Source organism: Hemibagrus wyckioides, linkage group LG20, assembly GCF_019097595.1.
Source record: "Hemibagrus wyckioides isolate EC202008001 linkage group LG20, SWU_Hwy_1.0, whole genome shotgun sequence".
In the NCBI taxonomy this organism is placed as follows: domain Eukaryota; kingdom Metazoa; phylum Chordata; class Actinopteri; order Siluriformes; family Bagridae; genus Hemibagrus; species Hemibagrus wyckioides.
Window position 1 is genome coordinate 8,657,439 of NC_080729.1, and position 72,089 is coordinate 8,729,527.

Consider the following 72,089-nt stretch of genomic DNA (forward strand, 5'->3'; position numbering starts at 1 on the left):
ATCACACAAAGAATCAGGGATTCCTTCAAGAAATGTTATGTTTATTCTCCCAATTCATCATACAGAGTTTCCCAACATGTCTAACACCATACAATGTTTTCGGGAACTAGCGACATCAGGCAGTGATTTTAAATTGACAGCTTCAGAATTGTTGTAATTTAAAGTGATACCTTTAGCCTTCATTGAGGTTTTACCTTTTGTACCTGTGGTACTGTACGAGGACGTCAGGAGTAGCAGAAGTATGTCAGAGTGGTGCAGGACATGTATGATAGGAGCAGGACAGTGGTGAGGTGTGCTGTAGGTCAGACAGGAGTTCAAAGTGGAGGTGGGACTGTATCAGGATGGACCAGTTGTCAGACGAGGTCAGACAGGAGTCTCCTTGGACAATGATGTTTGCAGAGGACATTGTGATCTGTAGTGAGAGCAGGGAGCAGGTGGAGGAAAACCTGGAGAGGTGGAGTAAGTCAGTCGTAGTAAGACTGAGTACGTGTGTGAATGAAAGGGAGGGAAGTGGAACAGTAAGGTTACAGGGTGAAGAGGTGAAGGTGGTACAGAAGTAATGGAGAGTGTGGAAAAGAGGTAAAGAAGTGAGTGCAGGCAGGTTGGAATGGGTGGAGAAAAGGTGTCAGGAGTTCTGTGTGATAGAAAAAGATCAGCGAGAATCAAGAGGAAGGTGTACAAGACAGTGGTGAGACCGGCCATGCTGTATGGTTTGGAGCGTCACTGAAGAGACAGGAGTCAGAGCTGGAGGTAGCAGAGCTGAAGATGTTGAGGTTCTCTTTGAGAGTGACAAAGGGCAGAACAGGCACCCACAGACTTCGAGGTGATAAAACTTTGGAAAATTACTTCGGTATCATCAAAGCCAGAGGCTGAAAGTTATGAAAAATGATGGCAGGGTGACCGATCGGGTACGTCTTAGTCTTATTTACGTACGGTATAGAGATGTAAAATCATAATAATCAATTCTCTCACCTGGCTGTGCTACATAATGTAAATGCAACACGTTAGTGGTCTCAAAATCATAAGACATTTCTCACCGATTTCTTCTACTTTAGCCGGTGGTATAAAACAGCTATGTTTAGTGTCACTGTCGAGTTTTTCTCAGCAGAGTTTACATTTAACCTTAGAACATGGTTTAAAAGGGTTCTGTGGTACCACAATTACACTTACGACAGTAGAACCCTGTTTAACAGAAGGAATATTCACCATCGCTACTATTCACTGTAGCTTCGCTTTATTTCTATATTGAGCTGTAAAATAGAAGGCTTTACGATGTAAATTCATAGTGTTAGTTTGATTTCTTTTGAACTCTACACTACAACACCAGTAGGACACTCATGTCTCACCACTTTGTAGTTCTGCTCCACCCTGTACATTCTGCTATAATATAATCATAATATTTTCTCTGTGTAATATAATGTACATATTGTTAATTTTATAGATTAACAGATGTACACTTCCTAGTCTATCTATCATTACAATATTTTTTCATGTATGTACCTGTACTTTACAATGACAAAGTTGTATGTATGTATGTATCCATCTATCTATGTTGAAAGGTATGAGAGAATGTTGGAATAAATTCATACCTGGGTTGTTTGGAAGTAAATGATCTGGGGTAGGGTTGTTTCACTCTCCTCTGAAATTGACTTCAACTTCTAAATATGAATCAGACAGCAGATACCGACATAAGAAGCTATCGAAGAACAATAGATCAGTTTCATAAAATGACTTTCTGGGGGTTTTGGGTTTGGCCTTTTCACCTTTCTCTTTTGTAAAATAGTTTTCATTTACAAAAGACAGGAACAAACAAGTAGGATTTAATAGGATTTTTTTAATGTTGAAATGTCTAAAAAAAATAATAATAATAATAATAATAAAATTACAACCTCTTAGAAAATCAACATAGGGCCCTAGGGGTCAATATACAATAGCATGAGCAAGGGTTAGCGGATTCCCCCCCCACCAAAAGTGCAACATTAAGAACAAGCACTTCAAATGATTTAAACCTGAATCCTGTTCTCTGAGTAAAAGTAAGAAAATCGCTATAGATAGCTACAGCACCACCTCCATGACCAGTCTGACAGGCTCATGCTTATAAACATATCCTGATGGGGTAGACTCATTTAGATCAATATAGTCATTTGGTTTGAGCCAGGTTTTGATAAAGCAGAGTGCATCAAGACTGTTATCTGATCATTTCTTTTACAGCAAGTGCTGTGGGTGTGAGCGAGCTAGTTGCGAGTGAGCTGTTGAATTATGACAAGATTTCTAGATCTTAGTGAATTTAGTCTTTGGTCTCACTATTTGAGGAACGGACGTGGTTTCTGTAGAATGGGCTACATGTGCACTTGTATCCATTAAGTTAATTGACGATAACTGTTGTAATTGCGACTTGATATGACTTACCAGTCAGACAGCTTGTAGCATCCTGGAGATGTTGTCCAACAGGAGTTCCGCTCCAACTCTGCTGGGGTGCAGCCCATCAGTGCGGAAAAGCCTGGGACGCTCCCAGAAAACATTCCAGTTATCAACGAAGAGCATGGTTCTTAACACCATGACTGTAAATATTCATTTAAAGCAAATAATCTACTGAAGCTCTCAATTCCTTGTTGGTATGTGGGAAGCGGTCATGACTGGTTGCGCTGGGCCTGGGCAGAGAAACACATGGAGTTGAGGTGGTGGGAGTATTGGTTTTGCAATGATTCCAGTGTACCATTGTGCTCTTATAGCTGAGCATGCTTCACCTGTAGGCCGCAGATCTGCTCCTCCATGGCCTCCAGTTCCAACTCCACCAAATGTAGCTGAAACGTGTCCTCACCTGCACTCAAAAGATAGACACACAACCCACAGTGTTTAAAGCAGCGAGTACAACAAAGATAATCGGTGTGAGGGTTGATAAAAGATGACACTTTTAGACTGTATATCTCTCTGGCTCCATTAAAGACCTAAAAACAGAAATCTATTGTACAACATCTCACCTCACCTCTAATGTTTAGGCAGACCCTCCAAACGTGCCATTTGACACACCAGCACCAACTGAGGGTTCCTTAGGTACCAAACTATAAAACTTAATTTAATTGATTTATGTCACTATATAAAAGATATATAAAATGCTAAATCATCGTCAGTCTAAAGCCGATAGGTTCCGAAACAGACTCGGCTGCACTCGGGCCGCTGCTGCTAGCCTACTGCCCAAAACAATCATATTATTAGTGCAAATAAAATCAAATTACTTACCTGGGCTTTTTCATGTCTTTCCTCACACTGTTTGTGATACAATCTCGACCGCTCCATCTTTCTTTTAAACCACTTTAAACCATCCTGGTAGGTAGAAAAGTTTCTTGAGAAAATGAGAGCTTGTTTTTCTCTTGTTGTTCATGGAGAGCTCTGATTGGATAATCACTAATTGGTTGATAACTTGGTGGGGGAGGGGCGAGCTCTGTCTTAACCATACAGGCAAAGTGAAAAGTGGCTTGGAAAAGTGCAGCTCAAACAAATCACACTGACAGATTTTATTAAATTAAAAAGTTATTTAATGCTCTCTCTCTCTCTCCACACACACAAACATATATAATAATAGCACAGGGTATTCAGATGAAGTGCTTCTCAAGCCAATAGAGTGCTGCAATTCTGTAGATATGAAGGATGAGGTCAATCTCATGTTATTCCAGTGCATTTCACATCTAGGCCTTCACTGGTGTCCTTCATTGAATTAATCCACCGCTATACCATCATTATGACGCCACCATGGGTGTCACAAGGCCATTTTCTACTCAGCCCTCCTATAATTCTGCGATTCTCCATAAACTGTACACAAATTCGTGATCGCCTCAGTCCCCTTTAAATTTCATATGAACATGGCGGCAGACTTCAGCTCATTGCATTGATACAAAAAGGCACCAAAGCATGTAAACATTAGACATCATTCTCACACACTCCAGACTGGTTCTTATGAAAAGTATCTAGACAACAATATCAAGTATGGTGTCATTTCTCATCAGCCACAGCTACAAGCTACGGGCTAAAAGTGAACATGTTATACACTCACCGGGCTTTCGACAAGAAAACAAGCCCAATATTTCATACGGCTTATAGGACGTTGTGGCTAATTCATTTTAATTCACTTATTTAAAAGAAAAGTGTTTCAATACATATTTTCTAATGGTGACTCTATGCTCTTGCTACGGTAGGTCTGGGTTCGAGTCCCAGGTGTACCAACATGGCCAGGTAAGAAATGTAAAAAATAAACAACACGCAAATAAATCCAATAAAAACGTCATAAGATACATGTGTGTGTTCGTCATGTAATCTATATCAATGTGTAATGTAGTGAGTGACAGGAGGACATCACAGAGATATCGGACTTCCGGGTCTTCATTTTACTTTTTTTTTTACTTTTTTTTTACACATTAACTTTTTTGTGTAATCTCTTCATCTGAATAAATGACTATTTATATGAAGCCATGTGCCAATCGTTAGTATTATTATTATTATTATTATTATTATTATTATTATTATTATTATTATTATTTTATTACCAGTCTGTATCTTTTCTAAACCATGTTGTCCTAAAAAGCACAATTCAACTTCAGTTCATGAAATAAACATGTCTCTTGTATCCATGGTGGGAGTTCATTTATTTTACATACGTCTTAATATTGCAGATGAAGGATTTTCGCGTTTTCTATAAAAAAGTTTTATTTTTGCTTTAGAAGACAGTTTTTTGTTCATAATTACACCTACAGTAGAAAGTAAAACTCACATTTACTCACATTTCTGGTTAGGAACTAGGCATTTTTTAGGCATTGTAGTTAAAATATGAATTGTGTAATTATGCAATATTTTCAAACGCAACTTCACCCAGAACCCAGCAATTAAAGTAAGGGTATTTTTATAACGTGCTCACACTCCTGAACAGCCAGTTCTTTCAAAATGCACTTGAATTTACACAACATGAAATAAAGTAAATAGGGCAGCACAGTGGCTTAGTGGTTAGGACTGTTGCCTCACAGTAAGAAGGTCTCCCCATGCCTGTGTGGGTTTACATTAGGTTGATTGGTAATTCTAAATGTGAGTGTGAGTGTCTATCTATATGTGGTCCTGCGATGGTGACCTGTCCAGGGTGTACCCCTCCCTTTCACTCTATGTGCGCTGGGATAGGCTCCACCATAAAGTGGGTATAGATGATGGATGGAAATAAAGTAAATACTAGATTTTAAAAAAACCCACAGAGCAGTGAGACATGCATTTGGAGAACCTGAGAAAATGCAATTTAAAATGAACAACTGATTACAGTTGTTCATTTTAAACTGCATTTTCTCAGGTTCTCCTGAGGGACAGGGAGCTTAATGTACAGGGAGCTTACTGTATCTACCTTCATTGTCATCTGTATGACTTTTTTATGGCATCTTTTTATAGCTGTTGTTGCAGTATGTACAAATTATATATTTGGTCCAGTGGAAAGGTAAGAACATCATCTGGTACTAATTTATTTTTAATGTAATGATTTGAAATGTTTAGATAAAAAGGCAAAACCTCATTGTAATAAAGCTGAGCATCACTTTTAAAATGAAAACACATATATATACATATAAATACATAAGCTTATACACTATTTTGTCAAAAGTTTTGGGACCCCCCCCAAAAAAAATAAATAAATAATTGAATTCAGGTGTTCCAATCACTTCCATGGCCCCATTTGTATAAAATCAAGCACCTAGGCATGCAGACTGCTTCTACAAATATTTGGGAAAGAATGGGTCGCTCTCAGGAGCTCAGTGAAATTAAGCGTGGTACAGTGATCAGCTGCCACCTGTGCATTAAGTCCATTCGTGAAATTTCCTCACTACTAAATATTCCATACTGTTAGTGGGAACAACAGTAACTCAGTCCATGAAGTGGTAGTCCATTTAAAATCACTGATCGGGGTCAGCGCATGCTGAGGAGCACAGTGCACAGAAGTCAGCAACTTTCTGCAGAGTCAATAGCTTCAGACCTCCAAAAGTTGCGTTGCCTTTGGATTAGCTCAAGATCAGTATGTAGAGAGCTTCATGGTACGGGATTTCATGGCCGAGCAGCTGCATCCGAGCCTTACATCACCAAGTGCAATGCAAAGCGTCGGATGCAGTGATGGGAAGCACGCCGCCACTGGACTCTAGAGCAGTGGAGACGTGTTCTCTGGAGTGATGAATCAGAGCAGAGACTGTGAGCCAGGCCTTCTCATTTGTGAGGCCTGACCTCACAAATGCGCTTCTAGAGCAATGGTCAAAAATTCCCATAAATTCCCATACCCATCACTGGGAGTCAGTGTCTGCCACAGGTATTGAGTTTGGGCCTGTCAAATCAAAAATACTGAGTGATGTTGAAAATAGTGATGTGAATTCGGAACATTTTCAAATTGATATGTCAAGTGAAATAAGTGTCACAACATGGGTTAAACTTAATGGGTTTTTTAAATAAATGATAATATGACTAACAGAGGAATAGTACAATTAAATGATCTTGTTATTAAAATATATAATTATTGTTAATGTGTTAAAGAAGCGTTCTTCTCTGGCTAACTTTAAGGGGGCGGCATCCCAGCGCCCCCTACTGACCGGCCGCCACTGCCCAAATTTCATTGGAACACCTCTTCCTCTGGCCCTTCTTCCATGGCCTCTTACTCTCCTTCCATGCCTTTAACCTCTTTGATCCATGCTTGCAAATAGCAACACAGAGGTGGCAAGGTGGCATCTTTTATAGATGGAAGAGGACTGATTGCTGATTGAAAAGTTTCACACAGGTGCAAATTGATATGTCAAGTGAAATAAGTGTCACGAAATGGGTTAAACTTCATGGTATTGAGTATCACACAGGTCTTGTTGTTTGCACTGATTTTGTACATGAGATGCCAGTGTTCAGTAAGATTGTCTGTATCTTTCTGAGAAATTAAGTGTTTTTTTGTGTATCAGAAATGGAGTGGAGCATTTTCATGCTTTTAATGTTGTTGACCAAGTGAATAATGTTTCATTTGTATCACCTCATGAGTTGAGATACTTCAAGCCCTTTGATATCCAAATGTCTTACGCTACACACTCATTTTACTATGTTGTGCCATATGGCTGTATTGTATAGGGCAACAGTGAGGTATCTCATCATTTTGGTTGGTACTGTACCATACAGGGTCATTGTGCAGGGTTTTTGAGCGCACTGCTTTGTCAAATTTAATACCTTTGTTAAAGGAAAAATAAATATTTTTGTTCATTGCAGGACTTTTTGGAGAGAGGATTGCACATGGATGACAGGATAGTTACACTAACAGATTCATTTTAACTCTTAATAGTGTTAATCCAAGTGCACCATGTTTGTGAGATTGTGTGCAAATCTTGCATCCTGTGTACCAAATAAGTAATGTATCTATGGTGTTATCAATTTCCCCATCCTTATGGATTACAGAAGTAAGGATTACAGATGGTTATTCCTACCCTGCTATAATACAGTGTTGGAGGCATAAAAATGATCTACTTTAGGTATTTGTGCTGCACAGAAAGTTAGCACCAGGAATGTAAATATTTTAATTTGTTCATTAACTTTTGTGAATTGGGGTTGTAGATGTTGAGCTTTATCTAAATGTTATTTGCAGGATTTCTCTCAATTTAAGGACACTGAGGACCTTCTTACTGGAACTCAGGTAAGGGCTTATTCATTGTGACATTACAAAATGTTGTTAACTGCAGTGACTAATTTTGTGTGTTTGTGTGTGTTAAGGTCGCTGAGCTGTATGATGAGCCGCTGCCCACCGCTTCTGGTGATGACCCTACAGCTTTCGTCCTGAATGAGTGTAATTCAGAGGAGAGCAGAGAGGATGAGGAGCTACAGCCTGAGAGAAAGAGCCTGGAGGACTTCAACTTCCTCAGTGTGCTTGGAAAGGGTACATACGGGAAGGTGATTTTGTCCGAGCTCAAAGGCACTGATGAGGTGTATGCGCTGAAGTTTATGAAGAAGGACATGATCTGGGAATATGAAAACATCAGCTGCACCTTTATGGAGAGGCGGATCTTGGCTCTGGCCAGTGAACACCCCTACCTGACCCACCTCTACTGTAGCTTCCAGACCAGCGACTCACTGTGCTTCGCAATGGAATTTGTGAATGGCGGGGATCTTGCATTTCACATTTCCTGTTCATGTGGATTTGATGAACCCCGCATCAGATTTTATGCTGCTGAGATCGCCTGTGCCCTCATGTTCCTCCACCGCAATGGGATTATACACAGAGATCTCAAACCTGGAAACATCCTCCTAGATGCCGATGGCCACTGCAAGCTTGCTGACTTTGGCTTGTGCGCAGAGGGAATACTAGACGGCAAGACTGCCAACACTTTTTGTGGCACACCCAACTACATGGCACCAGAGGTGTTACAGTATTGGGAATACGACACATCGGTGGATTGGTGGGCCCTAGGTGTGATCATGTACGAGATGATGACAGGCTACGCTCCGTTTCATGATCACAACGAGGAGATGATGTTTGAGTCCATCATCAATGCTGAACCGGAATATCCATCAGACCTCAGTAGGAATGCGGTCAACATCCTCAAAGCGTTCCTGAGGAAGAAGCCCATGGATCGTCTTGGCTGTGTGGTGTCCGAGGGCAAGGAGAATGCCATCAAAGCTCACCTTTTCTTCAGTGAGATCAACTGGTCATGGCTGGAACAGAGGAAGATCACTCCACCGTTTCAACCACAGATAACATCAAAGAGGGACGTCAATAATTTTGATGGCAGATTCACCCGTGAGGAGCCCAAGCTTTCTCATGGGAATCTCTCCTTCTTCATCCAGTCCATCCAAGAGGAGTTTGATGGTTTCTCATTTATTAACCCTAAATATTAACTTTGCTAATCTAATATTAGCATATATTATTATTATTATTATTATTATTATTATTATTGTCATACCATTTAAATTATAATATTTTATTTTTATATACACTATATTATATTATATTATATTATATTATATTATATTATATTATATTATATTATATTATATTATATTATATTATATTATATTATATTATATTATATTATATTATATTATTTCATATCATATCATATTATATTTTAATGGGCAGCACGGTGGCTTAGTGGTTAGCACTGTTGCCTCACAGCAAGAAGGTCCTGGGTTCGAATCCTGGGGTCGAACAGGCTGGGGCCTTTCTGTGTGGAGTTTGCATGTTCTCCCCGTGCCTGCGTGGGTTTACTCCGGGTACTCTGGTTTCCTCCCACAGTCCAAAGACATGTACATTAGGTTGATTGGTAATTTTAAATTGCCCATAGGAGTGAGTGTGTGTGTGGTTGTTTGTCTGTGTGGCCCTGTGATGGACTGTCCAGGGTGTACCCCTGCCTTTCGCCCTATGTGCGCTGGGATAGGCTCCAGCAGACCCCCGTATTTTATATTTTATATTTCATTTTATATTATATATAAAATTAAATTATTATTTTTATCATTATAATTTATTGTTTATTTTTATATTATTTATGCATATTTATATTCATATTCATATTTATATACATATATATATAATATACACATATATTTGCATATGCATATACGAGAACTACTGGTTTTTCACAATTATTTTTGTCTTTAATTTCTACTGTTTAATTTTCCCTATTTTTTTCTATATATTTTTAACTATATCCCTTATTTTTCATGTCCACACACTTTAATTTATACTCTTTTCTTTCTTCAAATGTAGGACAGTCGTTAAAATCACTTCACTACATGTCGTACTGTGTGATTTCGTATGTGATTAATAAAATTTGAATTTGATTTGAATTTGAATATTAATTGATCATTTTAAAGATTAATTTGTACTGTGTTTGTAATTATCAAATAAATAACCTTTTTTCCTCATAGAAGACTTATCAATTGTTTTGCTTTTGTTCAAACATCCCGATGTTCATCAGCCAGTGTTTTAAAAAACTCTTTATATAACAAAAAGTCAACACTAATACTCTGTCTGGGAAAGAAAAAGAGATCTATTGAACCTATTTTCAACTAATATATATATATATATATATAATCAATTACATTAAAATAAATCATTTCTCAAAATTAATAGAAAGAAATAAGCAAGCAGAACATTAAAAATGTGCTTCTACACACACAATCATAAAGATGACAGACTTAAAAACAACTTTATAAACAAAAACAGATGAGAACAGCTGTGTAGTGTACTGATAAGAAACAGCATTGTGAGTGACCCCACACACCCCTCACACACACTCCTCACCCTCCTGCCCTCTGGAAAAAGATACAGAAGCATCTGAGCCTCACAACCAGACTGTGTAACAGTTTCTTTCCTCCAGCCATCAGACTCAACACCCAGAACAGAACATTCATATTCAATATACATCTATGTTTACTGGACCACCTTTTTTCAGTGCTGCCAAAACTGTATATTTCGTTGTACATTACACTTTAATGCTGTTTAAATGCTGTTTTTGTACATCACACTTTAATGCTGCTCCCAGCTGCTGCTATCATATGTGTACATGTTCACAAGCCTCCTTTTCTTTGCACACTGGTCCACATAGACTGTATACTGGTCAGTACTCTTTCATTTTATTTCTTACTCTGTTTGCACTAGGTTCCACACTATACACTGTATGTGGCTAGACTAATTACTTTCTAGTCCTTAGCTCTGTGTTGTTTTATGTAGTTTTGTGTTTTATGTAGCACCATGGTCCTGGAGGAACATTGTTTCATTTCACTATGTACTGCATCTACTATTTATGCTCGAAATGACAATAAAAACTTCTTGACTTGATACCTGATGTTACACTGACCTCAGGTAAGTTATTACACAAATTATGCAGGACAAAAGAAATCACAAGAAAGAAAAATATCCCTGTAGTGTTTAGGAAATAATTAGATTTGGAATAATGTACATTTTTGTCCAGCTCTGCAGTATAGCGTTCATTTCTACATGTCTGTGTACAGTAGAGCTTTGAGCATTATAAATGTACAAGCTTTAGGACTTGATTGTCAAGATTTTTCACATAAAAGGACTTGCTCAGGTCCATCAGCACACATCTCTTGAATTCTGCACTGATCTGCACTCATAACAGAACAAACACAAGAAAAATACAAACATAAGAAATACAGAAACATGTTAAACACAAGGGTGTAACTTTGGTTTGAGATGTTTAATAATACCAGATGTTATGGATCATTATATATTGTATAATAATGTCTATTTTAACTAATAATACTATATAGTAATAATAATAATAATAATAATAATAATAATAATTATTATTATTATTATTATTATTATTATTATTATTATTATTATTATTGTTGTTGTTGTTGTTGTTGTCTTCTTTATATTTTTGTATCTCTAACAGATATTATTATTATTATTATTATTATTATTATTATTATTATTATTATTATTATTATTATCATTATTATTATTATTATTATTATTTCTATTATTAATGTACAATTGCTTGGACAGTATAATGACCACTGAGACAGAACACCACTTTCAAATAACAAATAACATTAATAAAGTTCTATCTTATCTTATGTTATATACTTTGTGTATTTTGTATATATTGTTGGCTGTCTTTTATGTAAAGTATTTTTTAAGTCAGTCAATAATATGGCTTATAATTTCATGTCACCTTGTCTTGATATTATCTTTTTCTTTAGCTGCTTTACCTTTGCAGCTGTAACTATGCACATTTCCCCGCTGTGGGCCGAATAAAGACTGATCTTATCTTATCCTATCTTATTTGTTCAGTGGAATGGAGTTCCACCCAGGGAGCCTCACACCCAGTTTTCCAGGATGGGATCCAGCTCCTCTGTGAAACTGAAGAAGGTAAATTACTGAAAGTGTATGAATGAATAGAATTATAATGAATTATACTTGTTATAACTTTATTACAGAATACAGTGGTAAAAAGAAAGTATAGCCAATTAATTGTGGATAATTAAGAGATAAGGATGTCCTGGGTGTTTGAGAGAGTCTCAGTGTACTGTCCTAAAAGATTTGCTAGATAACAGAAAACGTTTAGAAAAATTGCCCCAGATTACTTAATGCCATCTCATCGACTCACCAGCAGATGGAGCAAAGGGATTGTTGACCATCAGTCTGATGGTGTGCTTTTAGATCATTTGTGGCATATCTTGCTTCTTGTCAGATAAATGTGAACTGTCTGAAAATGGAAAAATCGTGTTGGCAGTAGGACTAAAAGGCAACTGTAAGCAAACATTTTGATCAGTGGAGTTCAAATAAAGCTTATCTAACAGTTAGAACAGCTGTCCTGTGTTGTAATTATTTTATTGTTCATATTCTTATTATTAAAATAAGTTAATCATAGTGGACTTTATACTGGACAATGGCAGCACACAGAGCACTTACTCTAAATAAATTATGTTTATTATTATTTTTGTGTGATATGGTGATGGAGTTCTAACTGAAACACTACAAACTAAAATATATCATCCTATCATCACGTACTCTTCCATCCAGCATGTCTAGACAAACAGGCGTACACGTGCACACAATCTTGGTATTTCCAATGACCTTCGTATTGGTGTAGATATTTAATGGAACATGCCATTTCAGAGGCTTGTACCAATCACTGTAGTTACATAAAGCTCAGTCTTTACAATATGAAAAGGTAAAAATCATCTTCTGTTGTGACCTAAATCTTTATAAACTACTGTGTTGAGACAGTTTGTAGAATTCATGCACTTGTCAGCCGTAAGTGTGTTTTATATTCTGACTCACATGTCAACAGAAACAGAAGCTGAATAGATTCTGTATGAAGCCTTAAAAATAATCAGACATGATCTTCCATGAGTGCATTCTCTGGACACCAAATAAACCCAGACACACCTCATATTTCTGCCCTTTTGATCTGGCAAACGGGTATCGATAGATTTTGAGTTAGTTATAGTTAGTGCTGGTTTATACCAGTTAGTGCTGGTTTATACTAGTTAGTGTCTGACTTGCTATTGGAGGCATAAAAATGATCTACTTTAGGTATTTGTGCTGCACAGAAAATTAGCACTAGGAATGTAATATTGTAATTTGTTCATTAACTTAAGGTGGTTGTTTATGCATGAAAGACAATTATTAAAGTAATGATCAACATTTTCATATAATTCCATATTAATGTTGCTGCTGTCCATCTGCACCTGATATTACACAATAGTGATGTAACACACACAGTTCATAAAAGCTTTTTGCTTTTTCTATTCTAAACCCCTGTGGTTTGGTGGATGTGTCTCTGACAAACGTCCTGTGCAACAAGAGATTTATTTTACATTTTCAGCTACAGCAGTTTGTTTAAAAAAAAAAGTTTAACAGAGGAAATTGAGTCTTACATTATTTCAATTTTATTCACACACAAAATATTAATGGTGAACATTTTTGACTTCATAAAAAGATTTTCTGGTGATCGGCCCCTATTAAACAATAAAGAAAGTAAGACATCTTTTTTATATACATACTTTTTGGCAGAATTTATCATTATAATCAACTTCATTATTTCCTGGATTTTGTATCACCATAGTCCCTAAATGTATGTAAATGCAGGAAATGGAATTCAAATCCCACTATTTAAACCAAATTTACACCCTTGCCAGTATGTTTCCTGTAATTGTCTATACGGACCATAATCTGCAAGTTTTCTAGATTCTAGAGAATCTGCTAGAGTAAAATGTATAATGACAATGTCTGATGTGGTGAGCAATTCAATTCAATTCAATTCAATTTGTATAGCAATTTTAACAATGGACTTTGTCTCAAAGCAGCTTTACAGGACATAAGAAACATAATACAAAAGTCCAAAATTAATGTTAGACAAAATCCTCCCTAGTGAGCAAACCTGAGGCGACTGTGGAAAGGAAAAACTCCCTTAGATGTTATGAAGAAAAAACCTTGAACAGAACCAGACTCAAAAGGGAACCCCTCCTCATTTGGGTGACACCGGAGAGTGTGATTATAAATTATTATTAACCTGATTATGAACAATGTCCTTTCTACAGTCATATACAGTCAGTGGGAGTTGTGTGATGCAGATACAGCATATGTAGAATGTTGTGTATTAATTAGGAGGTTGTTGTCATCCTCAAAGTCCACATAGGGTTGGCATCTTCGCTTTGAATATCCAAAATCTTCATGAAGCAACTGGAGCTGGTCCATCTCTGGATCCTCGCAGGGTTGGCCTCTGTCTACTGGAGCTGGCACAATCTCTAGATGCCTCGGGATCGGTAGAAAAAGGGAAACAAGTGGAAAGGAATTACACTGTGTTCACTTCTAGGTTCCTGAAATATCATTTCCAGCCCACTGGCAGTTGCACTTACATCATTGTCACAAGAGTATTTAAGGGACCGTCAAAGTCCATTAATCTGTGCTTTGTGACTTCTTGGTGCATGACTCTAAGCCTGCTGTTGACACTGAGTTTTAGCCTGCCTTCCTTTATTTCTGTTTGCTCAATGTGTTTACACTCATATTGCTTCCCGTTTGTGTGTGTTGTCCAAATGACCAGGTATAGAGCTGTCCTCTGTCCTTTTTGTCTCTGTGTATTGGTTAGATAGTGAGTTAGGGAAGTAAATTGTCTGTCGATTGTATAAGGTAAGCTAGTATGTGGCTTTTCAGTTAGCCTGGAGGGGGGTTTGTTATTTGATGCAATTTCCTGGTAAGTGTGTAAATACTGCTTCCACAATGTAGTTGCTGTAATCGTATAAAAGTTGTGCAGGGTGTTTCTTTATCATCCTTTATCGTACCTTCTGTTACCATCCCATCTCTACGCTAGAGTGTAGCAAGAAGCATGCAGACTTTGGGATCTAGTATTTCAATAACACAACACCAGTCTGAGACACCAGTTGATTAGGTTTGTACAGTAAGGATATGTTCAGAGAAGCTCTGAAGCTGTCAAATGATACACACTTCAGTTACCATGTCAGTGTTATTTGTCACTCAGTCATGCTAGTCATGTTTCTTTCTGCAAACCTGTAGTACCAGGTCCTTAGCTCAATACTCGGACCCACAGAGGACGTCTTTAGTATCTCATTGCCAGTACTGACGTATCCACCTCTGCAATCAGCCAACTCCAATTCCCCTGAACCACCATCCAGTGAATGATATGACACGTTATCACAAGCGCAAGCAAATGCCTATTCCTGGCCTCAGATTACAGTCATCTCTTCCCAAGTCAAACACACCCCTTTAAATTGGCTTTAAAAAATCTTGCTCCAGCTCTGTCCCTATGACATTAATAAGCCTTCTCATTATTGCATGGATCGTCATGACCATCCGACGTCTGCTTTGTTTACTCTTTTGGTTTGCTTGGTAAATTGTTTATGTTAACTTAAAAGTAAAACTGCAGTTTCAGTGGCCAGTGTATTCTGATCCGACAGACGAGCTACTGTTGCTCAAATTGCTGAAGAAGTAAAGGCCGTTTCTGACAGAATACACAGTGCATGATGGATCAGGGCTGTTTTGCCAACAAAAGGGGGAGCAACACAAAGTTAGGCGGGTGGTCATAATGTTATGCCTGGATAGTGTACATTGATTATTTTTTTTTTTTTAGAAAGAGCAAAATCTCCCAAGCTTTTAAAAAAAGAAAAATATAAATGAAATTGTAATCATTAGCAAACTATTTGGATGCATTGTGTATATAAATGAATAAAACTCTTGCTTGTCTTTGGTGAATTCGGGGTAGTAATGACCACATCACAATCACAACCACTCCTATTCTAATTGATTACTTTCCTATAACAGCACACTGCTCAATTTCTGCTCCTTAACACTTTTCCTGCCGCATTATATGACTTTATGTGGACACAGATATGCTGCATTTATGTCGCATACAAAAGTCATTAATCTACTGGACTCAAAAGCATGCCACATGTTAACCTTTAATGGGGCAGTCAAACCGCATGAACTGCAGCTCTCAACATTTATTGTTTTTTTTCCTCTACCACTTGCGGTGTCATAAAATAGATGTGACCAGATCAGAGCTCTCAGTGTGTCTCCACTGCAGCCATACGTAGCAATAAAGAATTTTTCATAGATGACAAGCTGCTCTTGGAGAAATCCACATAGAAAATTGAAGTATATCTGAATACTTTGTGTACACGCAATGGATTTTTTAAAATTATGATTATAGCTTTTATGTAGGTTAAAAAAAACATAAGTTCTATTCCTGTGGTCCTTCATTTGTCATTGTGCTTACAATTGTTAGTAAATAAAACCTTGTGTGATGTAGATGTATGTAGCAAATCATATTAAAAAATAGATTATTTTCCCAGCTGTATGCTGACACAATCAGAGGTGGTTAAATGAGCTCATACAGAGAATCCTTGTCTTCATAGAGGACATAGTAAAGCAGTTAATATAGGAGTTTGTGGAGTGAAAGTGGGAAACTTAAATCAGTCTAGCACCAAAATCTTAACTGAGATAGTTACCACAATAACATTAACTGCATTTTATTCTGACAGATACATATGTATTTATTCATTTTTCATAGTAAACGTTTATAAGTAGCCATGTTGCCAGATTCAACTCCATCGTTACATTTATGATTCGTTTCTAACCTATAAAAAATCTCTCTGGCAAAGGCTTCTACAAGACGATATGAAATATGAAATTGCAACCATAGAATACTTCTATTAAACCCCTACCAGTGAAGACATGTGTAATTAGGCTATGAGAGCTCTACTCACGCTCCACACTCATGAACTGAAGAGGGCTTTTTCTGAATGCGCGTTATGTGTGTGATGACATCACATGACACGTCTCGACAACACGTAGAAAACCTGCTGTAACTTTGAAAAACTGCAAGCTTTTCTGAATTCTGTCATTTGCTTGATTTTGTGTTTATTTCTGCCATCGCAAAATTTCAAAAGCCTTTAAAACTTGTATAATGGACATGCTACATAATCTAGACTAATAATAAATGGCTCAATCGTTTAAGGAGTCTTCAGGACAGAGGAATTTGCACTTTTTGGTTTTTCTGTAATATTTTCTGTTGGCTTATTGACCTCAAGAGAGAGAAAAAACAGTTTGGTGATGAAACGATCGTTTATGGCTTTTAGCTAACTTGTCTCGTAGCCGTTCCACACATCAAATGAAAAAATCTCAATCTCACCTAATTTATTTGCACACATCTGTTTCAGGATTACTGTTAAATTGTTGGAAAAAAGTTTACAGCAAAGCACACTGTCACACCCCTGAGGTTCAACACAAGCATTTTACATGTCTTTTGATTTATGTGGAAGTGTCTGTTGTATGTCTGGGGTTAAATAATAAAGTGTGTTTCTTTGCCCTCTGCTTGTTTAGCAATGGTCTGTTTGGCCCCTTTGAGACGAGGCTGAAATGCACGTTGCTTTTAGTGGGCCTGATTTTTCTGAGGAACTTTTTAATTGAGTTTAAAAATGATGTCAATGACATTAAAAAGGCTTAAAACGCCATAATAAATTAAGTCGAAAAGAGTTATAAGGTTCTGTAAAATATCAAGAAAGTCCATATATAATCACATTTAGCTTATTAGCCGAATAATAGACTCTGACAGGATGTAGCTTTTTTCAGAGGACATTTTCTGTATATTTTCTGTGTTCTGCACCACTTTTCAGCACCACAGGTTAATCTACAGTAAAATAATTAAATAAATTATATTTAAGCATTCATAATGAAATGAATGCTTCATTTTAGTGTAGTCAGTTTTTGTTCAGATGACAGACAGCTCGCATTTTAGTGCGCTCTTTCTATGTCTTTATAGCGCAACAGATTAAGTCAGATTCTCAAACAAATGACTCATGAACCGGTTCTCTAATGAATCGCTCATAAATACTCGCAAATCAAGAGTTAGTTACAGAAGTGTTTGAACGAGTCTAATGAATCCGTCAACAATTGGTGTGCAACGTGACCAGGGTGGGATTGGCTTTAAGTTCCCATATGACCGTCTTTAGGATAAGCAGACGTACATAACATAATATGGATAGAATTTTAAATGGTTTTTACACATTTTATCAACAAGATTTACCAAGTTTTTTTTGTGTATTTCTTACCCTCAGAATGGCAAGTCCGAGTATGAACGCCGAACCTCTTAGGTGCAAGTGCGTGGAAACTTGCACAATCCGAAGAGGCTCAACATTTATTATTAAAGATAATAAAGTGGAAATAGCCGCTTATAACATGATCCCTATAATCATCACTGACAGTCTGTATCCTCGACTTCCGAATAGGACACAAAATAAACATATATGAAAGGTTTAACAAACTGTTCATTCTTTTATGATGTGACTTACGTGAAGTTTGTTGGTTTTTTCAAGGCTGTGGAACTACAACAGCTTTGGGTCTTTGGATAGACTGGGGTTCCTGATGTTCCAGCCTTCATTAGATTCCTATGGACTTGTGTGGACATTTCAGGAAACTCGTCGTCAGAAATAATCACAACGTCGTTTTCTAAATAATCAGCAAAACATAAAATATTAACTTAATATGCAAGATACATTTTAGGCTCACAAAACAGATCTAAGAGACAAGGTGAAATTAGCTAGAAGCACAACAGGATTCTCTTTGTGGAAACACCCCAGACCAGAGACTGAGTTCTTCTGGTGTTTGTGCTTTCAGGTCAACAAATAAATAGCTGTAAGATCTAGAAGTAGCATCTTAAACATTCTAAAAAGTACTTGCTGTTACCAGGATACATTTGAGGAGCTAGTTCACTGATCTGTAATTTATCTCTAGGGTTTTTAAAAGAAGCATGAAGTTGACATTTAGGTTGATTGCTCTACTTGCCTTGCCTCGAAAGAAGAGATTCTGAATCAGATAAAGAACCGAGAGGTTACGATGATGTGTGTATTTTGTTAAAGCCTTTTCTACTTTATCGTTTTTACTCGCAGATTCCATCAAGTCAACCATTACCAGTAAATTTGCTTTGGGAAATAGTTCATCACACAAAGAATCAGGGATTCCTTCAAGAAATGTTATGTTTATTCTCCCAATCAATTCATCATACAGAGTTTCCCAACATGTCTAACACCATACAATGTTTTCGGGAACTAGCGACATCGGGCAGTGATTTTAAATTGACAGCTTCAGAATTGTTGTAATTTAACGTGATACCTTTAGCCTTCATTGAGGTTTTACCTTTTGTACCTGTGGTACTGTACGAGGACGTCAGGAGTAGCAGAAGTATGTCAGAGTGGTGCAGGACATGTATGATAGGAGCAGGACAGTGGTGAGGTGTGCTGTAGGTCAGACAGAGGAGTTCAAAGTGGAGGTGGGACTGTATCAGGATGGACCAGTTGTCAGACGAGGTCAGACAGGAGTCTCCTTGGACAATGATGTTTGCAGAGGACATTGTGATCTGTAGTGAGAGCAGGGAGCAGGTGGAGGAAAACCTGGAGAGGTGGAGTAAGTCAGTCGTAGTAAGACTGAGTACGTGTGTGAATGAAAGGGAGGGAAGTGGAACAGTAAGGTTACAGGGTGAAGAGGTGAAAGTGGTACAGAAGTAATGGAGAGTGTGGAAAAGAGGTAAAGAAGTGAGTGCAGGCAGGTTGGAATGGGTGGAGAAAAGGTGTCAGGAGTTCTGTGTGATAGAAAAAGATCGGCGAGAATCAAGAGGAAGGTGTACAAGACAATGGTGAGACCGGCCATGCTGTATGGTTTGGAGCGTCACTGAAGAGACAGGAGTCAGAGCTGGAGGTAGCAGAGCTGAAGATGTTGAGGTTCTCTTTGAGAGTGACAAAGGGCAGAACAGGCACCCACAGACTTCGAGGTGATAAAACTTTGGAAAATTACTTCAGTATCATCAAAGCCAGAGGCTGAAAGTTATGAAAAATGATGGCAGGGTGACCGATCGGGTACGTCTTAGTCTTATTTACGTACGGTATAGAGATGTAAAATCATAATAATCAATTCTCTCACCTGGCTGTGCTACATAATGTAAATGCAACACGTTAGTGGTCTCAAAATCATAAGACATTTCTCACCGATTTCTTCTACTTTAGCCGGTGGTATAAAACAGCTATGTTTAGTGTCACTGTCGAGTTTTTCACAGCAGAGTTTACATTTAACCTTAGAACATGGTTTAAAAGGGTTCTGTGGTACCACAATTACACTTACGACAGTAGAACCCTGTTTAACAGAAGGAATATTCACCATCGCTACTATTCACTGTAGCTTCGCTTTATTTCTATATTGAGCTGTAAAATAGAAGGCTTGACGATGTAAATTCATAGTATTAGTTTGATTTCTTTTGAACTCTACACTACAACACCAGTAGGACACTCATGTCTCACCACTTTGTAGTTCTGCTCCACCCTGTACATTCTGCTATAATATAATCATAATATTTTCTCTGTGTAATAATGTACATATTGTTAATTTTATAGATTAACAGATGTACACTTCCTAGTCTATCTATCATTACAATATTTTTTCATGTATGTACCTGTACTTTACAATGACAAAGTTGTATGTATGTATGTATCCATCTATCTATGTTGAAAGATATGAGAGAATGTTGGAATAAATTCATACCTGGGTTGTTTGGAAGTAAATGATCTGGGGTAGGGTTGTTTCACTCTCCTCTGAAATTGACTTCAACTTCTAAATATGAATCAGACAGCAGATACCGACATAAGAAGCTATCGAAGAACAATAGATCAGTTTCATAAAATGACTTTCTGGGGGTTTTGGGTTTGGCCTTTTCACCTTTCTCTTTTGTAAAATAGTTTTCATTTACAAAAGACAGGAACAAACAAGTAGGATTTAATAGGATTTTTTTTAATGTTGAAATGTCTAAAAAAAAAAATAATAATAATAATAATAATAATAAAAATTACAACCTCTTTTAGAAAATCAATATAGGGCCCTAGGGGTCAATATACAATAGCATGAGCAAGGGTTAGCGGATTCCCCCCCCACCAAAAGTGCAACATTAAGAACAAGCACTTCAAATGATTTAAACCTGAATCCTGTTCTCTGAGTAAAAGTAAGAAAATCGCTATAGATAGCTACAGCACCACCTCCATGACCAGTCTGACAGGCTCATGCTTATAAACATATCCTGATGGGGTAGACTCATTTAGATCAATATAGTCAATTGGTTTGAGCCAGGTTTTGATAAGGCAGAGTGCATCAAGACTTCTGATCATTTCTTTTACAGTAAGTGCTGTGGGTGTGAGCGAGCTAGTTGCGAGTGAGCTGTTGAATTATGACAAGATTTCTAGATCTTAGTGAATTTAGTCTTTGGTCTCACTATTTGAGGAATGGACGTGGTTTCTGTAGAATGGGCTACATGTGCACTTGTATCCATTAAGTTAATTGACGATAACTGTTGTAATTGCGACTTGATATGACTTACCAGTCAGACAGCTTGTAGCATCCTGGAGATGTTGTCCAACAGGAGTTCCGCTCCAACTCTGCTGGGGTGCAGCCCATCAGTGCGGAAAAGCCTGGGACGCTCCCAGAAAACATTCCAGTTATCAACGAAGAGCATGGTTCTTAACACCATGACTGTAAATATTCATTTAAAGCAAATAATCTACTGAAGCTCTCAATTCCTTGTTGGTATGTGGGAAGCAGTCATGACTGGTTGCGCTGGGCCTGGGCAGAGAAACACATGGAGTTGAGGTGGTGGGAGTATTGGTTTTGCAATGATTCCAGTGTACCATTGTGCTCTTATAGCTGAGCATGCTTCACCTGTAGGCCGCAGATCTGCTCCTCCATGGCCTCCAGTTCCAACTCCACCAAATGTAGCTGAAATGTGTCCTCACCTGCACTCAAAAGATAGACACAACCCACAGTGTTTAAAGCAGCGAGTACAACAAAGATAATCGGTGTGAGGGTTGATAAAAGATGACACTTTTAGACTGTATATCTCTCTGGCTCCATTAAAGACCTAAAAACAGAAATCTATTGTACAACATCTCACCTCACCTCTAATGTTTAGGCAGACCCTCCAAATGTGCCATTTGACACACCAGCACCAACTGAGGGTTCCTTAGGTACCAAACTATAAAACTTAATTTAATTGATTTATGTCACTATATAAAAGATATATAAAATGCTAAATCATCGTCAGTCTAAAGCCGATAGGTTCCGAAACAGACTCGGCTGCACTCGGGCCGCTGCTGCTAGCCTACTGCCCAAAACAATCATATTATTAGTGCAAATCAAATCAAATTACTTACCTGGGCTTTTTCATGTCTTTCCTCACACTGTTTGTGATACAATCTCGACCGCTCCATCTTTCTTTTAAACCACTTTAAACCATCCTGGTAGGTAGAAAAGTTTCTTGAGAAAATGAGAGCTTGTTTTTCTCTTGTTGTTCATGGAGAGCTCTGATTGGATAATCACTAATTGGTTGATAACTTGGTGGGGGAGGGGCGAGCTCTGTCTTAACCATACAGGCAAAGTGAAAAGTGGCTTGGAAAAGTGCAGCTCAAACAAATCACACTGACAGATTTTATTAAATTAAAAAGTTATTTAATGCTCTCTCTCTCTCTCTCTCTCTCTCTCTCTCCACACACACAAACATATATAATAATAGCACAGGGTATTCAGATGAAGTGCTTCTCAAGCCAATAGAGTGCTGCAATTCTGTAGATATGAAGGATGAGGTCAATCTCATGTTATTCCAGTGCATTTCACATCTAGGCCTTCACTGGTGTCCTTCATTGAATTAATCCACCGCTATACCATCATATACCATGGGCGTCACTAGGCCATTTTCTACTCAGCCCTCCTATAATTCTGCGATTCTCCATAAACTGTACACAAATTCGTGATCGCCTCAGTCCCCTTTAAATTTCATATGAACATGGCGGCAGACTTCAGCTCATTGCATTGATACAAAAAGGCACCAAAGCATGTAAACATTAGACATCATTCTCACACACTCCAGACTGGTTCTTATGAAAAGTATCTAGACAACAATATCAAGTATGGTGTCATTTCTCATCAGCCACAGCTACAAGCTACGGGCTAAAAGTGAACATGTTATACACTCACCGGGCTTTCGACAAGAAAACAAGCCCAATATTTCATACGGCTTATAGGACGTTGTGGCTAATTCATTTTAATTCACTTATTTAAAAGAAAAGTGTTTCAATACATATTTTCTAATGGTGACTCTATGCTCTTGCTACGGTAGGTCGGGGTTCGAGTCCCAGGTGTACCAACATGGCCAGGTAAGAAATGTAAAAAATAAACAACACGCAAATAAATCCAATAAAAACGTCATAAGATACATGTGTGTGTTCGTCATGTAATCTATATCAATGTGTAATGTAGTGAGTGACAGGAGGACATCACAGAGATATCGGACTTCCGGGTCTTCATTTTACTTTTTTTTTTAACTTTTTTTTTACACATTAACTTTTTTGTGTAATCTCTTCATCTGAATAAATGACTATTTATATGAAGCCATGTGCCAATCGTTAGTATTATTATTATTATTATTATTATTATTATTATTATTATTATTATTATTTTATTACCAGTCTGTATCTTTTCTAAACCATGTTGTCCTAAAAAGCACAATTCAACTTCAGTTCATGAAATAAACATGTCTCTTGTATCCATGGTGGGAGTTCATTTATTTTACATACGTCTTAATATTGCAGATGAATGATTTTCGCGTTTTCTATAAAAAAGTTTTATTTTTGCTTTAGAAGACAGTTTTTTGTTCATAATTACACCTACAGTAGAAAGTAAAACTCACATTTACTCACATTTCTGGTTAGGAACTAGGCATTTTTTAGGCATTGTAGTTAAAATATGAATTGTGTAATTATGCAATATTTTCAAATGCAACTTCACCCAGAACCCAGCAATTAAAGTAAGGGTATTTTTATAACGTGCTCACACTCCTGAACAGCCAGTTCTTTCAAAATGCACTTGAATTTACACAACATGAAATAAAGTAAATAGGGCAGCACAGTGGCTTAGTGGTTAGGACTGTTGCCTCACAGTAAGAAGGTCTCCCCATGCCTGTGTGGGTTTACATTAGGTTGATTGGTAATTCTAAATGTGAGTGTGAGTGTCTATCTATATGTGGTCCTGCGATGGACTGGTGACCTGTCCAGGGTGTACCCCTCCCTTTCACTCTATGTGGGCTGGGATAGGCTCCACCATAAAGTGGGTATAGATGATGGATGGAAATAAAGTAAATACTAGATTTTAAAAAAACCCACAGAGCAGTGAGACATGCATTTGGAGAACCTGAGAAAATGCAATTTAAAATGAACAACTGATTACAGTTGTTCATTTTAAACTGCATTTTCTCAGGTTCTCCTGAGGGACAGGGAGCTTAATGTACAGGGAGCTTACTGTATCTACCTTCATTGTCATCTGTATGACTTTTTTATGGCATCTTTTTATAGCTGTTGTTGCAGTATGTACAAATTATATATTTGGTCCAGTGGAAAGGTAAGAACATCATCTGGTACTAATTTATTTTTAATGTAATGATTTGAAATGTTTAGATAAAAAGGCAAAACCTCATTGTAATAAAGCTGAGCATCACTTTTAAAATGAAAACACATATATATACATATAAATACATAAGCTTATACACTATTTTGTCAAAAGTTTTGGGACCCCCCCCAAAAAAATAAATAAATAATTGAATTCAGGTGTTCCAATCACTTCCATGGCCCCATTTGTATAAAATCAAGCACCTAGGCATGCAGACTGCTTCTACAAATATTTGGGAAAGAATGGGTCGCTCTCAGGAGCTCAGTGAAATTAAGCGTGGTACAGTGATCAGCTGCCACCTGTGCATTAAGTCCATTCGTGAAATTTCCTCACTACTAAATATTCCATACTGTTAGTGGGAACAACAGTAACTCAGTCCATGAAGTGGTAGTCCATTTAAAATCACTGATCGGGGTCAGCGCATGCTGAGGAGCACAGTGCACAGAAGTCAGCAACTTTCTGCAGAGTCAATAGCTTCAGACCTCCAAAAGTTGCGTTGCCTTTGGATTAGCTCAAGATCAGTATGTAGAGAGCTTCATGGTACGGGATTTCATGGCCGAGCAGCTGCATCCGAGCCTTACATCACCAAGTGCAATGCAAAGCGTCGGATGCAGTGATGGGAAGCACGCCGCCACTGGACTCTAGAGCAGTGGAGACGTGTTCTCTGGAGTGATGAATCAGAGCAGAGACTGTGAGCCAGGCCTTCTCATTTGTGAGGCCTGACCTCACAAATGCGCTTCTAGAGCAATGGTCAAAAATTCCCATAAATTCCCATACCCATCACTGGGAGTCACTGTCTGCCACAGGTATTGAGTTTGGGCCTGTCAAATCAAAAATACTGAGTGATGTTGAAAATAGTGATGTGAATTCGGAACATTTTCAAATTGATATGTCAAGTGAAATAAGTGTCACAACATGGGTTACACTTAATGGGTTTTTTTAAATAAATGATAATATGACTAACAGAGGAATAGTACAATTAAATGATCTTGTTACTAAAATATATAATTATTGTTAATGTGTTAAAGAAGCGTTCTTCTCTGGCTAACTTTAAGGGGGCGGCATCCCAGCGCCCCCTACTGACCGGCCGCCACTGCCCAAAGTTCATTGGAACACCTCTTCCTCTGGCCCTTCTTCCATGGCCTCTTACTCTCCTTCCATGCCTTTAACCTCTTTGATCCATGCTTGCAAATAGCAACACAGAGGTGGCAAGGTGGCATCTTTTATAGATGGAAGAGGACTGATTGCTGATTGAAAAGTTTCACACAGGTGCAAATTGATATGTCAAGTGAAATAAGTGTCACGAAATGGGTTAAACTTCATGGTATTGAGTATCACACAGGTCTTGTTGTTTGCACTGATTTTGTACATGAGATGCCAGTGTTCAGTAAGATTGTCTGTATCTTTCTGAGAAATTAAGTGTTTTTTTGTGTATCAGAAATGGAGAGGAGCATTTTCATGCTTTTAATGTTGTTGACCAAGTGAATAATGTTTCATTTGTATCACCTCATGAGTTGAGATACTTCAAGCCCTTTGATATCCAAATGTCTTACGCTACACACTCATTTTACTATGTTGTGCCATATGGCTGTATTGTATAGGGCAACAGTGAGGTATCTCATCATTTTGGTTGGTACTGTACCATACAGGGTCATTGTGCAGGGTTTTTGAGCGCACTGCTTTGTCAAATTTAATACCTTTGTTAAAGGAAAAATAAATATTTTTGTTCATTGCAGGACTTTTTGGAGTGAGGATTGCACATGGATGACAGGATAGTTACACTAACAGATTCATTTTAACTCTTAATAGTGTTAATCCAAGTGCACCATGTTTGTGAGATTGTGTGCAAATCTTGCATCCTGTGTACCAAATAAGTAATGTATCTATGGTGTTATCAATTTCCCCATCCTTATGGATTACAGAAGTAAGGATTACAGATGGTTATTCCTACCCTGCTATAATACAGTGTTGGAGGCATAAAAATGATCTACTTTAGGTATTTGTGCTGCACAGAAAATTAGCACCAGGAATGTAAATATTTTAATTTGTTCATTAACTTAAGGTGGTTGTTTATGCATGAAAGACAATTATTAAAGTAATGATCAACATTTTCATATAATTCCATATTAATGTTGCTGCTGTCCATCTGCACCTGATATTACACAATAGTGATGTAACACACACAGTTCATAAAAGCTTTTTGCTTTTTCTATTCTAAACCCCTGTGGTTTGGTGGATGTGTCTCTGACAAACGTCCTGTGCAACAAGAGATTTATTTTACATTTTCAGCTACAGTGGTTAGTTTGAAATAAAAGTTTGTTTAACAGAGGAAATTGAATCTCATATTATTTACATTTTATTCACACACAAAACATTAATGGTGAACATTTTTGACTTTATAAAATGATTCTCTCAAGTCTTGCTGATCGGCCCCTATTAAACAATAAAGTAAGACATCTTTTTCATAAAATAGTTTAGTAGCCTACTATTCACTTTGGCAGAATTTATCATTATAATCAACTTCATTATTTCCTGGATTTTGTATCACCATAGTCCCTACATGTATGTAAATGCAGGAAATGGAATTCAAATCAAAAACATTTTACCCCATTTTGTGCCCCCCGAACACTTCTCAAACCAAAGTTACACCCGTGATTGAAGGTAATTATTAAATCACACACAGACACACGCACACCCATACACACACACACACACACACACAAACAAATGAGCTAAATACAGTTTGATTATTTTTTTAAAATAAATGATAATATGACTAACAGAGGAATAGTAGAACTAAATGATCTTGTTATTAAAATATATAATTATTGTTAATGTGTTAAAGTAGTGTTCTTCTCTGGCTAACTTTAAGGGGGCGGCGTCCCAGCACCCCCTACTGACCGGCTGCCACTGCCCAAATTTCATTGGAAACTTGAGCTCTATTTTGTCCTCTAGCTGCAGCTCCTCCAGTACGCATGCAAACATCTCTTCCTCTGGCCCCTCTTCCATGGCCTCTTACTCTCCTTCCATGCCTTTAACCTCTTTGATCCATGCTTGCAAATAGCAACACAGAGGTGGCATCTTTTATAGATGGAAGAGGACTGATTGCTGATTGAAGAGTTTCACACAGGTGCATTAAATATTCATAATTATGCAATTTCTATCTATTAGCTGTTAATAGATTTTTTCCTTTTGTTCATATTTATAATAATAACAACAACAATAATAATAATAATAATAATAATAATAATAATAATAATAATAATAATATAGTATTATTAGTTAAAATAGACATTATTATACTATATATAATGATCCATAACATCTGGTCATGTAAAAACTGCCTTTAAGAGAGCAAGGGTTATCCTCATACTGAAGAAAACCTGCTCTTCTTTTTTTTCACTTCTTTTTCTTTCAAAATATCTGAACACATTGTTTATAATCAGTTGTATGACTATCTCCTGCAGAATAACCTCCATGATCCCAACCAGTCTGGCTTCAAAGCAGTACATTCCACAGAGACTGCCCTTTTGGCGGTTACTGAGAAACTACATGCTGCTAGATCAGCCAAGCTGTCATCGGTCCTCATCCTCCTCGACCTTTCTGCAGCATCTGACACAGTTAACCACAAGACTCTCTTGTCCCTCAGGAGTCTTGGAATTTTTGGAACAGCATGGGAATGATTTGCTTCCTATCTGGATGGTCGCTCATATCAGGTAACATGGAAGGGATTGACATCTGTTCCATGCAGACTTTCTCCTGGTGTCCCACAAGCTCCTCTCCTTTTCTCCCTCTACACTCACTCTCTTGGCAAAGTTATATCCTCACATGGGTTTTCATACCACTGCTATGCCGGTGCCACCTTATTTTCACAACTTATTTTCTCCTTCTCTCCCTCAGATACAATGGCATCTACTCAGATCTCAGCGTGTCTGGTGGACATTTCATCTTGGATGACAGCTCATCAGCTGAAACTCAATCTCAGCAAAACTGAACTGCTGGTCATCCCAGGTGATCCCTTGCCCAGGATCTTGCATTGTCTCTGAAAAACTCCATGGTCTCCCCTTCGGCCACTGCTCGCAACCTTGGGGTAACCATGGACAATCAGTTATCCTTTTCCTCCCATGTTGTTAATGTGACATGCTCATGTTGGTTTCATCTGTACAACATCAGAAGGATTCGACCATTTTTATCCACAGAGGCTACTCAAGTGCTTGTTCAGTCTCTGGTCATTTTGAGACTGGACTACTGCAACTCTTTAATGGCAGATCTTCCTCTTAATGCAATTCATCCACGGTAAATGATCCAAAATGCAGCTGAACGACTTGTTTTCAACCTGCCTAAGTTCTCCCACACCACCCCACTGCTGCGTTCTTCCACTGGCTTCCAGTAGCTGCACACATCAGATTCAAAACACTGATGCTGGCCTACAAAGCCAAGAATGGACCAGCACCATCTTACCTCAAAGCTCTTATTACTCCTCACACTGCACCTCGCTCCCTCTGATCCACTAGCACTGCCCGACTGGTCCCATCATCTCTCAGGGTAAAAGGTAGGCATACATCTAGACTCTTCTCTGTTCAGGGACCAAGGTGGTGGAATGAACTTCCCCTAGATGTCCGTACAGCCGAGTTGCTGACTGTCTTCAGACAACGACTGAAGACCTACCTCTTCCTGAAACACTTAAACTAGCTCTTATTTTCCCCCATTTTTATGTATTGTTATATGTTATATGTATATATTTTAAAAAACAAAAAATAAAAGCAGCAACAGCTCAGTTTTAAGCTAATAGTATCCTAAGTCTGTAACCTACTGAACTAGTTTGTTTTGTGTGTCCTGTCCCGTGCTTAACTTCTTCAGGTTGGTCCACTCCGTACTCCAGCCCAGGCTTTCCTGATGATCCAGCTTCTACCACCACTAATCAGTAATGGTGACCCTATAAAGCTGGGACAGAAGCCAGTACCAGGAGCTTGATTGCTCACTTCACATTTGGTGTTTGTGTTGTGTGTAGTTCCGTGTCGTGTTTCTGCTTCAATCTGGTTTCAATCCTTGCTTGCCTTGACTTTGAGGCTGATCTATGCCCTGTTTTGGTTTTGGCTGCCTTATTTGTATATACTCTCGCCTGTGAATGTAAATATTGCTACATTATCTATATATCAGCCAGTAGTCAGTTATATTATTACTGTATAATACTATTAAGTATTATTAGATAAAATAGACATTATTATACTATATATTGCAACCATAAAACAGCAGCAATAATAATAATAATAATAATAATAATATTAATAATAATAATAATAATAATAACAACAATAATAATAATAATAAATACATTTTTATTTTTATTCTTTTATAATTGTATTATTTCATTTTATTTTTTTAATTATTATTAAATAATCCATAAATCGAGTTTCTATGCAGAAACCCCAATCCCAAAATCAGACAATCCCACGTGAGGTCTCGAGCCCCGGTGTCAGAACCTGTGCACGTGTCATGGTGGGCGTGTCCTGTTGTTCAAAGAACTGTTTATTTCTGTTTAAACTGTCTCCATGGTGATAGCGCGTCACGTGGAACGATTTTAAATCAAACCACAACATTGAGTTGGTGCTTGACTTTGGATAAACAACAGCAATCAAGACCACAGAAAGCGATTAGAGAAGAACAAACCCAAAGGACTAAAGAAAGCAACTGGAAAAGAAGAAACCCATGGACTTTAGACGATTTCTCCCGGATGTGACAAATTTTCCTCTCCGCAAGATCGGCTGTGCTGCGGGGCTGCTCGCTGTCTCTGCAGGTGCGGGTTACTTCGTGTACCGCTACTTTCAGAGACGCAGCACAGCTACCGACCACACTCAGCCAGCTCACGGTAGGATGATTTGACTTTAATATCATAGTGTTTTTACAATAAATCATGTTTAAGTTACACTGTGTTACAGTCTAATGTTATCTAGTTAATCAGCGATATCCTCTTCTGCCGCGAATTAGCCTAATGCTAGTTACCTTGCTAGCGAACTCGGCCATAGGAATAAACTACACAGCAAAATACTTAACCGGATTGATAACACTGACTTAAGAATTTATTTTATTTCGGCAGTAAAATGTTTACCTCACTGGTCGGTCACTTTTAACAATAATGACCACTGGTTTTAGACAAAATCATGCTTAGTCTAGTGATTAGCTAGCTCTCGCGCACGGACTTTTCGCTAGCTCTCGCGCACGGACTTTTACCTCTTTAAATTTCGGTGTAATTTTTGGCCTAATGTTATTTATCTAGAGAATTTGTCTATGTGTTTCATTATTACACAAATTCCATGTTAAATTAATGTACCTTTTACATGTCATTAATGTCTTTTTGTTACAAATGTCTTATCTGCCTTTAGAATGTAGCTAATCGTGTCATTTCCACAATATCATAGTGAGTATAAAGATAGTTAGATTGCTGAACTCGGTCTCTCTCTCTCTCTCTCTCTCTCTCTCTCTCTCTCTCTCCATTTAAGATTACTAAATAAAATAATTAGAAAATGAATCTGCTTGCCATCACTAATCTATCATTTGTGTGTGTGGGAAACACTGGTCTAACATTAGCTACACTGCTAACAAACCTGGCTATATAGCTGGGGAGCTAAATATTGTATTGTGTAGAATAAAACATTAAAATCAGTAGATGGCTAAATATTCTCATTTATTATTAATGCCTGATTTTAATTGAATAGTTAGCTGAATGCTAATGCACTTGAAAACATGGCTACCCATTTTAAGCTCTCAACACTACAATATTTCTCCTAGTTTTACCTACTAGTTAATAAACTTGGCTATTGGTTGTAAATGTATGATAGAAAATGTTAGTTGTAATTGAAGTCATTATTCTGAGTCACAGAAAACTCCTTTTTTACAGACTCTGTGAATGTGCTGGGAGAATCACCTGATACTCCCTCTGTCCTCCAGGTAAGTGTCCGCTAAATAGTCCGATTTTAACTACATTTCAAACATTTAGGCTGCTAGTAACTGTGTGTGTGTGTCTATGTCTATGTCTATGTCTATTAAGGTCGATGAGCCCAAAGTGCTGATTTTTACCGGTGACCCCCACAGTGACACTTCAGCTGTCAGTCTGGTAACCAAATCTACAATTTATTTACAAAGATGACCGCAGGATTGTCCATGTGACAGAATGTTAGATGTGTTAGTATGAAACTGCTAGAAAGAGAAACACTTGTGAATTTTTTGCTCTACTTTTCACAGCCTCCCAGTGCTGGTGAGCTGAACAGAGCCTGGTGTGATGATCAGGTTCAGTCTCCAGACTCCATCAGCTCCCAGTCTGAGGTACTGTACAGTGCTGTAGCTGAGACACACACACACACACACACACACACACACACGTCTTTACAAGTTTGAATGTTTATTTTTGTTGTTCTCTTTCTAGTCAGTGGAAATCAAGAGAGACCACCTCAGGATATTAAGGGGTCCAGAGAGTCAACCCTGTGAAACCACAGAGACGTACCCCTTGCATCATGAGGTAATCAGTCTTTATTACTCTGATGAAGAGATTTGACAGTAGTGAGTATTATATGCATGCTTTTTTTAATAGTTCTTGAGTTTCATCTAATTGTCATTTATAGGAATTCTCTTATGACGACACTGAAGACTCGTCCACTGACATGCAGGTAAGGGATTATTCATTGTGGTGTGATAAAATTTTGTTAACTGCAGTGACTAATTGTGTTTGTGTGTGTTAAGGCTGTTGAGGCAAACCTGCAGCTGCAGTCCACTGAACCTCAACAAGACACTTCAACTGTCAGTCTGGTAACCAAACCTACAATTTATTTACAAAGATGACCGCTGGATTGTCCATGTGACAGAATGTTAGATGTGTTAGTATGAAACCGCTAGAATCCGAAACACTGGTGAACTTTTTGCTCTACTTTTCACAGCCTCCCAGTGCTGGTGAGCTGAACAGAGCCTGGTGTGATGATCAGGTTCAGTCTCCGGACTCCATCAGCTCCCAGTCTGAGGTACTGTACAGTGCTGCAGCTGAGAGAGACACACACACACACACACACACACACACACCTTTACAAGTTGTTTTGTTTTGTTTTTCGATTTCTAGTCAGTGGACATTAAGATCCATATAATGTTCTGTGTTTTAATATAAAACTCTTGTGATATGAAGCACTTGTGATCTTTTTGCTCTGCTTCAATGTTCACTTTTGTGAATTGGGGTTGTAGACGTTGAACTTTATCTAAATGTTATTTGCAGGATTTCTCTCAATTTAAGGACACTGAGGACCTTCTTACTGGAACTCAGGTAAGGGCTTATTCATTGTGACTTTACAAAATGTTGTTAACTGCAGTGACTAATTTTGTGTGTTTGTGTGTGTTAAGGTCGCTGAGCTGTATGATGAGCCGCTGCCCACCGCTTCTGGTGATGACCCTACAGCTTTCGTCCTGAATGAGTGTAATTCAGAGGAGAGCAGAGAGGATGAGGAGCTACAGCCTGAGAGAAAGAGCCTGGAGGACTTCAACTTCCTCAGTGTGCTTGGAAAGGGTACATACGGGAAGGTGATTTTGTCCGAGCTCAAAGGCACTGATGAGGTGTATGCGCTGAAGTTTATGAAGAAGGACATGATCTGGGAATATGAAAACATCAGCTGCACCTTTATGGAGAGGCGGATCTTGGCTCTGGCCAGTGAACACCCCTACCTGACCCACCTCTACTGTAGCTTCCAGACCAGCGACTCACTGTGCTTCGCAATGGAATTTGTGAATGGCGGGGATCTTGCATTTCACATTTCCTGTTCATGTGGATTTGATGAACCCCGCATCAGATTTTATGCTGCTGAGATCGCCTGTGCCCTCATGTTCCTCCACCGCAATGGGATTATACACAGAGATCTCAAACCCGGAAACATCCTCCTCGATGCCGATGGCCACTGCAAGCTTGCTGACTTCGGCTTGTGCGCAGAGGGAATACTAGACGGCAAGACTGCCAACACTTTTTGTGGCACACCCAACTACATAGCACCAGAGGTGTTACAGTATTGGGAATACGACACATCGGTGGATTGGTGGGCCCTAGGTGTGATCATGTACGAGATGATGACAGGCTACGCTCCGTTTCATGATCACAACGAGGAGATGATGTTTGAGTCCATCATCAATGCTGAACCGGAATATCCATCAGACCTCAGTAGGAATGCGGTCAACATCCTCAAAGCGTTCCTGAGGAAGAAGCCCATGGATCGTCTCGGCTGTGTGGTGTCCGAGGGCAAGGAGAATGCCATCAAAGCTCACCCTTTCTTCAGTGAGATCAACTGGTCATGGCTGGAACAGAGGAAGATCACTCCTCCGTTTCAACCACAGATTACATCAAAGAGGGACGTCAATAATTTTGATGGCAGATTCACCCGTGAGGAGCCCAAGCTTTCTCATGGGAATCTCTCCTTCTTCATCCAGTCCATCCAAGAGGAGTTTGATGGCTTCTCATTTATTAACACTAAATATTAACTTTGCTAATCTAATATTAGCATTTATTATTATTATTATTATTATTATTATTATTATTATTATTATTATTATTGTTATTGTCATACCATTTAAATTTGTCCATTTACATCTACACATATGTATATATTGTATCTTTCTATATATATTAGGGCTGACATATATTATTTATTTATATATTATTTTATTTTTATATACACTATATATTATATTATATTATATTATATTATATTATATTATATTATATTATATTATATTATATTATATTATATTATATTATATTATATTATATTATATTATATTATTTCATATCATATTATATTTTAATGGGCAGCACGGTGGCTTAGTGGTTAGCACTGTTGCCTCACAGCAAGAAGGTCCTGGGTTCGAGTCCTGGGTTCGAATCCTGGGGTCGAACAGGCTGGGGCCTTTCTGTGTGGAGTTTGCATGTTCTCCCCGTGCCTGCGTGGGTTTACTCCGGGTACTCCGGTTTCCTCCCACAGTCCAAAGACATGTACATTAGGTTGATTGGTAATTTTAAATTGCCCATAGGAGTGAGTGTGTGTGGTTGTTTGTCTGTGTGGCCCTGCGATGGACTGTCCAGGGTGTACCCCTGCCTTTCGCCCTATGTGCGCTGGGATAGGCTCCAGCAGACCCCCGTATTTTATATTTCATTTTATATTATATATTAAATTAAATTATTATTTTTATCATTATAATTTATTGTTTATTTTTATATTATTTATGCATATTTATATTTATATTCATATTTATATACATATATATATATATATATATATATATATATATATATATATATATATATATATATATATATATATATATATTTGCATATGCATACATGAGAACTACTGGTTTTTCACAATTATTTTTGTCTTTAATTTCTACTGTTTAATTTTCCCTATTTTTTTCTATATATTTTTAACTATATCCCTTATTTTTCATGTCCACACACTTTAATTTATACTCTTTTCTTTCTTCAAATGTAGGACAGTCGTTAAAATCACTTCACTACATGTCGTACTGTGTGATTTCGTATGTGATTAATAAAATTTGAATTTGATTTGAATTTGAATATTAATTGATCATTTTAAAGATTAATTTGTACTGTGTTTGTAATGATCAAATAAATAACCTTTTTTCCTCATAGAAGACTTATCAATTGTTTTGCTTTTGTTCAAACATCCCGATGTTCATCAGCCAGTGTTTTAAAAAACTCTTTATATAACAAAAAGTCAACACTAATACTCTGTCTGGGAAAGAAAAAAATCTATTGAACCTATTTTCAACTAATATATATATATATATATAATCAATTACATTAAAATAAATCATTTCTCAAAATTAATAGAAAGAAATAAGCAGAAATCTCTTTTTGCCTAATAAAATGACCCTTCAATTGCCCAGTGTTTAAAGATGTAAGTATACTTGATAAATACACTTAATAAACTCTACATCACAATCTGTGTTCTTTATTAAAAACAAGCAGAACATTAAAAATGTGCTTCTACACACACAATCATAAAGATGACAGACTTAAACAAAAACAGATGAGAACAGCTGTGTAGTGTACTGATAAGAAACAGCATTGTGATTGACCCCACACACCCCTCACACACACTCCTCACCCTCCTGCCCTCTGGAAAAAGATACAGAAGCATCTGAGCCTCACAACCAGACTGTGTAACAGTTTCTTTCCTCCAGCCATCAGACTCAACACCCAGAACAGAACATTCATATTCAATATACATCTATGTTTACTGGACCACCTTTTTTCAGTGCTGCCAAAACTGTATATTTCGTTGTACATTACACTTTAATGCTGTTTAAATGCTGTTTTTGTACATCACACTTTAATGCTGCTCCCAGCTGCTGCTATCATATGTGTACATGTTCACAAGCTTCCTTTTTTTGCACACTGGTCCACATAGACTGTATACTGGTCAGTACTCTTTCATTTTATTTCTTACTCTGTTTGCACTAGGTTCCACACTATACACTGTATGTGGCTAGACTAACTTACTTTCTAGTCCTTAGCTCTGTGTTGTTTTATGTAGTTTTGTGTTTTATGTAGCACCATGGTCCTGGAGGAACATTGTTTCATTTCACTATGTACTGCATCTACTATTTATGCTCGAAATGACAATAAAACTTCTTGACTTGATACCTGATGTTACACTGACCTCAGGTAAGTTATTACGCAAATTATGCAGAACAAAAGAAATCACAAGAAAGAAAAATATCCCTGTAGTGTTTAAGAAATAAGTAGATTTGAAATAATGTACATTTTTGTCCAGCTCTGCAGTATAGCGTTCATTTCTACATGTCTGTGTACAGTAGAGCTTTGAGCATTATAAATGTACAAGCTTTAGGACACTGTCAAGATTTTCCACATAAAAGGACTTGCTCAGGTCCATCAGCACACATCTCTTGAATTCTGCACTGATCTGCACTCATAACAGAACAAACACAAGAAAAATACAAACATAAGAAATACAGAAACATGTTAAACACAAGGGTGTAACTTTGGTTTGAGATGTTTAATAATCATTCATTAGATCATTATATATTGTATAATAATGTCTATTTTAACTAATAATACTATATAGTAATAATAATAATAATAATAATAATAATAATAATAATAATAATTATTATTATTATTATTATTATTATTATTATTATTATTATTATTATTATTATTATTACTATTGTTGTTGTTGTCTTCTTTATATTTTTGTATCTCTAACAGATATTATTATTATTATTATTATTATTATTATTATTATTATTATTATTATTATTATTTCTATTAATAATGTACAATTGCTTGGACAGTATAATGACCACTGAGACAGAACACCACTTTCAAATAACAAATAACATTAATAAAGTTCTATCTTATCTTATGTTATATACTTTGTGTATTTTTTAAGTCAGTCAATAATATGGCTTATAATTTCATGTCACCTTGTCTTGATATTATCTTTTTCTTTAGCTGCTTTACCTTTGCAGCTGTAACTATGCACATTTCCCCGCTGTGGGCCGAATAAAGACTGATCTTATCTTATCCTATCTTATTTGTTCAGTGGAATGGAGTTCCACCCAGGGAGCCTCACACCCAGTTTTCCAGGATGGGATCCAGCTCCTCTGTGAAACTGAAGAAGATAAATTACTGAAAGTGTATGAATGAATAGAATTATAATGAATTACACTTGTTATAACTTTATTACAGAATACAGTGCTAAAAAGAAAGTATAGCCAATTAATTGTGGATAATTAAGAGATAAGGATGTCCTGGGTGTTTGAGAGAGTCTCAGTGTACTGTCCTAAAAGATTTGCTAGATAACAGAAAACGTTTAGAAAAATTGCCCCAGATTACTTAATGCCATCTCATCGACTCACCAGCAGATGGAGCAAAGGGATTGTTGGATTTGTTTTACAATTTCTCTGACAGTTAGTGACATGCATTTCTGAGTAAGTATATATTGATATATCAGTGTAAGTAAATAAGTGCATTAAAGTGTATGTGTTAACAATAAGAACAATACAATAATAGTAATGATTTTATTATTACAATAATTAATAACGATAACCAACATAAAACAACAAGAAGAAGAAGAACAAAACATTTCCCGCATCCTCCGGAGAGAAAGAGCTCCTCCTGACCACACTCATCCTCCTCAAGGTGGGAGGAGCTTTATCCTACCACGTGACTTTAATGTCTCACTGATTTTACAATAAATCCAGTGTTACAGTCTAATGTTATGGATCTCACAAGCGACCTCATCTACTGCTGACCATTAGCCTAATGCTAGTTATCGTGCTAGCGACCTAGGCTACTGCTTTAAATTGTACAATAAAATCCTTAAGCGTGGTCAAGAATTCATTTTATTTCCACAATGAAATATTTACCCTGTTCGTAGGTCACTTTTAACAACCCTGACTACTGGTTTTACACTAAATCATGTTTAGACTACTGATTAATCAGCTCTCACGCTAAAGGGCTTGGTTACAGATGTACACCATCAAGCATTGCAGGCATAACATTATGACCACTGACAGGTGAAGTGAATAACACTGATTATCTCCTCATCATGGCACCTGTTAGTGGGTGGCATATATTAGGCAGCAAGTAAACATTTTGTCCTCAAAGTTGATGTGTTAGAAGCAGGAAAAAATGAGCAAGCGTAAGGATTTGAGCGAGTTTGATAAGGGTCAATTTGTGATGCCTAGACCACTGGAAAAACTGCAGCTCTTGTGGGGTGTTCCCGGTCTGCAGTGGTCAGTGTCTATCAAAGGTGGTCCAAGGAAGGGACAGTAGTGAACCGGCGTCAGGGTCATGGGTAGCCAAGGCTCATTGATGCACGTGGGGAGCGAAGGCTGGCCCGTGTGATCTGATCCAACAGACGAGCTACTGTTGATGAAATTGCTGAAGAAGTTAATGCTGGTTCTGATAGAAAGGTGTCAGAATACACAGTGCATCACAGTTTGTTGTGTATGGGGCTGCATAGCCGCAGACCTTAAAGCTAATGAATGGATTTTACAAGGTTGTTATAACTGTAAAGAATGTTATAATAAATCTGCTATGATAAGAAGCATTTATGATCTTCATGCTCTACATTTCACAGCCGCTCGATGCTGGTGAGCCGGACAGTGCCTGCCGTGATGACCAGTGCGTGTCTGCAGACTCCTCCCTCTCCCAGTCTGGGGTATTCTACAGTGCTGCAGCTGAGATACAAACACACAAACATCCTTCTTTACAAGGTCTAATGTTTAGTTTTGTGTCTCTATTTCCAGTCTGTGGACATCAAGACATACTTCCTGGGGATGATAAGGGGCCCACAGAGTCGTCTTTATTGGTTTAAAAGCACCAAGACATGCAGCTTGAACCGCATGGTAATCACAGACTTAATTACTCTGAGGAAGAGAATTGACCTTGATGATTATTAGATGCACTCGTTTGTGAAACAGATCTTGAGCTTCAGCTTTTTGTCATTTGCAGGGATTCCCTTATCAAACCACCATAGAGGATTATTTCACTGGCATACAGGTAAGGGATTATTCGTTGTAGCATCACAAAACTCTTGTTAATTGTAGTGACTAATTGTGTTCACTTTAATTTGTTCTCTTAAGGCTGAATCTGGGAGGGTTACCGAATTCATCTCCTGTAACTGAGTGGAGACATCTTTCATTGTGCCACATTATTTTGTGGTAAATTTATTGCACGTCATGAAGTGTATGTTGTAGTTAGTAACTTTTGGAATTTTGTCAGTTGTACTTTTGTCTGCAGTGTCATTATTTTTTTTTCAACAGCAAACCATTACAGCAGTAACCTGCACTTACCTGTATGTGGCTGAAGATGGACAGATGTAGACCTCCACTTCAGAGTATGATCAGAACGACTCTGAGGTCATTCAGAGTTTCAGACCTGATGTGTATCTACATATGCTGCTATTCCTCTGATTCGGATACTGTAAAATGTACTGTGTGAGTTTTAATGATTTGGCTTGCAGGAGAGAGAGGAGTGCCTTAACCCAGAGGAGATGAAGGTGCCCTTTATTTTGTACGATTCTCTTCACTATTTAATGATGTAACAGTGTATTGTATGTTTAACATACACTAAGCATTTACATCTCTTCTTTCTTAGCTGCCATCTTTTAGACAGAGAGGTGACTGAAATCGGCCTGAAGGTGCCCGCTCTCCGTGAGGTGTTTGCTGTGAGTAAAACCTTTATTCAGCTGCTGTTACTGAGCAGGTAAAGTCCACTCTGCTTTAACTTTTATATTGTGTGCTGTCTTATATTCAGACTCTGCTTCCCAGCATCCAGAACCAGAACTTCTTGTTCGTGGTGGAAAAGAAGATCGTCATGCCACTGGCAGCAGCTAACAAGCAGGTAACTTCAGAATGATGAAAGATTGATCTGATGAAAATACTTTCAGTTACTCAGCCAGAGCCAAAGTGACTGAGATTTTTTCGTTTGCTTTAACAGGATGCAGTTGGTGTGCAGTTGGCCTACGAGGTCCTGATTCGATTCCTGAGGACGCCTTCCATTCAGGAATCAATTAAAGCAGAGCTCTCCTCCTGTGTAAGCTAATAAACGCCTGTGTGAAATGACAGATGTTTACATATAAAAGATTTTGGGAATATAGATAACAGGACTCCGATATGTAAAGCTAATTTATTTTTGTATCTTGTCTCCTCTGTGCAGGACCACCACTACAACTTCCTGGATGTTTTTTATGAGCTGATTTTCTTCAGCTACTTTATAAATGGCTCAACACCTCAGCCAGTAAGTGTCTTATCAGGAGATTCATAAGAAATGCTTGGACTGAGTTTCAGAACATGGTCTATTTGATCTCGTTTTCTTTTTCCATATTTTTTAACCCTGATAAGACATGACATTAATGAAGCTTGTCTTTCTTTCTAATAGTTTAAGGGAGGACTCTTGGAGCGCCTGGTTGAGCTCATCAGCATGTGGGATGTGGACGTGTGGGAGCCTGCAGCAGAGCTGTACTTCACAGTGCTTATTGTAAGTGTTCCAATATCTTCTGATTCCATGATACACAAATTCTCAGGATTGTATCTTAAACTCAGTGACACTATGTTGTATGTGTGTGTAATTTATCAATAGGATCACCTTACACAGCTTGCTGAAGTTCTCTTCTCTCAGCCTCTGGAGCTCTACAGTGACCCAGCAGCCTTAGCCACAGCAGTTCAGCATCTCCTCAAGCAGCAAGTCCAGCAGATGATGGACATTTTGGAGAAGGTCTTTCCCTTTACCCACTTCATCTTTTCTTCCTTTGTTTCATTTCATGTTCTTTTCTTTCACTTTTTCCCAGATTGCTCAGGCTCTTCACACATAAGTATAAATTTATTTTATTTCTGTTTTTGATTCATATTTGATATATTCTATAACTCTGTGGTCCAAGGTATGCCCGCATGTTTGCGTTCAGTTGCTGCCTCTGCTCTACTGGTCTCATATGCTGAAAGAGATGTTTTTTCACACCCACTTACACTACATGCACCACATCAGGTAGTCACCATCCTCAATAATATTCACAACATATGACCGCACAATGTCGTTCAGGCTATGAAGCCATCCTTTGTACCACACAAAATCTCACTATCAAACCCGTAACGGCCCAAAATAGCCCAGCTATCCTGCTCCACCACCTTGTGCGCTCTTGTTCGGAGGAACAGGTGCCTGATGGCTGGCTGGAACACGACTGTCTGGCTAAGATTTCAGAATCGTCATCTCTGCATGCAGATCTGTCACAACATCCGTTGGAAGGTGGAGCACACATATTTGTAGATGGCTCGTGCTCTAATCCCAATGATAATACCACCTTATGTGGATATTCAGTATGTTCTTTGCCTAACGTTGTACACAAAGCTCACTCTATTTCTTTTCTTTCCACTCAAGCGGCTGAACTTGTTGCGCTAACAAGGGCATGTTGTCTGTTTAAAGATCAAGTTGTAACTATTTATACTGATTTGCGATATGCGTTTGGTGTAGCTCACGATTTTGGTAAGATTTGGCATGCACGTGGTTTTAAAGCTGCAAATGATAAACCCATTTCACATGCTACACTGGTTTCGGATCTTCTAGAGGCCTCAATGCTACCTAAACGTTTAGCTGTTGTCAAGGTCAAGGGTCATGACCCAGGAGATTCTGAAATGGTTCGTGGTAACTCTCTAGCTGATGAAGTAGCAAAATGGGCTGCCAAAGAAGGTATGTCCTCACCTTTTGTACACAAAACAGCCACAGTATTTTCTCTGTTTACACACATTTTGACTACAATAGATATTGACATATCTTTTCTACAAACACAGGCTTCAAAACAAGATCTTTTGTTTTGGTCTTCTGAGAACTGTTGGCCCTCAGATAAGGACGGACTGATTCGCTGTCCTCAGGGCCGTATTGCACTCCCCTGTTCTGTCTTACCATTTCTCGTGCGCCATTATCATGGTATCTCACATGATATCTCGCACGAAGAGGGGTGATTAGAAACATCAACAAACAATTCTGTATTCTTAATGTCACTAAAACTGCCAAATTGCTACTTGATGCATGTTTGATTTGTGCCAGAGCCAACGTTTAGGGTAAAACTGCCAAACACGATTCGTTACCCCCCTCCAGAAGCGCTGTTTCAAGCTTTACAAATTGACTTTACACACATGTCACCTGTGAGAAACCTAAAATATCTTTTGGTGATTGTTGATAAGTTCTCAAAATGCGTTAAAGCTTTACCCTGTGCAAAGGAACATGCAAATACTGTCATTAAGATTTTGGCAAAAGAAATCATACCTAGGTATGGTATCCCACAATCTATTGACAGTGATAACGGTACACTGTTCACATCCAAAGTGACCCAGAAACTTTGTCAGAATCTCAACATTGACTAGAACTTTCATATTCCATACCATTCCCAAAGTTCAGGGATAGTAGAAAGAAAGAATAGAACCATTAAAGACAGACTCACTAAGGCGTTATTACAAACCAACAGCCGAAACTGGGTGGATCTCCTGCCCTCAGTTCTTTGTGAAATTCGCATGACGCCACATCCAGAATCCCAACTATCTTCTTTTGAGATAATTATGGGCAGGCCATTTCCAACCCCTTGGACTAAAGGTAATCCTGGTGTTTCCTTTTCAGGTGAACTGGAGGTGATTGTCAGCGATTACACTCAAGCACTAGTTGAAAAATTAAACAGTGTGCATGGTAATGTCTCTGCCTCTCTCCCTCTACCTACAGATCAGCCGACTCACCCTTTTCTCCCAGGTGATGCTGTTTTAGTAAAAAGCCTCAATCCCAGGAAAGTGGGGGAAGCAGCCTTTGGCCATCCAACTAGAATGTTAGCAGTCACACGCACTGCTGTCCTCACTGATTCTCAACCTCCAGTGGATCCACGCCAGCAGGGTGAAACAGTGCCCTGTTCCATTGACAACTAAGAAAGGAGAATAACTGCAATCAAGCAGCCCTTAGGGGGCCTCATCTCATCTCACCTTTTCACATACACATATAGAAACCAATGTATTAGCTTTCACACATGTCTGATAATCCGACCAGGTCTAGAACTAATAACATTCCTAGACACTGGGTTTGTAGACTCTTTCTCATTCGAGAACCTGCTCACGTTGTGATCCTGATAGGCTAACTCAGCCATTGCTTAGAAAATAAGTGGAAAAATGTTAATTATACATTTAGTAGGGGCCTTATGCCCCTATGTTAGTAGTTTTACACCTCAGCAGCAGTGTGGTGGAAATTTGGCCTGTGCTTTTTCTTTAGTAGTCGCTCGCAATTTGTCCGACATTCATGATGCATCTTGTTGGGTCTGTCATCACATTGGTACTCGATGGTCGTCATTTCCTTTAGATAATAATACTGCAGTTGAGATCAATAAGAACAGTTCTTTCTGTCTAGTTCCCCCTGATATTGTCTGGCTGCTACAGCTAACTGCTGCTTTTCGCTCAGGACATGACATGACCGATCCAGGGCCTGGCTGTAACTCCAGTCTGAGTACATGTCATGGTTTCCCTGGGGAAGAGTGCACCTCTCCCCCTGATGTATTATTGGGCAATTCTCAGGTATTTATTGTCCCAAAAAAGTTGGGTGACACTTATCTCTGTTCGAATGTTAATGACCAGTTATCCCTCGGCAACTCTGAGTGCAAGACTCGTGTGGATGTGATCGCTTCAGAAGAGGGCTCCAATCCTTTTTGTTTTATTAATGATAAGGATTTCCCTCGATCTAATGATGGTCTCATCACTGGACAGAAATGTCCATTTAGTTTTCTGACAACAACTAACACTGTCTTGTGGGTATGTGGAAGTAAAGCTTATACTAATATACCTCGCCATTGGAATTTCAAAGATTTTACTTCAAGTTGTTGTCAAATAATATAATCTGTAAAACAAATTAATGTATTACATTAGAAAAAAATGCAAAAAAGAAGCATTTTTACTAGTGGTCTCAGACATTTGGATGCTGTTTTTTTTTATTCCTGATAACTTTCATAACATCACCAATGTTATTCAACATATGAGAAAGGCTGTAGCTGATGACTCTTGGTTTGCATGGCTTTTGTAGATTCCTTATTTTGAAGCCAAGTGTATTAATTTAAGTGTGTTCATTTATGACAGAAATGGCCTCAATGTGTCTTAAAATGTCCTTGTTTAGTCTGTGCAGGCAACATTTATAACTGATTCCAGATGTTTTGAGGAAATGCATCTCAAGCTCTGACATACTGCTGTGGCTGAAATTGATTTTTAAGACACTAATGTACATGGAAGTTGCTGGACAAAGCTCAGTCTGATGGTGTGCTTTTAGATCATTTGTGGCATATCTTGCTTCTTGTCATAGATAAATGTGAACTGTCTGAAAAAAATGGAAAAATCGTGTTGGCAGTAGGACTAAAAGGCAACTGTAAGCAAACATTTTGATCAGTGGAGTTCAAATAAAGCTTATCTAACAGTTAGAACAGCTGTCCTGTGTTGTAATTATTTTATTGTTCATATTCTTATTATTAAAATAAGTTAATCATAGTGGACTTTATACTGGACAATGGCAGCACACAGAGCACTTACTCTAAATAAATTATGTTTATTATTATTTTTGTGTGATATGGTGATGGAGTTCTAACTGAAACACTACAAACTAAAATATATCATCCTATCATCACGTACTCTTCCATCCAGCATGTCTAGACAAACAGGCGTACACGTGCACACAATCTTGGTATTTCCAATGACCTTCGTATTGGTGTAGATATTTAATGGAACATGCCATTTCAGAGGCTTGTACCAATCACTGTAGTTACATAAAGCTCAGTCTTTACAATATGAAAAGGTAAAAATCATCTTCTGTTGTGACCTAAATCTTTATAAACTACTGTGTTGAGACAGTGTGTAGAATGCATGCACTTGTCAGCCGTAAGTGTGTTTTATATTCTGACTCACATGTCAACAGAAACAGAAGCTGAATAGATTCTGTATGAAGCCTTAAAAATAATCAGACATGATCTTCCATGAGTGCATTCTCTGGACACCAAATAAACCCAGACACACCTCATATATCTGCCCTTTTGATCTGGCAAACGGGTATCGATAGATTTTGAAAAGTGCAGTGTGTGTTACAGTGTGATCATGTATAACAGTGCAGTGTGTGTTACAGTGTGATCATGTATAACAGTGCAGTGTGTGTTACAGTGTGATCATGTATAACAGTGCAGTGTGTGTTACAGTGTGATCATGTATAACAGTGCAGTGTGTGTTACAGTGTGATCGTGTATAACAGTGCAGTGTGTGTTACAGTGTGATCATGTATAACAGTGCAGTGTGTGTTACAGTGTGATCATGTATAACAGTGCAGTGTGTGTTACAGTGTGATCATGTATAACAGTGCAGTGTGTGTTACGGTGTGATCATGTATAACAGTGCAGTGTGTGTTACAGTGTGATCATGTATAACAGTGCAGTGTGTGTTACGGTGTGATCATGTATAACAGTGCAGTGTGTGTTACAGTGTGATCATGTATAACAGTGCAGTGTGTGTTACAGTGTGATCATGTATAACAGTTTAGTGTGTTACAGTGTGATCATGTATAACAGTGCAGTGTGTGTTACAGTGTGATCATGTATAACAGTGCACTGTGTGTTACAGTGTGATCATGTATAACAGTGCAGTGTGTGTTACAGTGTGATCATGTATAACAGTGCAGTGTGTGTTACAGTGTGATCATGTATAACAGTGCAGTGTGTTACAGTGTGATCATGTATAACAGTGCAGTGTGTGTTACAGTGTGATCATGTATAACAGTGCAGTGTGTGTTACAGTGTGATCATGTATAACAGTGCAGTGTGTTACAGTGTGATCATGTATAACAGTGCAGTGTGTGTTACAGTGTGATCATGTATAACAGTGCAGTGTGTGTTACAGTGTGATCATGTATAACAGTGCAGTGTGTGTTACAGTGTGATCATGTATAACAGTGCAGTGTGTGTTACAGTGTGATCATGTATAACAGTGCAGTGTGTGTTACAGTGTGATCATGTATAACAGTGCACTGTGTGTTACAGTGTGATCATGTATAACAGTGCAGTGTGTGTTACAGTGTGATCATGTATAACAGTGCAGTGTGTGTTACAGTGTGATCATGTATAACAGTTTAGTGTGTTACAGTGTGATCATGTATAACAGTGCAGTGTGTGTTACAGTGTGATCATGTATAACAGTGCAGTGTGTGTTACAGTGTGATCATGTATAACAGTGCAGTGTGTGTTACAGTGTGATCATGTATAACAGTGCAGTGTGTGTTACAGTGTGATCATGTATAACAGTTTAGTGTGTTACAGTGTGATCATGTATAACAGTGCAGTGTGTGTTACAGTGTGATCATGTATAACAGTGCAGTGTGTGTTACAGTGTGATCATGTATAACAGTGCAGTGTGTGTTACAGTGTGATCATGTATAACAGTTTAGTGTGTTACAGTGTGATCATGTATAACAGTGCAGTGTGTGTTACAGTGTGATCATGTATAACAGTGCAGTGTGTGTTACAGTGTGATCGTGTATAACAGTGCAGTGTGTGTTACAGTGTGATCATGTATAACAGTGCAGTGTGTGTTACAGTGTGATCATGTATAACAGTGCAGTGTGTGTTACAGTGTGATCATGTATAACAGTGCAGTGTGTGTTACAGTGTGATCATGTATAACAGTGCAGTGTGTGTTACAGTGTGATCATGTATAACAGTGCAGTGTGTGTTACAGTGTGATCATGTATAACAGTGCAGTGTGTTACAGTGTGATCATGTATAACAGTGCAGTGTGTGTTACAGTGTGATCATGTATAACAGTGCAGTGTGTGTTACAGTGTGATCATGTATAACAGTGCAGTGTGTGTTACAGTGTGATCATGTATAACAGTGCAGTGTGTGTTACGGTGTGATCATGTATAACAGTGCAGTGTGTGTTACAGTGTGATCATGTATAACAGTGCAGTGTGTGTTACAGTGTGATCATGTATAACAGTGCAGTGTGTTACAGTGTGATCATGTATAACAGTGCAGTGTGTTACAGTGTGATCATGTATAACAGTGCAGTGTGTGTTACGGTGTGATCATGTATAACAGTGCAGTGTGTGTTACGGTGTGATCATGTATAACAGTGCAGTGTGTGTTACAGTGTGATCATGTATAACAGTGCAGTGTGTGTTACAGTGTGATCATGTATAACAGTGCAGTGTGTGTTACGGTGTGATCATGTATAACAGTGCAGTGTGTGTTACGGTGTGATCATGTATAACAGTGCACAGGTATGAATGGTGATTCACAGGTTGAATGTCATGTCATCTGCACAGACAGTGTACAATGCACAGTGTGTTCACAGCCTGTGCATATGATTGCAACAGAGCATAGAAATAGAAATCACATTCATTTAACTAACTTTATGTGTGTAATAATCGGGAAACTTCGCTGGGTGAGCGTGCCGAGATATAGAATATATCAGTGCCCTCCAAACAGGACCTGTGCACGCTCCGAGGGAGCATCAAACAGTCTTACTGCCAACTGGGTCATCCCACAGCCCCAACCTCACACAAATTACCCTTTAAGGCCACGCATTGCAGAGGTCAGAGTGTGGTCCTGTCCAGCAGAAAGCAAGACGTACTTCATTGTACTGATTGGAACTGCTACATAAGTATCGTGTTAACTAGGGCATCTACAGCACCTGCTCATATCATAAAGGGTTCTCCAACCTCTATCTGCTGTGCCAGGGATATCTGTAGATGCACCTCGAAGGTATACTTCTCCGGGTACTCAATGTTAAGTGCATAAATGATACCAAAAAGTAAAGCAAATGCATTTGGCAGGTCATCAACATCATCAAGCACAATTTTCTCTTCCAGCACCACAGCTATACTTCTTGTGTTTGGGTTGGTTATTGCCACATCTTCAACAAAACTGAGGATACCTACTTTAAGTCCCTTAGTGCAGGTTTCCTTCTGGACTGTGTCCTACAGAGACAACAAACTAAGGGTCAAAATCAATACAGAACAAAAATAAGAAAAAGAAGAAGTATCTTGCTCAAGGGTACAATCAAGGAAGTTATGTTTTGTGCTGGGACTTGAACACAACCTTCTTATCAGAGACTCAAAGCCATCACTACAGCTAGCTTGCACTGCTTCACTGGAATCTTTAAGTGCCATTAATTCAGTGGGAGAAATAGCTGAATCAATGCAAACTAGTTATGGTGTTGCTCTGGCATGGCTGTAATGGCTCAGTGACAGAAGGCTTGATCAGAAGGTTGTGTTCAAATTCCAGCACACTTCCAAGCAGCACTGGTTGAGTAAGACCCTTATCTTTCAGCTTAGTTGTATCCTACATCAGTCAAATGAACAAGTGTGCTGGGTTATGTGTCATTTTATGCAACATTAAGATATTACAGCACTTTACTGACGACCCAAATTGCCAGTCAGCTGCTGTAAAGTTTAGAGCGTTTTGGTTTCTTATGTTCACTAATCATTAAAATATTTAATACACTTACATTGTTTGTTTTAAGGCGAGTCGTTTGGGTTGTAGAAATTTGAGAAAGGATAGCATTCTCACAAACTTCTCCACAGGCCAGCCATGTTAGACATGACGGATAAGATAAAAAATATTACCAGATACGTTCTCAGTAGATTGCCCTCCTTTTCTCTCAGAAACAAGGGAAGGCCACAAAGTGCTGCAGATTTGCGTGTGATTATCCTGTGTGTCAGGATAGCAGTGGTCTAAAACACAAACAGGAAGCAGGAAAAACATGGACAAAGTAAATGGCTTTTACTACAACTAGCATTTGTAGTATGCAGTTATGTTTTTTAAAACCTCAAAATTTGAAGTAAACTGATGTTGTTACCCGTTCATCAAGTCTGTCTAGGAGTATTTGAGTTTCTCCTCCCAAGGCTCCACTTCTTGATCTATAGAGCTTTATCAATCGTGGTGCAAGTGAGTCCAAGTAACTAAGAAAGATCTGCCTGAGATCAACTCCAGTAACTCTGTAGAATTCTGCATATATCTGCAAAAAATATAAATAGTTCAAATTCACTACCCTAATGTTATGTTTGGGGATGAAAACATCCACTAAAATAAACTGCTGTAAAAATATATCAGATGATATATTTTGATGGATATTTTTTTACTTTTTATCACAGTCTTGGACATGTCAAAGATTATTAACAACATTAGCTTTGATGCATTTTTAGTTGTTTTTTTTTGCAGCATCTGATTAAATTTTTCTCCCTAATTTACTGTTGGTGGCTGTTTTTGCCTTCCATTATAACCACATTTTTTGACTGCACAGCCATGACACTATATAATCATGCATTCTTGATTGTTGCTGGTTTTCCCTGTTGGGAAAGAGGTACAATTTGTGATTTTTACTGTTGATGACCAAGTGGCACCATTAACCCTTTAGATAGGCCTGTGCAAAGAAAGCTTAGTTTCTGGCTTTTTGTGTGTGTGTGTGTGTGTGTGTGCGTGCGTGCGTGTGTGTGTGTGTGTGTGTGTGTGAGAGAGAGAAATTGGTACAGAATACACCTCTGACATTGCTCTAATTCAATGCCCTGCCCGTATAAGACAGTGGTAGTGCAATCTAAGATAGCTGATGGCTTAGTGGTATCGTGTTTCTGCAGAAGTTTTCATTACATTGAAGGCACGCTTGAAAACTTCAAGTTATAACTACAGATAAGCTCTTATAGTGTTTGGATAATTAATACAGTACAGTATAACAAATAGACTTGCAACAAGTGGAGATGAGCAAGGTAAGCACTATTTGTATATACACTATAATGCCAAAAGTTTTGGGACATCTACCTTTACATGAACTTTAATGACATGAAACTTTAATGAAATCCTTAAGGTTTAATATGGAGTTGGCCCGCTCTTCTAGGAAGGCTTTCCACAAGGTTTAGGAGTGTATTTATGGGAATCTTTGACCATTGCTCTAGCAGCGCATTTGTGAGGTCAGGCACTGATGTTGGATGAGAAGGCCTGGCTCACAGTCTTCGCTCTCAAGTTCAAGGCTCCGCCAGTCAAGTTCCTCCACACCAAACTCGCTCATCCATGTCTTTATGAACCTTGCTTTGTGCACTGGTGCACAGTCATCTTGGAACAGGAAGAGGTCATCCCCAAACTGATCCCACAAAGTTGGGAAAATACAATTGTCCAAAATGTCTTGGTATGCTGAAGCATTAAGAGTTCTGTTGGAACTCAGAGCCCCCTCCGAGTGGACATATCACAGGGTGGAATTTTGTCTGTATCTATTACTCTTAGCTTTCCCAATAACCTCCACAATCTATAAAACTTAGCCGAAATAAAAGAGATCTCAGTCAACAGATGAGAAGAAGCGGGTTTCTTTATTCAGTCATGCAGTCAACACCATGCATATCTGAAGAGAGCAGCTGGTCTCTCCAACCCCGAAAAAGTCCCCTCTACTTATACCCCAGGCGCCCCGGGGCGCCTCCTTTTCTCTAATTTAAATATTTCCAGCAATTTCCCATTATATTCAGTGTATGGCTACTTTAGTCCCTCCTTCCTTAGTTTACATACGTTTTCCCAGTTCCCATTATTTTCGCATTTGTCCCGATACCGCCCCTAAATTGATACCATCCTCCCCTCGATGACGTCAATTTTCCTCCTCACCAGTTCCCCTTATTTTTAGGCTAAGTCAACCATTTTTTATAAAAATTGGCGCTTACTTATAGGCGCCACTTCCTTATTGACTTCATTTGACCATCACCTCTCAAAGGTGCTTCCTCGGCTCATCCTGACCTCGCGCGTTGCCCTCCACAACAATGTGTAAGTACCTTGCTCTCTTCCTCTATGTCATGATGACTTTTCTCTCTACCTACTTGATCTAAGTTTTTTTTGTTTTACTAATTTTAAACTAAGCTGTGCCATTAAGCTGCCTCATATCCTTTTCCCTTTTCATCACTGTTGGTTGCTAGTATTCCTATGCTGTTGTCTCCTCTACCTGCCTGTCACTGTCATGTCACAGTGACCTGGCCTACTTCCCACACTGTGTTCCTCCTACCTTAGTACACGCTCTCTTTTGCTGACTACATAGTCACACAATATGCACTTCACTCATCTTCACTCATTTCCCATTACTTTTTCCTAGCTCAGTCAGCCCGCCGCGCTATCTTCCGGAGAAGTCCCAGGGGTGCTCTGCGACGCTATCGCCAGTATCAGCTATCCTGTTTGGCCATTGAACTTACTGGTTTCCTGGAGCACCTATCTGAATCCTCTATTCCTGAGTCTCCTTACCTTGCCCACCATATCGTGAGAGATACCGTCTATTTTGATCAGAGCACCCAATTTCACCCCACAACCTGTGATCAGTCTACTCAGACCTTCTACTGGCATTGGACACGCACCACCTCTCACGGCGTCCAGACTGAGGATTTCCCTGTTGAGATTTCCTCTAATGATTCTTCCTCTGACTCCTCTTCATTTCCTAATTCCCCTGACCTTCCCCAGCTTTCTCCTGAATTTGTGCCCATGCCTTACAGTGTTCATGATATTCCTCAGTCTTCTCCTGACTATTCACCCCCAACTTCTCCCACTGATTACTCTCCAACTTCTCCTCAGGATCCCGAGATTCCGTCTTCTACAACTGACCCTCCGGTCCCACTGATCCCATTGGATAGGCTGGCTGACTGAGTTGTAACTCCTAATGTTTCAATAAATCTCTCCTCTTTTCTGTTCCTTCAGTCCCAGTGTGGTTATTACGCTAGCATGCTGCCAATAATAATTCTGCATGTTTATTATAAAGACTATGAGACTTTCTCTGATTATTATAGCTATTATTAATCAGAGTTAACTACTTACTGCGTAATAAATGGCTAAATTATTCTTGATAGATACACACTACTCTTTAGGCAGAATATTGCTAAGTCAGAGCTTAGAGCATTGAGTACATTAGCACTTAAGCTACTTTTTAAGGCTAGGTATATAATTCAAAGCTGGGTATATTATATTTTTCTCCGACAGTTCTTTTCACTGGAACTAAGGGGTCAAGCCCAACCCCTGAAAAACAACACCTGAATTGAATGATTTGGAGGGGTGTCCAAAAAAAACTTTTGGCAATATAGCAATATAGTATATTTAAGGAATTGGTGAGGAGCTGCTTTAAGACTGACCCTTCTGGACAATCTCAGTGAGTAGATATTGTGCAGGATATTTTGTTGTTAATGAAAGAAGAGACATTAATTAATAAAGAAGAGAACGATTGACTGTTTCTACACTGAGAATGTAAATGGAAAAGCTCAGAAATCCATAACCTTCTCTTATTTATGTCTCGAAAATAATAAGCACTGGGTTGGGATACTGTTACCATGGCAACAAAAACGTATGCTGTTCAGGAAATGGCAAAATTTTATGTACAAATATTTTTCTTGTTATTGTACAAGTAAAACAAGATTCAGTTATTAAAGCACAGCATGCACTTTTTATCCATTTATAGTTACATTTAGTCTTGTGGAATGTGAAGTTTATGCCTGTTATTGCTTATGTTACAGCAGTTACAAACTGCTCACCAACGCATGTCTTTAGACAGGAAGAAGAAACCCTGGAGAACCCGGAGGAAACCCCCGAAGCACCGGGAGAACATGCAAACTCCACATACACACAGCAAAGATGGGAATAATCTAATATATATTCAACTATATTACATATTGTGTTACGCATAATCCAAATATGAATGCTATTATAATACGAAAGAGATACCAGCCTGATATGACATTTTGCAGCTTGGCCAGGCCCTCATCTCTCTCCATCTCCTGATGTCGCACATCTCCACCGATAACATCTGGGCACACAGATAAGACAAAGGTTGCAGTATTTTGTACACATTTCATCGATTCGCATGTTCATTGACGTTCACAGAAAAGGTTACTGATGACATCATTTTGGGCGACGTACAGCATTAATTCCCTGCTGAATGCTGAAGGGCTAGGAGTGCTTCTAGAAAGTTCTCTTTATTGAATAACACCAAGAAAAATTTGTTGTTTATTCTAAAATCTATTAACACACACACACACATACAGACACACACAGACACCTTTACACACAGACACACACACACCTTTACACACAGACACACACACACACACCTTTACACACAGACACACACACACCTTTACACACAGACACACACACACACACACACCTTTACACACTGACAGCTGCATTGCTGATTTCTATTTTTCAAAATAAATCATTCAAATTTATCATAAGTGTGTCTTCATGCTGTATTTCCTCTGTTATTGTAACCTTTATAACAGCAGTAAACATCTCTCACTCTTTCTCGATCTCTCTCTCTCTTGCTCTCTCACTCTTTCTTTCTCTCTTTCTCTAGCTCTCATGCTCTCTCTCTCTCTCTTGCTATCTCTCTCGCTCTCTTTTCCCCTTTTGTATAATTTGAGAATTTGTGGTTAGTCTGTCTATTTTATCTTTCTCTTCTCTTCCCAAAGCATTATGGGAAAACCATAACAGGGTAAATAACCCACCTCGTTCACATTCATTACTCCTGGGACATTACTCCAGGGAACAACGTAGTGGACATCAGCGTGCCGCCCACCACAGACGGGCAAAAGAGCAGCAAACTGCAGAAACCTGTAACCATGACGACCAACCATCACCCCTAACCCCACCAAGCCCTCACCACACTCCGCACTACACTCATCTCCCGTTTTCTCTCTATGTGTCGTGCCGCTGACGTTCGATTTATTTGTGTAATATATATTTTTCCTTTTGATAGCTTCTCAACTCACGTACGCGCACATACCGAGACAGACACTCGTACACACACATATTTCTGACGTGAAATAAAATTTTACAATATAAACGCTGGTGACGTCTGTTTGCTTAATGTGGTGGAAATAATGGCCTTCTTTCTGAACCAATGAGCTGAAGAAATCTAGTGGGCCTTATGAAGATTAAAATCATTCTGCTAGAGCAGAGATGCCCAAACTATCTGTACATACTAGCCATACTATCTGAGAAAAGAGGGAGGGGGAGGGGGAGGGGGGATGCCTTTGACACAGATCGTCATTTCTAATTTAACATAAAATTTTTGTTTGTTTTATTGTTGACCTACAAAACAGTAAACTGAAATGAAATGTAAATTAATCAGATTTTTTTTATGTACATGCGCAATTCAAGGTGCAGCGCCACGTGCTTTGCAACAATCGCCATCAATCAATGAGCTGCTTGCCAAACTTCAATTCGAGCAGAGCGTGCTGCTACGTCCTTCATCAGCACAAGAAAGCGCCACACGGGTCAGTTATCAGATTTCTGCTCTAATTGCTAAATGTGGAAGAGCATTCGCTACTGGAGAGTTCGTCAAAGAATGTCTTGAAATGAATTAATGAATTAAAGTGGGAGAAGATGGCTGGCATTACAACTGATGGAGCGTCAGCAATGGTAGAGAGGAAATCTGGCCTTGCTACTTTGGCGTTTCAGAAAGTCAGTGAATGTGGAGGAAAAGTATGTTTTTATTGTAATAAGTTCATTGAACTACAAAACTTTAGCTTCTGTCATTTTCACAGGGAGAAAAATATTTGTCTCATGACATAAAGGATCGGACCAATTCTACAGTATCTAGTATGTGTCACGTGTGTTAAGAGCCAACATGCCTCAAGGCATCATTAATCTCTAAGGTTAACACAGTATGACTGTCTTAATTATAACATGAAAGCACACATCTGGCTGCCCTAAACATTTCTGGTTAGTTGCGATGATGTAAATATGAATTTAAGTTCATAAGTTCATTCTTATATTTAAGAATATAAATTTAAGGGATGTGAAAAACTCAATTGGAAAGATATATACAAAAGAGAACATTAAAATGACATACTGTGAATTATCCTTCGATTGTTATCGGACTGGAAGATCATCAGTCATTACAGAGGTGCAATTATGCTGTTCAGAGTCTTTAAACAAAGAAAAATAGGAATTTTTAAGGGAAAATGTCGGTCTGCCTCACTGCACTGTGTGAAATAAGAGTCTACTGAGAGTGGATCCAGTTACTGTCCTTTTAAACACGTCACTAAGATGAACAAATCTATTTTAGGATACATTGAGTAGACCATTTTTGTAACTTGGTGCTGAGTGTCTTTTTAAACAACCTTGAATTAATGTGAAAGAAGGTTGTACAACGTTGTTCCATTTACTTTGTACTTGAATGTTTCATCACGCAAGCTGTTTTTTTCTCTGTACAAATCAGTATGCTGACCAAAAACCATCAGTCATGAGCAGAAATCTTCTTAGCTTGTTTATTGAAGATGCAGGACAACCACCTAGTAATGCATTACACAATGCATTACAGTCTGGAGGTCACTGTTGAGCTACTAGTAATAGTACATCCTTCTAAATGCAAGCTGAACTCTGAGAGCTTCTGTGTACTGGTTTTTGGACCAATAAGTAATATCTCTGTCTTATCTGGATTTAGTAATAGAAAATTATCGATCATCCAATCATTTATATTTTTGACACACCGAGTTAATCTAGACAATGTAGATATTTCATCTGGTTTAGAAGAGATATATAAGTGGGTATAACAATGGAAACTAATCCCATGTCTTCTAATGATGTTACCCAAGGGAAGCATGTATATTGAAAAAAGCAGAGGTCCCAAAACTGACCCTTGCGGGACCCTGTATTTCACTGCCATTACACCGGACAGTTCTCCATTTAGATCTACAAAATGCTATCGATCAGACAGGTAGGATCTAAATCATTTTAATGCCTGTCCCTGAATACCCATGTGATTTTGTAAGTGATCTATGAGGATATTATGATCTATAGTGTCGAATGCAGCACTAAGATCAAGTAAGACTAATATTGAGATGCAGCCTTGGTCCTAAGCTAAAAACAAGTCATTTGTGATTTTAACTAGCGCAGTTTCTGTACTATGATGGGGCCTGAATCCTGACTGAAATTCTTTAAAGATATTGTTTTCCTGTAAGAAGGAGCATAATTGAGCAGACACCACCTCTTCTAATATTTTAGATATAAACGGAAGGTTTGAAATCGGTCTGTAATTTGTTATTTCATTAGGGTCTAGTTTAGGTTTCTTAAGAAGAGGCTTAATGACTGCCAACTTGAGTGGTTTAGGGACATGACCTAAATATAGCGAAGAATGAATAATGTTTAGAAGAGGCTCTCCAGCTGTATGTATCACTTCTTTTAGTAATCTAGTTGGAATCGGGTCTAACAAACACGTTGTTGATTTAGCCGTGCTGACAAGTTCATACAGCTCTTCCTGTCCTATACCCGTAAAGCATTGTAGCTCTAGATGTGGAGCTTTAGGCTGGACTGGATCACAGGATGCTGTCAGAGGTTGAACATCCATTATTTTGTTCCTGATACTATCAATTTTTTCAGTGCAGAAATTCACAAAGTCCTCACTACTAAACTGTGATGGAATACTCTCTCTGGATATCTGATGTTTTGTTAGTCTAGCCACTGTACTAAATAAGAATCTGGGATTGTTTTGGTTTATTGCTATCAGTTTGCTCAGATGCTTGGCCCTAGCAGCTTTTAGAGACTGTCTATAGCCGGACATACAGTCTTTATACACAATTCTAAAAACTTCTAATTTAGTTTATCTCCACTTTCGCTCGAGGTTACGGGTTGCTCTCTTGAGGGCATGAGTATGACTATTGTACCATGGTGCAGGTGTCTTTAATCTCCGACCTTTTTTAATCGGATGGGGGCAACAGTGCCTAGAGTGCTGGTAAAAATAGTGCCTATGCTTTTAGTAACTTCATCTCGATCATCTGTATTTAGGGGTCTAGTAAGAAGTTGAGACAGTTCCAGCAGGTTACTCGTGAATCTGCCTTTGGTGGTCAGATTAATATTTCTACCAAATCAGTAACATAGGGAGACATGGCTAATATGTTCTACAGGTAGAGTGTACACTAAGAGGCAGTGGTGGACCATCAGGGCCAACAAGGCCTTCTCTGCTGGCCTAAACAGCAGTGATCTGAATCACTGACTTGCATTTTAATATATTTAATATATTTTTCCATTAATGTGTATTTAATTATTACCAATAGTCTATTCTCTACATTTCATAGCTTTTCTCTTGGTTGCGCTGCTTCCAGTAGTGTATATTTATGATAAGAGTATTTATCCAATCATAATTCAGCCAGTGGCTGACATCATGTGTTGCCAGGGTGAAAGAAATCTGCCTTAAGGCCTTCAGAATCAATAGTGCAGGCGTCCGTAGCTTAAAATAAGTGGCAATGAAATTGTTACATTAACCAAACAGATTTCGAGTTGGCGTCACTGGGGCCATCCAGCAGGCATACGATTACGTCAGCAATTTCCCGTCCTTTGATTGGATAATTGGAGTAGTCAGAGGCAGCAAACCGCACAAAACCGCACACTAAATAAAATATATATATTTTAACTCACAGTGGCTGACAGAGGAGAAGAAATCGATTTAGTTGCAGACATCCTTACAAATGCATTTTCAAGGTGGAGTGTAATAAAATTGACTATTCCTTGTGAGGTGTGAAATACTGTAGACTAATTTTGTTTTTACTTTGCTATTTAACGGTTGATTAGTATCTATTGCCATGGTGTCATAATGATGGTATAGAGGTGGATTCATTCAGGAAGGACACCAGTGAAGGCCTAGGTGTGAAATACATGGCCCGCCACTGCTAAAAGGTGATGGTCTGTGATATCATGGCTTTGAGGTAGAATATCTATAACAGTGACATCTGTTCCATGTGATATAATTAAATCTAGCGTATGATTAAAACGATGAGTTGGTCTAGTAATGTTTTGTTTAACCCCAAAGGAATTTAGTTAATCCAAAAATGCGAGTCCAAAAGCATTAGCATCGTCTACATGAGTGTTAAAGTCTCCTACAATCAACACTTAATCAATAGGTCTGAGAGTAGATGTGCAAACTCTTTAAGAAAAACAACGTAGGGCCCCGGGGGTCTATACACGGTGGCCAGAGCGAGATATAGCAGGGAATTATTATGTGTGTCAGTGAGTGCAACATTAAGGATAAGCACTTTGATTGAGTTAAACCTGGGTCCTGTTTTCTGAGTAACAGTAAGAAAATTGTTATAGATAGTTGCAACACCACCTCCACGACCAGTCTGACGGGGCTCATGCTTATAGAAATATCCTGACGGAATAGACTCATTCAGACCAATTTAGTCATTTGGTCTAAGCCAGGTTTCAGTAAGGCAGAGTGCATCAAGACTATAATCTGATATCATTTTATTAACAATAAGTGTTTTAGGTGGAAGGGATCTAATGTTGAGAAGCACAAACATTAGAAATAGTTTTTGGATGCTTATTTGGCCTTTTTCTGGTTTTATGGTGATTATATAATTTCGAGAGCTTTTAACAAATTTATTCTTTGATCTCACTATTCGAGGAACAGACACAGTTTCTATAGGACGAGCTTTGTGTGCACTTGTATCAGTATGGTGAGTTGAACCCTAGCTATTATAATTGTGATCTGAGGTATGACTTACCAGTCAGATGGTGCGTAGTGTCCTGGAAATGTTGTGCGAGAGGACTGCTGCTCCAACTCTGCTAGGGTGCAGGCCATTAGTATGGTAGAGCCTAGGATGCTCCCAAAAAACATTCCAGTTATCAACAAAGGGTAATTTCTGATCTTCACACTATGACTGTAACCATTCATTAAAAGCAAATAGCCTACTGAACCTCTCGATTCCTCACTGGAACGTGGGCAGTGGTCCTTACACAGTGATCCTCGTCATGGGTGATGTTCTGCGTACCTTCTCAACCAGGCTCCTGAAGTCGTTCTCCAGGATCTCTGATTTGTTTCATGCCGCGAATTTACCTGGGACAGGTGAGCGTCAGTCCGTGACGATTCCAACGTGGCTTTCCGCTGTCGCACCTGGGCCTGCTTCACCTGTAGGTGGAAAAAAAAATGTCTGGCCAATTTCCATTGACCTCTCTCACCAACAGTGTTTCTGCCTGCAGAACTGATGCTCACTAGTTTGTTTTTCTTCACCAATCTATGTAAACTCTAGAGACAGTTGGATGTGAAAATCTCAGATCAGCAGTTACTCAAATTTCTCGATCCAGCCGGGTTGGCACTAACAATCATGCCACAGTCCGAATGAATGAGTTCACATTTTTTCATCTTTAAGATGAACGTTAAGCTCGTGACCCGTATCTGATCTCCATTATGTTTATGCACTGCACTGAGGCCACATGATGGACACCTGCACGAGTGTGTACAGGTGTTCCTAAAATACGTGCAGGCAGAGTGTATGTATATTGAGCAGGTTGCGACGAGTGTGAGATTTGGGTGATCTGGCTCGCGCCCTCACCGCTGTCCGTGCAGCAGGTGGCGCACGCGAGCGCCCTTTTAAAAGCCCAGCGAGTACGGAGGCAGCGCGTGACACCGGCAATTGTGCCGCGGCTGCTCGGGCTCGCCCGTAACGCAAATCGGCGGCGAGGAAAACGCGTGACAGATCGACGCCCTCTTTTTCAACGAGTTGCCAAGAGTGGCGCGGCGTCGCGAGCGAGGAGTTTGGCGCGTGCACGCTGAGCAGAGAGCGGCGGAGAGTTTTTTTTGCTGCTGTCCGAAAGGTTACCGAAGTGCAGCCAAAGAAAGAAAGAGGAGGGGGAACAGGAGAGAAACTCCACACAGGATGTTCAGTATGCATCTGTCCCGTTTTTACCGTCGAGGTTTAACGGGTTTAGTTTAAAAAATCGCGTTTGGACCTCAACCGATCAGGCTCTCTGCTCCTCTCGCGGTAATTCCGGCTGTTTAATTGGGACGCATCCGGACGCAGCTCGAGGGATCCAGGAGTCTCTGCGGTTTCTGCAGTTCCCTCACTGTCAAGGGGGCAATGAGAATTCCTGTCTTTTTGCATTGACAACGAAATGGGGTGTGTGTGTGTGTGTGTGTGTGTGTGTGTGTGTGTGTGTGTATTGTGTGTGTGTGTGTGTGTATTGTGTGTGTATTGTGTGTGTGTGTGTGTACTAGTGCCTCAGGCGGGAGAAAATCTGTATCTAGGCAGATTGTTACAACTTGTTGTTGCTGTACATTATTCGTCTTCTAAAAAGTCACTACAGTCATCTACATACAGACTGTACATTACAGTCACTGTGCCAAAATGCAGTTTTTGCTTCTCAGAGTGTAGCTGTGTGAGTGTGTGTGTGAGTGTGTGTGAGTGTGTGTGAGTGTGAGTGAGTGTGAGTGAGTGTGAGTGAGTGTGAGTGAGTGTGTGTGAGTGAGTGTGTGTGAGTGAGTGTGAGTGAGTGTGTGTGAGTGAGTGTGTGTGTGAGTGTGTGAGTGAGAGAGACCTTTAGTTTTATTCAGTAAAGGATGCACAATGCATCAAGGATATCCCTGTATGGAAATATCAATACTATGTTTGTTTTTGTTTTATTCAACCACTTTTATTGAAAATTTTGTTTTTTTCAGCACTTTGCCTGACACTTGTTGACTTGCTGTTGCAGTTGTAATATGGGATTTTTATGACAATCAATGATAATAATAATAATAATAATAATAATAAAAAATCTCAGCCAAAATAATGCAAGCTGCTCTTTAACCCTGTCCCCATGTCAGAAAATTCCCTTCAACTGCAATTGTCAAGATGAAACTTGACAGAAATCAGGTGCAGGTTTAGATCCCAGTGAGAGGAGACAGTGGCGAGGAAAAAGCTTACTGAAATGAAGTGTGGAAGAAAAAAACTTGGGGAAGTCATTCAACCTAATCGCTCTTTTAACGTACTGTAGGTGGTTAACGTGATTGATGAGGTATTATAGCCGGCATGGAAGTGCAGCAATTAAACGGGAGACATGCTGTTGAAATATTACAGTGGAGTGGCAGACACATTTGAAACATAGCTTGTATGTTACAGCTGTACTTGAGTACAAATGCTGATTTGTTTCAGTGGATTATATCTGTCACACGCATGATATATACTATCACTGTATATATATAGGGGTGGGCGATATGGAAAAAAAATTAGATCACGATTTCTTCTGGAAAAATCACGATTCACGATTTTATCCCGATTCTTTCTCATGTTGGTTTTAAGACTGTTTGGCAAATTACAGAGCTACAATACAGCCAAATTAATGTCTCCATATAAAAATATAGCCTTTACCATTTGTTTTCAAGTATTTTTTAATCAAGTTAATATTAAATGCAAGTGCAACTCTGCAAATTAAGAACATTAAACAAGACTTGCATAACAATGAAAGACTTGCCATCACAAAATGAACAATGGTTTAAGAAATCTTACATTGGTAGTGGTAACAGTTGTAACAGTCAGATAGTTTATTAGACATAGATCCTCAGCAAAGAGGTTCAGAAATGTAAATACACTATATTGCCAAAAGTATTCGCTCACCCATCCAAATAATCAGAGTCAGGTGTTCCAATCACTTCCATGGCCACAGGTGTATAAAATCAAGCACCTAGGCATGCAGACTGTTTTTACAAACATTTGTGAAAGAATGGGTCGCTCTCAGGAGCTCAGTGAATTCCAGCGTGGAACTGTGATAGGACGCCACCTGTGCAACAAATCCAGTCGTGAAATTTCCTCGCTCCTAAATATTCCACAGTCAACTGTCAGCTGTATTATAAGAACGTGGAAGTGTTTGGGAACGACAGCAACTCAGCCACGAAGTGGTAGGCCACGTAAACTGATGGAGCGGGGTCAGCGGATGCTGAGGCGCATAGTGCGAAGAGGTCGCCAACTTTCTGCAGAGTCAATCGCTACAGACCTCCAAACTTCATGTGGCCTTCAGATCAGCTCAAGAACAGTGCGCAGAGAGCTTCATGGAATGGGTTTCCATGGCCGAGCAGCTGCATCCAAGCCATACATCACCAAGTGCAACGCAAAGCGTCGGATGCAGTGGTGTAAAGCACGCCGCCACTGGACTCTAGAGCAGTGGAGACGCGTTCTCTGGAGTGACGAATCGCGCTTCTCCATCTGGCAATCTGATGGACGAGTCTGGGTTTGGCGGTTGCCAGGTGAACGGTACTTGTCTGACTGCATTGTGCCAGGTGTAAAGTTTGGTGGAGGGGGGATTATGGTGTGGGGTTGTTTTTCAGGAGCTGGGCTTGGCCCCTTAGTTCCAGTGAAAGGAACTCTGAATGCTTCAGCATACCAAGACATTTTGGACAATTCCATGCTCCCAACTTTGTGGGAACAGTTTGGAGCTGGCCCCTTCCTCTTCCAACATGACTGTGCACCAGTGCACAAAGCAAGGTCCATAAAGACATGGATGACAGAGTCTGGTGTGGATGAACTTGACTGGCCTGCACAGAGTCCTGACCTCAACCCGATAGAACACCTTTGGGATGAATTAGAGCGGAGACTGAGAGCCAGACCTTCTCGTCCAACATCAGTGTGTGACCTCACAAATGCGCTTCTGGAAGAATGGTCAAAAATTCCCATAAACACACTCCTAAACCTTGTGGACAGCCTTCCCAGAAGAGTTGAAGCTGTTATAGCTGCAAAGGGTGGACCGACGTCATATTGAACCCTATGGATTAGGAATGCGATGTCACTTAAGTTCATATGCGAGTCAAGGCAGGTGAGCGAATACTTTTGGCAATATAGTGTAGCTTATTCTTACAAAGTTAAATAAAAATATTAACTTGGTCTAGTCAAATAAATGCAAGTTCACAGACTTTAGCATAACTCCCAAAATAAACATTGGCTTCAAAAGGTAAAAACAAACATACAAAATGTAAACTACCTTTTGTAATCTGTTAAGATTTTTTGAAAGTGAAGAACCAAAACAATAAAATAAAGGTACAAAGATATTTCCTGACCTGAGGCTTGTAAACTTAGCAGCTTTAGAACATATCAGTTTCTAAAAGAACACAAAGTACGACTAATCACAAATTTTTAGAAAGGAAAACCAGCTGATTCACTTTATCTGGCTTGAGAGTTGCCCTTTGGCAGGTGACAATGTTGCCACCAGTGCTGAAGGCTCTTTCTGAGGGAGCACTTGTTGCTGGAATGCATAAATACTTTCTAGCAAGTTGGCTAACTCTTGGAAAGTTTGCCTCATGGACTCTCCACCATTCCAGTGGATCCATGTCACTTTCTGCATTTGGTGTGGACAAGTAGCCCTTCAATTCCCCTTCTATTGCTTCTTTTAGAGATGAGGAAGCTGATGTTGTGGCTGCAGATGCACTTACAACACCTGAGGCTTTCAAAAAGCTGGCAAGTGATCTCTTTGCTTTCTTGGGTGGTGTCTGATCTTCATCAGGGTTTTGTGATGTGGAGGTTGAGGTACTAGAGGTAGGCTGCTGATTTGATGATACTGGATTCTGTATGGTCAGCAAAGACTCCAGCTCAGACACAGCTCTGGTTTGTATTCCCTCAATGTATTGTGTTTTGAACCTGGGATCGACAAGCGAAGCCATATCCAGCAGGTCATCAGCGGTGGGGTCCTGATATTTGTCAGTGAGGTATTTGAGAATGGTAGTCTTCATTGTTTTTGTTAGTTCAGTATCCTCATCATTCAGGCTCAAAATGTTGACTTTCAACAGGTGAAGCACTGGTTTTACATAAGATATACTCACATAGTCCTCACCTGAGAGTGCATCAGTAAAGTCTCTCAGAGGACTCGGAGCCTTTTTCATAGATTCCATCACGTCAACATCCTGCCATGATGGGACTAAATGCCTCGTCTTCCTGTCTGCCTTCAGGACCTGAGAAATCGCCTTTTCCTGGTCAAGCACTCTCTCGATCATGTTGAGTCTCGAACCCCATCCAGCTTCTGCTGAGGTAGCTTTAGGTCAGTTTGAGCATTACTCAAGTCCCTCTTTTTCTTCCAGCTGAACGAGAATGTACTGATGGCTTTCTTGCAGACAGATGTTACACGTTCAACACGAGGGTCTTTGGCACTTTTTTCTAACAAAAAAAGAATAATGTATTAAATTAGATTTAACCTAATGCACAATGTAAATTTTAATTTACAAATGTTTATATTATAAAATTATATAATTTTATTGAAACCGTTTAGATGTTCACCTAAAACGTTTTATTTCATATACAAAACAATTACATATAACAGTGCAATTATTATTATTATTATTATTATTATTATTATTGCAAACTAATCTCATAATTTTACTCTGTTCAATGTTCTTAATGTAATTTTTAATTTATTATTTACAAACATTTATTATGAACAATATCCTGAATGGCAGAGACGATATTTATTTTTAGTTGGACTCACCGATAGCTAGGTGAAGTCTGTGCCCAAAGCATTGCAGACGAGTCCAGCTGTTAAGCTCCAACGCCTTCACCATATTGGCCCCGCTATCTGTCGTCATGCAGGTCATGTTTTCTTCTTTCAGTCCCCAACCTTCAAGAGCGTCCCTAAGGCCTTGCGCTATGAGTTCTCCCGTGTGTGGTCATCTGGGAAATATGTATATAATAAACAACTTCCAGTCATGAAGCCAGTGTATCGTCAGGCATAAATAAGGCTCTGACGTACGGCTAGACCATAAATCAGCTGTTTATAAAAACAGTTTATAAAAAAAAATCAGTTTATAAAAACTTTTACGTTTTGAATTGCATGTTGCATCTTGCTGCGGCACTCGGAATAAAGCTGTGGAATGGCCGTGGAGGAAAAATATTTGCGGCTGGGTATTTGGTAACGTGGATCTACGACTTGTCTCTCGATGGCTACATCAACACACACACACACACACACACACACACACACACACAGGATGTACACACTTTTACACATTTGCACTTTTTGTGTAGTAAGCGTAGTTGTCTTTACTGTTTCCTTGTGGGTGAAAGTGCGTATTGATGTATTTGTGTGTGTGTGTGTGTGTGTTCTATATTATCTGTATTATTATCTTGAGTTTCTGAGAAATGCTGTAGTCAGGTAACATCTCTGGAACTAGTGGAAACAAAGAATTTCCAACTAGTTGTCTCATTGACAATTTAGGCTTTTCTTGACTCTCTAAAGTACTCGAACCTTTGGAACCAGGAAGCTGGAACTGTCGGTTTTGTGATACTGGCTTATGTACTGGAAGTATTGGAGCTCAGGGACAGGCCTAAAAGCACTGCTTGTTGCATACTGTATATAATAGACTCGGTTTGTTCATGCTGTTTGTGCCATGAAAAAGCAAATGTTTGCTATTTTATCCTGCACAATGTTCTCACAAACATGTCTAGTTTTTAGGCTGTGTGTGTGTACTGAACAGGCATAACATTATGACCACCTGCCTAATATTGTGTTGGTCCCCCTTTTGCTGCCAAAACACCTTTGAATCAGAACCAGCATTGACTTCTTCAGTAATTTGAGCAACCGTAGCTCGTCTGTTGGATTGGACCATCCTTACATGCATCACTGAGCCTTGGCCATCCATGACCCTGACGCCGGTTCACCACTGTTCCTTCCTTGGACCACTTTTGATAGATACTGACCACTGCAGACCAGGAACACCCCACAAGAGCTGCAGTTTTGGAGATGCTCTGATCCAGTCGGCTAGCCATCACAATTTGGCCCTTGTTAAACTCTCTCAAATCCTTGCGCTTACCCATTTTTCTTGCTTCTAACACATCAACTTTGAGAACAAAATATGTTCACTTGCTGCCTATTATATCCCACCCACTAACAGGTGCCATGATGAGGAGATAATCAGTGTTATTCAATTCACTGCTTAGTGGTCATAATGTTATGCCTGATTACCATTCACTTTCTTGAATACATAATCTTCTGGTGTTTTGTCATTTTCTGTTTCTCGCTTAGGGAGCAACCCATTTTTAGTACCTGAGTGCACGTGTTCCAGATTGATCCAGCTACTAAGCGCAACCGAATCCCAGCCAGCAAGCATGCAGTCACCGTCTCTTTCTTCTATGATGTCAATCGGCATGTCTACCGCATCAGTGTTTCTGTTATGAGTGCAGATCAGTGCAGAATTCAAGAGATGTGTGCTGATGGACCTGAGCAAGTCCTTTTATGTGGAAAATCTTGACAATCAAGTCCTAAAGCTTGTACATTTATAATGCTCAAAGCTCTACTGTACACAGACATGTAGAAATGAACGCTATACTGCAGAGCTGGACAAAAATGTACATTATTTCAAATCTACTTATTTCCTAAACACTACAGGGATATTTTTCTTTCTTGTGATTTCTTTTGTCCTGCATCATTTGCATAATAACTTACCTGAGGTCAGTGCATCATCAGGTATCAAGTCAAGAAGTTTTTATTGTCATTTCGAGCATAAATAGTAGATGCAGTACATAGTGAAATGAAACAATGTTCCTCCAGGACCATGGTGCTACATAAAACACAAAACTACATAAAACAACACAGAGCTAAGGACTAAAAAGTAAGTTAATCTAGCCACATACAGTGTATAGTGTGGAACCTAGTGCAAACAGAGTAAGAAATAAAATGAAAGAGTACTGACCAGTATACAGTCTATGTGGACCAGTGTGCAAAGAAAAGGAGGCTTGTGAACATGTACACATATGATAGCAGCAGCTGGGAGCAGCATTAAAGTGTGATGTACAAAAACAGCATTTAAACAGCATTAAAGTGTAATGTACAATGAAATATACAGTTTTGGCAGCACTGAAAAAAGGTGGTCCAGTAAACATAGATGTATATTGAATATGAATGTTCTGTTCTGGGTGTTGAGTCTGAGGGCTGGAGGAAAGAAACTGTTACACAGTCTGGTTGTGAGGCTCAAATGCTTCTGTATTTTTTTCCTGGGGGCAGGAGGGTGAGGAGTGTGTGTGAGGGGTGTGTAGGGTCAGCAAAGTTAATATTTAGTGTTAATAAATGAGAAGCCATCAAACTCCTCTTGGATGGACTGGATGAAGAAGGAGAGATTCCCATGAGAAAGCTTGGGCTCCTCACAGGTGAATCTGCCATCAAAATTATTCCTCTGTTCCAGCCATGACCAGTTGATCTCACTGAAGAAAGGGTGAGCTTTGATGGCATTCTCCTTGCCCTCGGACACCACACAGCCGAGACGATCCATGGGCTTCTTCCTCAGGAACGCTTTGAGGATGCTGACCGCATTCCTGCTGAGGTTTGATGGATATTCCGGTTCAGCACTGATGATGGACTCAAACATCTTCTCCTCGTTGTGATCATGAAACGGAGCGTAGCCTGTCATCATCTCGTACATGATCACACCTAGGGCCCACCAATCCACCGATGTGTCGTATTCCCAATACTGTAACACCTCTGGTGCCATGTAGTTGGGTGTGCCACAAAAAGTGTTGGCAGTCTTGCCGTCTAGTATTCCCTCTGCGCACAAGCCGATGTCAGCCAGCTTGCAGTGGCCATCGGCATCTAGGAGGATGTTTCCGGGTTTGAGATCTCTGTGAATAATCCCGTTGCGGTGGAGGAACATGAGGGCACAGGCGATCTCAGCAGCATAAAATCTGGTGCGGGGTTCATCAAATCCACATGAACAGGAAATGTGAAATGCAAGATCCCCGCCATTCACAAATTCCATTGCGAAGCACAGTGAGTCGCTGGTCTGGAAGCTACAGTAGAGGTGGGTCAGGTAGGGGTGTTCACTGGCCAGAGCCAAGATCCGCCTCTCCATGAAGGTGCAGCTGATGTTTTCATATTCCCAAATCGTTTCCTTCTTCATAAACTTCAGCGCATACACCTCATCAGTGCCTTTGAGCTCGGACAAAATCACCTTCCCGTATGTACCCTTTCCAAGCACACTGAGGAAGTTGAAGTCCTCCAGGCTCTTTCTCTCAGGCTGTAGCTCCTCATCCTCTCTGCTCTCCTCTGAATTACACTCATTCAGGGACAAAGTCTTTTCTGCTTCTTCCAGAGGCTGAGGTGCTGCATCTTCACTGCTCTTTTCTAATATCTGTACACTATAATAGAGAAAGAACCACAGCAGAATTAGCACTTCTATACATTTAAACATTATTCAGGTTTGATTCAACACTTCCACTCTCTGGGACAGATGTACACACATGGGAATGCACATAACTGGGTGTGATGACAATATGAGCTCACATTGTTGAGAAATGAGTTTTAATTTTCTAAAGCTACATCTAATCACATGAACTGCACCTGGGAACACCTTTTGGTACAATCTTCCCTCAAATGTGATTGTATTAGTCCTATTTTACCTTTTCAGGGAGATGGCCTGCACTTCATCAGCTACTCCTCGCTTCACTTTGTTTTTCTCATTCTGTTCAGGACAACACAAATACAACAAGGTTTAGTTTCTTCACATAATCCACACAAAAGCACAAGTTTTGCTAATTTGTAAAAAAATTTCAGATACAGTGTAAAGAAAAGTAAAGTCATCCAATCTTACCCGTCTCAAACGACGAAAGTAAGTCAGTGAGTTTCCCATGTCAGATTGATCTTCTTATGAACAGATGAACACAAATGAAAGAAGGTAAATACAAACACTGTAGGACTGTGAATACACGCTGAAGAACTTCAAAAACACACAATGTAGGACTATAAACACACTCGCTGTAGAAGTACAAATACACACGCTCTGTAGGACTGTTAATGGTCACCTGATTTACACCTGTTAGTGGTCACTATGCCTACAATGATCTGATTCTGTTCTCCTTCTCCTTTTATAACTAGTGTTATTTTCACTATATTCTTAATGAGAATAGTTTTTCATTTACTGTTTATATAATTGTTTTTATTGTGTGTAATTTTTATTTAATACATTAATAATTCTCCATATTTATCAAGGCACCAATCAAACTGGAAGGAACTGTATATTTGGTTCTTAAATAAACTGTCCCATGAATATACTGTATATATTAGAAGCATTTTCTTTCTGTTTTATGAAAATTGTTATAACATATCCACTGTGATTATATTTTCACAGAGGACTGAAAAGCTGCATTTGGAAATATTAATCAAACACGACTCTAAAATCTAAAAGTCAAAAAGCTGGTCTTTTAATCCAGATCAAGAAATCACTTAAGAAAACACACACAAAAGTTTCAGTTTTGATTTCAATGAATTAATTAAAGCAACTATTAATGATACTTTACATTTCCAAGAAATAGACAAATCTAGTGAAGTTTTGTCAACCAGCAGCATGTAAAGGTTCATGCAACTAAAATGTAAAAAATGGAGAGTGGCATCTTAGTGTTTTTGAATGCTCCTGCCTCCCACAATCATTCCTAGATTTCAGTGTTTCTTAATGATTTTATTTAATCTTATTCCCCCAAATGTACACAAATATAATAATTTAGAAATGAATGATGTGTTTTATGTATTGAATAAACACCAGAAATAGGTTTCTGTCTTTAGCTTTAGCACTCTGAGTTTTCACTTTCATTTACATTTACCTGCATGTTACAAAAATCTTCACACATATATTGAAAAATTGTAAAGAAACTGATGATTTATTGTGATTTTTGTCATGCTTATAAGCAAATCAAATGAGAAGGGGCTATAGCACAACAAACTATCAGGATAAAATGAGTTACAGTAAAAGTCTGGGGTCAGAAGGTGCCTCTAGAGATGATCCCCATTGCACCCAGCATTCACAGCACAAATCTGCTTCCTGCATCCAGGTCAGTAAATGACTTTAATTCAAGTTTCCATTCTCCTGAAACTCACTAGTGACAATACAAACCATCAAGTCTAACCTATCTAAATAGTAGCCAGAGAATTCCCTCCTGAATTAATGAAGATTTATTACCGGCTTTTAAGATGCTCTTCTTTTGTCCAGCCTGTACTGAACTTCAGCAGGAGGATGGAGGCAGCAATGCACTGTGGGTAATTCATGACATCACATCACCCAAAACACTTCTGAATTCCACGTTGTAGGGATCTTAAGGAGTGGTCCTCAGACTTTGCTGATCGACTGAAGCCTCTTCAACTTTCCCTGCAGCTGGTAGAGAATTGCAGCAGGAAACCCATGTAGTGGACAGATGATTCTCCTTGGAGGACATTTAGGGCCTTAGAAACTGACTTCATAACTGCAGCATAATCACCTAAAAAGCCCAATTCAGCTTACTCTTTTTAAAAAATAACTTTCAATTCAGTTTATGAACCACTATCTACACACCACCAGTCTCCATAAGATAATCAATTTTAAGTCAAATACAACTGTATCATTAAAATTTGAAATTGTACTATTTTATCCAACAACCAGAATACAAATATATTTTAGACAACATGTTAACAGCAAGTATATTTTTTATAACCAGTCTTTCTACAGCAAGGTAGTAGGAGCTCCATTGGCTCACAGGAACCGGAGACTGCATTCACTCTGCACTGTTTCAAATGCTGAGGTGGACCGGCTTTTATTCCACAACGCCTGGCATTTTCCAAAAGCAGACCAAGACAACTTCCTGTATGTCTGGCATCAGCGGCTTATACAAGATTCAGGAGATGGAATGCACATCTGTGATGTTGTGGAAGTTGGTACTCAAGGATGGCACCAACATCTTGAAGCTCAGCTTCTTCATCATAGTCATCTTCTTCATGTTCATCAAGTGGGCATCCCTGTCCCCCACCAGATCCTCACGAGACAGTTACTTTCAAGTGTCATAACACTTATTTTGATTTAGCATAACCATTGCTTTTTCTAGAAGTATTTTTGTTTTAATTTAGCAGATGCTGGCGACCAGAATTGTATCCTGCAATCACGAGTGCAAACAAGTTTTCCTCAGGTAAGATAAATTGTTGTTTTTCATGCATTTTTTCTCCATTAAAATTTCCACTTCAGTTAATGTACAAAAGTACTTAAGTTAAAAAAAAAAACAACTAATCACTAAGTGCTAATGTCATTTTTTGTAATTATTCATTATGTGTGAAGAACCTAATGTTACTCTACTCACACATGCCTGTTAATCCAGAGTCTTAGAAATGAACATGATACAGATGACAGTTAACATTATTCTGAGCAGTCACGGTGTGCAAGGGGAACATGGGGGCTGTAAAATAGCAGGATTTGAGAACATTGCAGATTTCCTGTTAGAATTTATTTTATAGTAACAAATTAAAACCTGATAAAACATTTTACCATGCAGATGTTAAGATGATGATGATGATGTGTGTGTGTGTGTGTGTTTACAGGACACTACACAACATTACATAAAGACGGGGTCTGTGGCTTGTAAATTGTTTCCTACATGAAAACTTGACTTGAAACAACATTAAACATTAAAAAAAATGCATCACAGCAGAAGAAAACTATAGCAGAGCAGTCTGACTTGGTAACTCATACAGAATAACTAATGTGTGCTGAGCACTCCTGTGTCCTGGGAATCAGTTTTAAACAAATGACAAGCAAGAATCTAAGCAGATTCACTTTAATAGAAGCTTGCTGCACTACAGATTCAGAAAAAAGTTCAACTTCATCACAGTCAATGTTTCAGTATTTAGTTAACTAATGCATTGTAATGGGCAATATCCTGCGTGACATTTAAAGACTAATTTACTTGGTGGTCAAATATCAACAATAAAAGCTGACCTAATCATCATAACTTGCCATTAGAAATCACATGATATAGAATAACAACATATCTCACAATGGGTGGTGGCAGTAAATATTCTAAGGCATATCATGGTGTTTGCAGATGCATTGAATGTTCATGAATATGTATAGGTCTGTGCAGGTGCATATATGTGAATGTGTGTATGATTATTAGATCTAGATATTCCTTTATAAGAACTGGACCTAATCAAGATTTCTCTGCAAATCAGCTACATACTACCACTAGTAGAGGATACCAGTATTCAAGCAAAGCTACAGAAGCTCTTGTTCAGCTTGAGAAGGAGCTGGTTCTCAAAGGTGCTCCCGTCTGTTCTTGCTCTCTTGGGACTAAAAATAAGACCTGCTGAACTGAAAAGTCTCTTACATGAAGCTGAAGCAGGTAAAGCTGTATTTAATCTTAAAGACAACTTGCAGAGTGCTTGGAAGTATTTCAGAATTTCTCTCTCATCAACTTTGCAAGGTAACCATTTAACTGCCATTTAACAGTTTCCTGACCATGAGTTGGCTTCATGCTTGCAAAGAAGTCCTTTTCATCAGAGGCACAGGAGCC

The 72,089-nt window shown here is 38.9% G+C and overlaps 3 protein-coding genes and 1 long non-coding RNA gene across 4 annotated transcripts; 2 read left to right on the forward strand and 2 right to left on the reverse strand.

Annotated features, from left to right (window-relative positions):
* The first annotated feature begins 6,263 nt into the window (after window positions 1-6,263).
* On the forward strand, window positions 6,264-8,871 carry LOC131342005 (protein kinase C epsilon type-like). Its single transcript, XM_058372711.1, has 2 exons — window positions 6,264-6,305; window positions 7,750-8,871. The coding sequence occupies exons 1-2, from the start codon at window positions 6,264-6,266 to the stop codon at window positions 8,869-8,871; spliced, it is 1,164 nt and encodes a 387-aa protein (XP_058228694.1).
* Window positions 8,872-30,205: 21,334 nt separating this feature from the next.
* On the forward strand, window positions 30,206-34,000 carry LOC131342006 (protein kinase C epsilon type-like). Its single transcript, XM_058372712.1, has 7 exons — window positions 30,206-30,365; window positions 31,395-31,444; window positions 31,545-31,610; window positions 31,920-32,012; window positions 32,116-32,160; window positions 32,234-32,299; window positions 32,879-34,000. The coding sequence occupies exons 1-7, from the start codon at window positions 30,206-30,208 to the stop codon at window positions 33,998-34,000; spliced, it is 1,602 nt and encodes a 533-aa protein (XP_058228695.1).
* Window positions 34,001-48,639: 14,639 nt separating this feature from the next.
* On the reverse strand, window positions 48,640-59,449 carry LOC131370663 (uncharacterized). Its single transcript, XR_009207455.1, has 3 exons — window positions 58,566-59,449; window positions 48,917-49,075; window positions 48,640-48,791 (listed from the first exon to the last, which is right to left on the reverse strand). It is a non-coding gene; the product is annotated as an uncharacterized LOC131370663 (long non-coding RNA).
* Window positions 59,450-66,838: 7,389 nt separating this feature from the next.
* Window positions 66,839-70,526, reverse strand: LOC131342008 (protein kinase C epsilon type-like). The gene is made up of 3 exons (XM_058372713.1): window positions 70,443-70,526; window positions 68,184-68,245; window positions 66,839-67,922 (listed from the first exon to the last, which is right to left on the reverse strand). The coding sequence occupies exons 1-3, from the start codon at window positions 70,524-70,526 to the stop codon at window positions 66,839-66,841; spliced, it is 1,230 nt and encodes a 409-aa protein (XP_058228696.1).
* Between the last annotated feature and the right edge of the window lie 1,563 nt (window positions 70,527-72,089).

Excerpts from the sequence above, each read along its gene's own strand:
- LOC131342005 (XM_058372711.1), top strand. The coding sequence starts at position 6,264 with ATGGTCAAAAATTCCCATAAATTCCCATACCCATCACTGGGA. Across the intron at positions 6,306-7,749 it reads TCCCATACCCATCACTGGGA|GTCGCTGAGCTGTATGATGA; the intron begins GTCAGTGTCTGC and ends GTGTGTGTTAAG.
- LOC131342006 (XM_058372712.1), top strand. The coding sequence starts at position 30,206 with ATGGACTTTAGACGATTTCTCCCGGATGTGACAAATTTTCCTCTCCGC. Across the intron at positions 31,445-31,544 it reads ATACTCCCTCTGTCCTCCAG|GTCGATGAGCCCAAAGTGCT; the intron begins GTAAGTGTCCGC and ends ATGTCTATTAAG. Across the intron at positions 32,300-32,878 it reads ACACTTCAACTGTCAGTCTG|GTCGCTGAGCTGTATGATGA; the intron begins GTAACCAAACCT and ends GTGTGTGTTAAG.
- LOC131342008 (XM_058372713.1), bottom strand. The coding sequence starts at position 70,526 with ATGAAGAAGATGACTATGATGAAGAAGCTGAGCTTCAAGATGTTGGTG. Across the intron at positions 68,246-70,442 it reads ACTTCCACAACATCACAGAT|AATGAGAAAAACAAAGTGAA; the intron begins GTGCATTCCATC and ends TGTCCTGAACAG. Across the intron at positions 67,923-68,183 it reads CAGGCCATCTCCCTGAAAAG|TGTACAGATATTAGAAAAGA; the intron begins GTAAAATAGGAC and ends TCTCTATTATAG.